The sequence below is a fragment of the Babylonia areolata genome, chromosome 5 (genome assembly GCF_041734735.1).
Source record: "Babylonia areolata isolate BAREFJ2019XMU chromosome 5, ASM4173473v1, whole genome shotgun sequence".
NCBI lineage: Eukaryota > Metazoa > Mollusca > Gastropoda > Neogastropoda > Buccinidae > Babylonia > Babylonia areolata.
In genome coordinates this window covers 9688611-9754736 of record NC_134880.1, presented here as the reverse complement: position 1 = coordinate 9754736, position 66126 = coordinate 9688611, and the positions used below count along the sequence as shown (strand labels likewise).

General features: G+C 43.1%; 2 protein-coding genes across 5 annotated transcripts; one reads left to right on the top strand and one right to left on the bottom strand.

Annotated features, from left to right (window-relative positions):
• Positions 1–6383: 6383 nt before the first annotated feature.
• LOC143282361 (elongation factor-like GTPase 1) lies at positions 6384–45162 on the bottom strand. 4 transcript variants are annotated; one of them, XM_076587970.1, is made up of 23 exons: positions 45026–45162; positions 42759–42878; positions 40493–40560; positions 39927–40011; positions 38213–38346; positions 37329–37466; positions 35824–35880; positions 33408–33443; positions 32156–32268; positions 30407–30530; positions 28625–28704; positions 27256–27392; positions 25849–25971; positions 21678–21777; positions 19827–19948; positions 18050–18228; positions 16666–16810; positions 15473–15604; positions 14025–14172; positions 12578–12971; positions 11075–12110; positions 9831–10015; positions 6384–6808 (listed from the first exon to the last, which is right to left on the bottom strand). In XM_076587970.1, exons 2-23 carry the CDS (start codon positions 42847–42849, stop codon positions 6620–6622), a joined length of 3816 nt encoding a protein of 1271 aa, XP_076444085.1. In that variant the 5' UTR covers positions 42850–42878; positions 45026–45162; the 3' UTR covers positions 6384–6619. The 4 variants fall into 4 exon arrangements, with proteins under 4 accessions (XP_076444085.1, XP_076444086.1, XP_076444087.1 ...); XM_076587971.1 differs by having other exon boundaries at positions 32156–32265; XM_076587972.1 differs by lacking the exons at positions 37329–37466; positions 38213–38346; positions 39927–40011; ... (1 more) ...; positions 42759–42878; positions 45026–45162 and adding an exon at positions 36814–36864.
• A 355-nt stretch (positions 45163–45517) lies between these two features.
• On the top strand, positions 45518–64347 carry LOC143281917 (stabilizer of axonemal microtubules 2-like). Its single transcript, XM_076587213.1, has 7 exons — positions 45518–45677; positions 48439–48615; positions 52265–52377; positions 56877–56963; positions 59889–60133; positions 61287–61915; positions 62362–64347. The coding sequence occupies exons 1-7, from the start codon at positions 45640–45642 to the stop codon at positions 62480–62482; spliced, it is 1410 nt and encodes a 469-aa protein (XP_076443328.1). The 5' UTR covers positions 45518–45639; the 3' UTR covers positions 62483–64347.
• Positions 64348–66126: the final 1779 nt, after the last annotated feature.

The following is a 66126-nucleotide window of genomic DNA, read 5'->3' as shown; positions in this document are numbered from 1 at the left end:
ACTGTGACTGGTGGTTGCTGGTGGTGATGGTGATAATGATGATAATGAGGAGGAGGAAGAGGCGGAGGAGGAGGAGGTGGAAGAGGAGGATGACGACGACAACGACGACGCGAGCTGTGGCACCAATGACACTATTCGTCAATAGGTGGTGTTTTTGGTTTTTGTGTGTGTGTGTGTGTTTGTGTGTGTGTGTGTGTGTGTGTGTGTTCGATTTCATTTATTGTCTATCTGAGGGTGTGGGTTCGAATCCCGCTCTCGCCCTTTCTCCTAAGTTTGACTGGAAAATCAAACTGAGCGTCTAGTCTTTCGGATGAGACGATAAACCGAGGTCCCGTGTGCAGCACGCACTTGGCGCACTGAAAAAGAACCCATGGCAACGAGAGTGTTGTCCTCTGGCGAAATTACGTAAAATGAAATCCACTTTCATAGGTACACAAATATGTAAGCATGCATTCAAGGCCTGACTAAGCGCGTTGGGTTATGCTGCTGGTCAGGCATCTGCTCAACAGATGTGGTGTAGCGTGTATGGATTTGTCCGAACGCAGTGACGCCTCCTTGAGAAAGTGAAACTGAAACTGAAACTTATTGTCTATCTACCATAAGTGATATTAGATATGAAAAAAAGAAATTAAGTTTGATAAAAGGGAGGGTGTAAAGGAAAGGGATATAAACAATACTATTCACAACATTAACTTAATAACAATCTGACAAAAAGAATAACTTTCCAGCTCTAAAGCATATAGGCGAAAAATCAAATGAAAGAAAAGAAAATTTAAGAAAGAAAAAGAAAATGATAAAAGGTTATAACAACCCAATCAGCACTATTTTACAAAGATTTGCGGGGGGGGAAATGTGTGTGTGTGTGTGTGTGTGTGTGTGTGCTTGCGTGCCTGCATGCGTGCGTCCGTGCGTGCGTGCGTGCGTGCGTGTGGGTTTTGTGTGTGTGTGTGTGTGTGTGAAATAATGAATTAGACGTGAAAGTTTTCTGTTGCTGCTGCTGTTTCATTTTGTTTTGAATTTTGTTTTACTTCTTCTTCTGTTTTTTTCCTACTGGTTGTGTGGGGAAAAAAAAACTTACTGGAAAAAAAAAGAACGTACCTTGTGTTAGTTTTGTTTGGTTTTTGTTGTTGCTGCTGTTGTTTTCTGCAGACTAGTCTGGGTTTTTATTTCGGAAATTATGTTCTTGTCTGTGATTGAAAATGTTCACTCGAAGGACAATGATGACACTTGTTTTATGAGCTCTGTTTGTAGGTTATTTATCTATTTATTTTGTGCATTGATTTATTTATTACTTCGTTCGTTCATATTATATAATCTATCTACCTGTTTGTTCACTTGTGTATTTATTTGTTTAGTTATTCACTATATATGCGTCTTATTATGTATGTGAATATGTAATTGTATAGATTTTTTTTAGTACATGTTGAAGTGTTTACTTCAGACGTATTCTCAGTCCAGTGTTTTTGTTTGTTGACTCACTTGTGTAAACAAAGTGAGTCTATGTTTTAACCCGGTGTTCGGTTGTCTGTGTGTGTGTGTGTTTGTGTGTGTGTGTGTGTGTGTGTGTGTGTGTGTGTGTGTCTGTGTGTCCGTGGTAAACTTTAACATTGACATTTTCTCTGCAAATACTTTGTCAGTTGACACCAAATTAGGCATAAAAATAGGAAAAATTCAGTTCTTTCCAGTCATCTTGTTTAAAACAATATTGCACCTCTGGGATGGGCACAAAAATTTTTTAAAAAAGTGAAGCCTAATTATATGCAAACTGCATTTACTGTTATATTTATATTTTTTGTATTCTCTAAACTTGGCACTTTGATCTGATATTCTGACCCAACAACAAGAGCAGTCGTTATTATCATTTTTTATTCAAACAGGAACTTCTTTTGCTAAGCATGGAATTTTTATTTATTTTGCAAACGTTTTGGTGCAGATAGTAAAAAAGGGAAATTACTCTGTAATTAATGCTAGGGAGTTAATTTGCTTTAAACTGATCTTTCTCATCTTAAACATTACATTTTGAAATTATACTCAATACATAAAAAGCTTGGATTTTTTTTTTAAAGTGTATCACAAGTGAGTCTTGAAGGCCTTGCCTCTCTTGTTTTTGTTGTTGTTGTTGTTTTTTGTTTGATTGTTTGTTTGTTTGTGTGTGTGTGTGTGTGTGTGTGTGTGTGTTTGTGTGTGTGTGTTTTTGTTGTTGTTGTTGTTTTTCTGAACACCTTTCTCGTGCTTTTTTATCATTTTTTTCATATGCGTCTGACACATTCAATAATAGTTGGTTCTCCTGACAGCTATTGCATCGTTTGTGGTGTTTCCTGGTGCCCGTTTTGTAAATATTTATGTCCTATGATCAAATGCTGATCGGATCTCCCTGTTTTTCTCTGCGTGTGTGTTTGCGCGATTGAGTGTGTGTGTGTGTGTGTGTGTGTGTGTGTGTGTGTCATACGTGTGAGTGTCACTGCTTGCATGCGTGATTGTGTGTGTGTGTGTTTGTGTGTGTGTGTGTGTGGTTATCTGTGTGTGCGCGCGCGTGTGTGTGCCTGCACCCTGCACGTGTGTTTGTGAGCGTGTCTGCTGTAAGGAGAGAGTGAGAGAGAGAGAGAGAGATTGAGAGAGAGAGTGTGTGAGAGAGAGAGAGAGAGAGTGAGAGAGACAGACAGACAGACTGAGACACAGAGACAGACAAAGAGACACAGAAACAGAGACAGACAGACAGACGGATGGAGTGGGGTGGGGGGTGGGGGTGGGGGGCGGGGGGTAACCCTGACTTGAGGCCCTCGGCAGACTCACTGAAGCCAGACGATCAGCATATCTAAATCTGTCACTGATGCACCTGCCCTCCCACTCCCTCCCCCCCCCCCCCCCCACAACATCCCAACCACCCCCACCCCCTCTCCCCCACCCCAGTCCGCCTGTTCTGGGGAGACAACTGGCTTTCTTTACTGCCTTCCTTCCTTCCTTCTCTCCTCCCTACCCCTCCGCCCCCTACACCCCACCTTTTTTTAATTTTTAACTTGCTCTCTCTCTCTCTCTCTTTCATATTTATTTTTCTCACCCGGCTTCTCTCTCTCTCTACTCCTCTGTCTGTCCAAGTGTATCCGATGTTTTCTGTCTCTCCCCCCCTCGCACACCCCCCCCCCCCTCCCCCCATTCTGTATGTTTTTTCTCTATTTTTTTTTCTCACTCGGTCTCTCTCTCTTTCTCTCTCTCTTCCTGTCTGTTTCTGATGTTTTTTTCTCTGTTTATGTTTCTCTCTTTCCCTCACTCACTCTGACTCACTCACTTCTTCCCATTCTGCCCCTCCCCCTCCCCCTCTCTCTTCTCTTCTCTCTCTTCCCTGCTGTCTCTCTGTGTCTTTGATCTTTTTTTTTATGTCTGAAAACATTTATTCCTACTTTCTTGGGTTTTTTTTTCCCCCCCTTCTGTCTCTTTTTTTTTCTGTCATCTTGCTTCTTATTTACTCCTCCCAGCTGTTTGGCAGCTCTGAAAAGCAAACACACACACACACACACACACACAGAGTCTCACGCACACACACACACACACTCACACCACACTCATAACACTACACCACACAGACACACACAGACACGCTCGCCTAACTCCCCACACACGCATACACACACACACACACATACACACAGTCACAGGCACAACACTACACCACACAGACATACAACAGACAGACATAGACACACACAATGTGTACACACAGAAAGCACACACACAAACCCACCCCCCACTCCCCAACCCAGGTCATGTAGTCAGATACCCATTCACACCTGGGTGGAGTGAGTAAGGAAAATCAGGAGAAAACTGTCTTTCACTCAAGGGACACAAGGGATTTGAACCCAACCAACTGTCTTTCCCCAAAGGGACAGACACAGGGGCCTTGAACCCAACCAACTGTCTTTCCCCAAAGGGACAGACACAGGGGCCTTGAACCCAACCAACTGTCTTTCCCCAAAGGGGCAGACACAGCGGCCTTGAACCCAACCAACTGTCTTTCCCCAAAGGGACAGACACAGCGGCCTTGAACCCAACCAACCGTCTTTCCCCAAAGGGACAGACACAGGGGCCTTGAACCCAACCAACTGTCTTTCCCCAAAGGGACAGACACAGCGGCCTTGAACCCAACCAACCGTCTTTCCCCAAAGGGACAGACACAGGGGCCTTGAACCCAACCAACTGTCTTTCCCCAAAGGGACAAAGGGGCCTTGAACCCAACCAACTGTCTTTCCCCAAAGGGACAGACACAGGGGCCTTGAACCCAACCAACTGTCTTTCCCCAAAGGGGCAGACACAGGGGCCTTGAACCCAACCAACTGTCTTTCCCCAAAGGGACAGACACAGGGGCCTTGAACCCAACCGTCTTTCCCCAAAGGAACAGACACAGGGGCCTTGAACCCAACCAACTGTCTTTCCCCAAAGGGGCAGACACAGGGGCCTTGAACCCAACCAACTGTCTTTCCCCAAAGGGGCAGACACAGGGGCCTTGAACCCAACCAACTGTCTTTCCCCAAAGGGACAGACACAGCGGCCTTGAACCCAACCAACTGTCTTTCCCCAAAGGGGCAGACACAGCGGCCTTGAACCCAACCAACTGTCTTTCCCCAAAGGGGCAGACACAGGGGCCTTGAACCCAACCAACTGTCTTTCCCCAAAGGGGCAGACACAGCGGCCTTGAACCCAACCAACTGTCTTTCCCCAAAGGGACAGACACAGCGGCCTTGAACCCAACCAACTGTCTTTCCCCAAAGGGGCAGACACAGCGGCCTTGAACCCAACCAACTGTCTTTCCCCAAAGGGGCAGACACAGGGGCCTTGAACCCAACCAACTGTCTTTCCCCAAAGGGGCAGACACAGCAGCCTTGAACCCAACCAACTGTCTTTCCCTCAAGGGACACAGGGGCCTTGAACCCAACCAACTGTCTTTCCCTCAAGGGACACAAGGGCCTTGAACCCAACCAACTGTCTTTCCCTCAAGGGACACAAGGGCCTTGAACCCAACCAACTGTCTTTCCCTCAAGGGACACAAGGGCCTTGAACCCAACCAACTGTCTTTCCCTCAAGTGACACAGGGGCCTTGAACCCAACCAACTGTCTTCCTTGAACCCAACCATCCGTCTTCCTTGAACCCAACCAACTGTCTTCCTTGAACCCAACCGTCTTCCTTGAACCCAACCAACTGTCTTCCTTGAACCTAACCAACTGTCATCCTTGAACCTAACCAACTGTCTTCCTTGAACCCAACCATCTGTCTTCATTGAACCTAACCAACTGTCATCCTTGAACCTAACCAACTGTCTTCCTTGAACCTAACCAACTGTCATCCTTGAACCTAACCAACTGTCTTCCTTGAACCTAACCAACTGTCTTCCTTGAACCTAACCATCTGTCTTCCTTGAACCTAACCAACTGTCATCCTTGAACCTAACCATCTGTCTTCCTTGAACCCAACCAACTGTCTTCCTTGAACCTAACCATCTGTCTTCCTTGAACCCAACCAACTGTCTTCATTGAACCTAACCAACTGTCATCCTTGAACCTAACCAACTGTCTTCCTTGAACCTAACCAACTGTCATCCTTGAACCTAACCAACTGTCTTCCTTGAAGCCAACCAACTGTCTTCCTTGAACCTAACCAACTGTCTTCCTTGAACCTAACCATCTGTCTTCCTTGAACCTAACCAACTGTCTTCCTTGAACCTAACCATCTGTCTTCCTTGAACCCAACCAACTGTCTTCCTTGAACCTAACCAACTGTCATCCTTGAACCTAACCATCTGTCTTCCTTGAACCCAACCAACTGTCTTCCTTGAACCTAACCATCTGTCTTCCTTGAACCCAACCAACTGTCTTCCTTGAACCCAACCAACTGTCCTTCCCCCAAGGGACACACAACACCATGCTGAAACGTGGGCCTTGAAGTTGAACCCTGATCACTGGTGAACATTTTAAAGATTCAAAGAAATTATCTCAACCTTTTGCCCCTTTTGGGGTGTGGAGGATACAATTACAATATATATATACTCGTTGAATCACAACTTCAGTCCAACAATGTCACCAAAACACACACACACACACACAAGCACATGCGCAAATGATAATGATTTGCAACAACTCAATCTTTAACATTTTGTCATGCACATTTTGGAAGTAACTTAAAAGTTACACACCCTTTCTAATTTTTATGATTTCACTTGAACCAAGTTGTATTTCCTTCCCAGCAGTGAGCACGAAATAAATTGCATGAACCGTACATTGACATATGCAACTGAGATCACTCAGTTCAAACACACACACACTGCTGAGCACTCAAAAAAAACCAAAAAACGAAGAATAAAAACGGACAAGATTTTTTTTTCAGTTTCTCTCATACCACAGTATTTATTTTCTTCCTGATACCAATCATCATTAACAAACATCATTCATGTGCATAAATACGATCGATTCTCCGTCACAGTCGTGGTCGTCACAGTTTCAGTTTCAGTTTCAGTAGCTCAAGGAGGCGTCACTGCGTTCGGACAAATCCATATACGCTACACCACATCTGCCAAGCAGATGCCTGACCAGCAGCATAACCCAACTGTCCACTGTCGCGTTGTCCTGTCCATCACTTGTTGCGGGTGAGGGTTCGCTGCTTGTCGCCGAACTCCACGATCTTCTCGTCCACCTTCAGCCCCTTCCGCCTGCGCACCTCGTTCATGTAGGCCCGGGCCTGGTTCTCGCTGTCGGCCTTCTCCCCAAAGTGCAGGTACTCCTCCTCCGTGGACGGCACCCAGAAGGGGTCGATGTCCAGGACCTGTAAATGAAATGAAATGAAATTATGGTGCTTAGAGCCTCGCCGACCACTAAGGCCTTCTCAAGGCTATCGCCGCGTTAATAACTACGACAAGGATTAAAAAACAAACAATTAAAACGAGTCTCCACTTCAAACTTTCCACTCCAAAGTTTAAAAAAAAAACTTCCATAGTTTAAAACCTTCAAATCTGGTTAAAAATGTTCACTTCTTTTAAGAAGTCCAACAGCGCCCACGGAGGGACATCACGAAACAAAGTCTTCAAAGAAACCGCCGTGTAATGTCTGTGCCTAACGTCATGCTCCAGGACCTGTATCACGGCAACGGTACAGTGGCTGTGTTGTTAGTTAGCTCAAACAGTTCTCACTACCCCACACACCGTTTCTCAGCAATCCTTTCTCACTACCCCGCCATTTTTCGGCAACCCCTGCCATTTCTCACAATCCCACCATTTCTCAAGCAAACCTTTCTCACTATCACACCATTTCTCAGCAATCCTTTCTCATTATCCCACCATTTCTTGCAATCCCACCATTTCTCAGCAATCCCACCATTTCTCAGCAATCCCACCATTTCACAGCAATCCCACCATTCCTCAGCAATCCCACCATTCCTTGCAATCCCACCATATCTCAGCAATCCCACCATTCCTTGCAATCCCACCATATCTCAGCAATCCCACCATATCTCAGCAATCCCACCATTTCACAGCAATCCCACCATTTCTCAACAGCCCCACCATTTCTCAGCAATCCCACCATTTCTCAACAGCCCCACCATTTCTCAGCAATCCCACCGTTTCTCGCAATCCCACCGTATCTCAGCAATCCCACCATTTCACAGCAATTCCACCATTTCTCACAATCCCACCGTTTCTCAGCAATCCCACCGTATCTCAGCAATCCCACCATTTCACAGCAACCCCACCGTATCTCAGCAATCCCACCATTTCACAGCAACCCCACTGTTTCTCAGCAGCCCCACCATTTCTCTGTTTGAGTAGCCCACCATTTCCTGGAGTCCCACCATTTCTCCCTCTGAGAGAGAGAGAAGTTGTGGGAGTGCAAGAAATCGTGGGCTTACAGGGTGCAAGCATAGCTGTCAGCGTGTGAGTGTGCGTTATAAATGTTTAAAGTTTTTTTGGGTGTGGATCTTTTTTTTTTTTTTTTTTTTTTTTTTTTTTGGCTGACCCATCATCTGCACCGTTTCAGTGGCATTACTCCCACGCCGCTCATTTAGATTCCCCCATACACGGCCACACCCGCATTCATCCCAGAAGAGACCCTGCACTGCTGCTGAGTCACTTCGGTGGTGTTCAGTGGTGCCTGTTCTGTTTTAATGTACTTAGGACACCACCTACTAAGCCCCCTACTAACGACAATAATGGCTTAGTCGCGGAGCCAGACTGAGTGAGCGTTATAAATGTTCAAAGTTTTTTTGGGTGGGGATCTTTTTTTTTTCTTCTTCTTTTCTTTTTCTTCCTTTATTTTTTTATTTCAATTATGGAGGGAAGATCAAAGTGGCCGAATGGTTAAGACGCTCATCTGTCAATACGGTGTCCATGAGGGTCTTGGGTTCGTCCAATCCAACTCTCGCCCCATTTTCTCCAAAGTTTTGCCTTGGAAAATCAAACGGAGCTGTCTAGTCAATCGAATGAGACGAAAAACTTGAGGTCCAGCACGCACACTTTGGCACACTGAGAAACCGACAACAAGAACTAAAGAACATGGCAACGAGAGTGTTGTCCTATTGCAAAATTCTGTACAAGAAATCCACTCTGATAGGAACACAAATACAATTTGCATAATATATGCTCAAGGCCTGACTAGGCGTGTTGTGTAAAGCTGCTGGTCAGGCGTCTGCCTGGCACATGTGGTGTGGCATATATGGATCTGCCCCGAACGCACCGACGCCTGCTTGAGAAACTGAAACTGAAACTGAAGTTAAAGGTCTCATAGCCTTATACAGCCATCAGGGGGCCGGTAAATTCATACCCACTGCCTGCAAGTGCAATTTGTTTTTCCTATCGGAATGGATTTTTATCTATCAAGTGGAGTGATGGCCTAGAGGTAACGCGTCCGCCTAGGAAGCGAGAGAATCTGAGTGCTCTGGTACCAATCACGGCTCAGCCGCTGATATTTTCTTCCCCTCCACTAGACCTTGAGTGGAGGTCTGGACGCTAGTCATTCGGATGAGACGATAAACCGAGGTCCCATGTGCAGCATGCATTTAGCGCACATAAAAGAACCCACGGCAACAAAAGGGTTGTTTCTGGCAAAATTCTGTAGAAAAATCCACTTCGATGGGAAAAACAAATAAATCTGCACGCAGGAAAAAATACAAAAAAATGGGTGGCGCTCTCAGTGTAGCGACACGCTCTCCCCGGGGAGAGCAGCCCGAATTTCACACAGAGAAATATGTTGTGACAAAAAAGAAAAAAATACAAATACAAAATACAAATACAAGTTTAGCCAGAGACAGACACTTGTTGCCATCGGAAAAAACAACGCACGCTGAAGTGCATGCTAGTACACGGGACTTCAGCTTTATCATCTCATCGGAATGACTAGCGTCCAGACCACCGCGACGTAAAAGTCCAGTGGAGGGGTTGGGGTGGGGGTGGGTGGGTAGAAAATACTGATGATTGTGGGATTCGAACCAGCGCGTTCAGGTTCTTTCGCTTCCGTCCTTGACAGCGGCGTTAGAAGCAGAGCAGCACTCCCCGCTGTCTGACTCTGGCACAAACCCAACGCGCTGATCAGGCTTGGAGAGCCTGCCCTGAGTTTGTGCAAAGCAATAACGCAGAAATGAAACACGATGAACGGCATGATGAATGTATGATGTGGATAACCATACAGTGCCTACCCTCAGTCGGAGACCCAAGCTCTAAGCATTTTACAAAAACACAGAGCCATTTGCAAGACAGATGGGAGGAAGGGCGAAAGCAGGATTCGAAACCACACCCACACGGACTCTGTATTGGCGGATGAGCGTCTTAACCCCCCCCCCCCGAAAAACTGCCCACCTCAAAGTGACTGAAGCGGAGCTGAGGACTGGCCAGCCCTGAGGTCCGCTTCCTCATCTCCTCGGCCAGCCCGAAGCTCTCCACGACCGGGAACTCTGTCACGATGCTGAACATCTGGGTGCCCTCCCTTAGCTCCTCCGAGATCACCCGCCCGTTCCGCTTGCCGATCACGGCGTACAGCTTGCCTGCAACATCAGCCACCACCACACTTAGCCAAGTAATATGAGTGAAGAAAACATCGGCTTGTAAGCAAGGAAATTCCTTTCTCATTTTTTTGTTTGTTTGATGATATGGATACTTATATAGCACTTAGATCCTCAGTCAGAGACCAGTCTACGCACATTACAAACACGGAGTCATTTGCACAACAGGCTGCCTACCTGGGTGGAGCTGACTGACAGCAGCTGCCACTGGGCGCTCATCATTCGTTTCTTTCTTGTGTCATTCAGTCTGGTTTCAGTCACGCACACATACACACACAGACATGTGACATTTTTTGAGTGTATGAATGTTTTTGTTTATCTAACCCCACTATGTAGGCAGCTGCACTTCGCTTTCTTTCAGGAGTGTGCATGCTGGGTATGTTCTTGTTTCTATAACCCACCAAAAGCAGACACAGATTACAGGATCTTTAATGTGCGTATTTGATATTCTGTGTGTGTATATGAAGCGGGTTCAGGCACTAGCAAGTCAGCACATATGTCGACCTGGGAGATTTGAAAAATCTCCACCCTTTACACACCAGGTACCATTACACTCATATATTTCTACACATACACACACACACACACCCATACACACATCCTAAGATCCTTGCACACACACACACACAAACACGCACACACACACACACTCGTACACATATTCTTGCACGCACGCACATACTAACACACACACACACACACACACACGTATGGTATACACACAAAACACACACACATCATCCATGGTATACTGAACACACGCGTAGGTATCTGCAACCAAAATTCGCATTACAGAAAAAATACTGGAAACATGTAAACATATAATTCTCAAAGAGCAATGAACAAAAAATACACACACACATACACACACATACACATCTACCACCACACACATACACACCCCACTCACACACCCATGCCTATACAACACACACACACACACATACACATACACAACACCACACACACATACACATGTACCCCCCCCACACACACACACCCGGCCACACACAACACACACACACACACACACACACTGACCCAGGATGTCGGTGTCGGCCTGGATGACGCAGCGGTACATGGCCACCATCAGACGCTGGGGCATGGTCTGGAACGCCTTGCGGCAGCCCTCCTTCACCACCGACATCAGCTGGCCCGACATGGGCCCAAACACGTCCCTTCCCCCCTTCCTCCTCCCTTCCACACCACCACCACCACCACCACCGCTACCGTTACTGCTGCAGCTCTCTGTCCTCTCAAGCTCACCACCACCACCACGGCTTTCTGTCGTCGAGTCAACGTCGTTTGTTGCTGCCTCCACCTCCTGCCCCTGCTCTGTCTTGTTGTGGGAGCCGCCACTGTCCTTCTCTGTGTGTCTTCTGTCACTGTCGCTGCTTTTCTCGGCTACAGCATCATCGTCATCATCATCCTCGCTGCCTCGTCCTTGAGATCCCTCTTGTGCAGTGCTACTACCACGACCGCACCGTTGGGCAGAACCTGAACGAGATGAGGAGGGGGAAGGGGAAGGGGATAGGGAGGAGGAGCGGCGAGTCCTGTTCTCAGATCCCTCCCCCTTGTTGTCACCAGCAGCAGCAGCAGGAGCAGCACTGTCGCTGCCACCACCAGCCGTGGTGGAGTCCTGGCATGGCACCGCGGCGCCTCTGCCCGAGGTCTGCTGGAGGCTCTCCCAGCGCTCCACAATGAAGCACACGCCCTGCATGGGCTCCTCGCACAGCGGGCCCGCCTGCGTCGCCATCTGGAACCCCGCCACGATGCTGCTGTCGTAGGGCCTCACCGTCCCCACCCCCAACCCCTTTCCCACCGCCCCCTCCCCCTCTACCCCCTCCTCCTCTCTCCCTCTCCCCTCCAGCGCGGACCACAGCGACAGGCGGCGGTAGTCGTCCACTCCATTGATCAGCATGTTGGGGCCGTTGCGCTTGGGTCCGAACGACCAGATGCGGTCCACGGTGTCTGCAGGCCACTGGGCCCCGGGGCCCCCTGCCACTGCTGCACTGCTGAAAGCGGCGCGCAGGTCCTGGCGCAGCGAGGACAGCTCGTCCAGGGCCGCTGGTTTGATCTGCAGCACACAGGGAGAGGACACAGCACTCAGCGCAGGTAAATGTGTGAACGGGTTTTTAACTGACGTGAGTATTCTCCAGTGGGTTGTGAAAACAAAAACATACCAAGCATTCGTGCATTCTCTCTGAAAATGTAGTCTGGCTAGCTACATGGTGGGGTAAAGATGGTCAAAGACACGCTTATATCAGTAAACGTGGGAGTTGCAGACTAGAGATGTGGAAGACGAAGAAGAAGAAGAAGAGGAAGAAGAAAATCAACAAGAAAGAAGCAGAACAAAAAGAAGAGGAAGAAAACTGAGGAAGACAAAGACAACAAAGACGACAGAGACAAAGAAGAAGAAGAATCAACAACAACAACAACAAACAACAAGAAAAAGACAGTAAAACAACTAACGACGACGACGACAACGACGATGATGGCAGTGCCACAACCAGCAGCACAGACCGAGAGCCAGTGAAAACTCACCTTCAGCGCCGACTGAGGCTCAGCATTTTGCTCCTGCTGCTGTTGCTGCTGCTGCTCTTGTCGCTGCTGCTGCTGCCTGGCGGTGAGGTCCGCCACCATCCTCTCCAGCGTCCTGAGCACGTCCTGGTGCCGCAGCAGGCACTGCACCACCTCCCCGGGCAGTGGCACCGCTCGCAGCCGCACCAGGCACCGCTGGTTGGGCGTGGTCGTCTCCACCACCCCCTCCTCCACCACCTCGCGGTCCCCCTCCCAGCGGGCGGCAGCGGAGGCGGAGGCCAGCAGGGGGTTCTGGGACTGGATGGCCTCGTTGACCCGGTCCACCCGCGGCCTGGGGATGATGGTCTCACGGAAGGGGACTATGGGCTTGGACACGTTGACCTCCACCTTGGCGTACCTGTGTGGGTGTGACATAGCAGTGATGGTCATGGTGACTATGATGATGATGATGATGATGATGATGTTGATGGGAGACACAGAAATACAGAGAGACAGATACAAAGAAGAGATACACAGAAAATCACACACAGAGACAGACAGAAAGGTGAACAAATACATACAGAAAAAAAAACCTGACCTCCCCTGCGGGTCACTGAAGCAGAGCTGCAGACAGAAAGAGACAGAAAAAAAGAAGAAGAAAAAAAACGAGAGAAAGAGAAAGAGAGACACACACACACACACAGACACACTGACAGAGAGAGGTCAAGTTTTGTAGAAAGTGGACTTCAAAAGCAAACTTTCCCAAAGGGCACTGGGGCACAGCTGTTGACAGAAAGAGACAGGCAGACAGACAGACAGACAGACAGACAAACACACAGACCCATAACAACAAGCCCTGACCTTTCCTGGAGGTCACTGACAGCAAGAGACAGACAGACAGACAGGCAAACACACAGATCTACAACAAGAGCCCTGACTTTTCCCAGAGGTCACTGAAGCAATGTTGCTGACGATAACAGACAGACAGGCAGACAGACAGACAGACGGACAAACACACAGACCCACAACAAGAAGCCCTGACCTTTCCCGGAGGTCATCGACACAGCACTGTTGACAATAACGGAGAGACAGACAGGTAAATAAGCAGACAAGACAGACAGATAAGCACACAGACCCACAACAAAAGCCCAGACCTCTCTTGAAGGTCACTGACGCAACATTGTTTGGCGACAACTGACAGACGGAGAGACAGACAGACAGACAGACAAGAAAAGCACCGATCTTTCCTGGACGTTACTGACGATAACAGACAGACAGACAGAGACAGACAGACAGACAGACAGACACAGACAGCCAGACAGCCAGACAAACACGCAGACCCCACAACAACAAACCCTGACCTTTCCAAGAGGCCACTGACGATGAGACAGACAGACAGACACACAGACAGACAGACAGACACCCAGACAGACAGACAAACACGCAGACCCCGCAACCAAAAGCCACCGACCTTTCCCGGAGGTCGTCGACACAGCGCTGAAGGTGGACCTCCCCGGCGGTGAGGATGACGTGCTCCCCCGTCTCCTCCACCACCACCCGCACACAGGGGTCCGCCTGGTTCAGCAGCCGCAGCCCCTCCATCACCTGCCCCATCTCCCCTGATGAGAAAACAGCACACACAGTCCGTGTTGAGGGTCTCGGTTCTTACTTCTACTTCTTCTTCTTCTTCGTTCGTGGGCTGCAACTCCCACGTTCACTCGTATGTACACGAGTGGGCTTTTATGCGTGTATTCATGACCGTTTTTTACCCCGCTATGTAGGCAGTCATACTCCGTTTTCCGGGGGTGTGCATGCTGGGTATGTTCTTGTTTCCACAACCCACAAGATGCTGGCACGGGTTACAGGGTCTTTTTTTTTTTTTTTTTTTTTAAAGTGCATGTTTGATCTTCTGCTTGTGGAATACACACAAAGGGGGTTCAGGCACAAGCAGCTCTGCGCGTTATCATGCTGACCTGGGAGATCGGGAAAAAAAACTCCACCTTTTACCAACCAAGCACCGTTACCGAGATTCGAATCTGGGACCCTCAGATTGAAAGTCCAACGCTTTAACCACTCGGCTATTGTGCCCGTCAGTCTGGGTTCAAGGACGAGTGACAGTGTTGTTCCGCAACAACAATGCTATTGCACACTTGCCAGTCACCCTCCCATTTATCTCGAGCTGTTTGCTTCCTTCTTCAGTTTCTGTTCCTCCACGGAAGAAAAATGGAAGTGGAAGGTGGCAGAATGGTTAAGACGCTCGTCTGCCAATAAAGAGAGTCCGTTAGGGTCCAGGTTCCAGTCCCGCTCTCGCCTCTTTCTCCCAAGTTTGACTGGGAAAATCAAACTGGGTTGTCTAGTCGTTTGGATGAGGCAATGAACAGATATATATATATATATATATGTGGGGTGGGTGGGAGGTGGGTGTGTGCGGGTGTGTGCTGATTATCTGGTTGTGGTTTTCCGCAATTTATCTTTATTCTTATCTTATCTGTCTTTTATAATCAATGTGCAATACAGTAGGCTATGCTTATAATTATATTCAAAATAATGTTTCTTAATTCTTTCTGTTTTTACATTAAGAATACCAGTTATTACCTGCAGTGTGTGGATGTATGTATGAAACGGTGTATGCGATATTTTTTTACATTTGTGTCTTCGTAATATTCGTAAAAGCTGTTGTTGACTTTTACAGTTATGGTCCCCATGTTGTTTACTTGTCTATGTTGTGATAATGCACCTGACCAAATTTCTTCAGTTGGAGATAATAAAGTTATTCTTATTCTTACATTAAAGTGGCATAAAACACATAAAAGCAAAATAACGAAGCAGTCAAACAACCAAAACGTAGGCAAATAAACAACACAGCAAGCCGACTAAGTCGACAAGCCATTGACACTGTCACATGCGATGTCCACCTACCAGAGGCCACAGGTTCGACGGCCACTCGCAGGATGGGGGCAGCGTCAAAGGCCATGTCGGTGAAGGCGGGGCAGGCCACGGTGGACGACAGCGTCGCCGACTTCAGCACGTGCTCCTCCAGCCCTCCCAGTCCTGCAACAACACCACGCCACATCCAGAGAGATGCCAACCCCTGCCAAGGGTTTGTAGGAACAATCAGGAAATTTGGCAGGGACATTTCGAATTTGGTAGTAACACTCTTGACTCTGAACCACATCAGCTTGCTCCTTCCTTGCACTACATAGCTTAATCCACGAAGCACAGACCGCTGTTAGACCGAGATGCAACTTGATTTGGCCACGCTCTCTATTGTTCAGGCAAGTTACTTGCCTGTGCTAGCTGAATCGGTAGCAAAAGCAGCACTGACTTGAGGTTGTGTACCTTGTGAATGGAGGGAGTTACCACTCTTTACTATTTGTTAATCATAGATGTATATAATGAAAAAGATAATAATAATAAAAAGCGGATGCCTGACCTGCTGATAAACAGTGAACCCAATGCACTGACCAGGCCTAGAGTCTACCCTAGCCTGAGTAACATCAAAATAAAAAGGAATGAACTGATTCGTTAAAACCCCCAAATAAATGCATACGAATTACATAGATATACAGTAAAGTCAAACATACATTGAAAGCAAATGAATGGGAAACACACAGACACAGACACAGGCATATACACACACACACACATTCACAAACACACACACACGCAACAGACACCAAGGCCCAACCATCATCTGACAAACATATATATATATATATATATATATATATATATATATATACACACAGACACAGACACAGATACAGACACACACACACACACACACACAGAGATAACCGGGCCACACCCTAAACAAACACACACACACACACTCTCACACATACAAACACACTCTCTCATACACACACACACACACACACACACACAAAGTATCACTGGGCGGGGTTACACACAAATACCCCACCCTGAAGAAACATGCACACACAGATTCACACACAGACACACACACACACACACACACACACACACACACACACACAAATTCACCCCCACTCACACTCACACTCACACAAACACACACACACAATAATATACATGCTTTCTGTGCAGCTCACAAACACACAGAGCACCACTCTGACCCCCACACTGACCCAGGATGTTGCCGGCGGGCACTCCGTCCAACAACTCCAGTTCTCTGCCCATGAACATGTAGGTGTCGCTGACGGTGAAGGTCGTGACGTGATGACCGCTGGCCAGTGTCTGCAGGCTGCTGGCCACACTGTCGTGGCTCAGGTTCTGTCGACACAGGTTTTACATCTTTCACTTCCTCAAGGAGGCAACACGCTGGGTTCGGACAAATCCGTGTACATGACACGACACAACACGACACGACATCTGCCAGGCAGATGCCTGACCAGCAGCATAAACCCTATGTGCTAAGTCAGGCCTTGAGCGTGTGTGTATATTTGTGTACCTTTCAGAGTGGATTTCTTCTACAGAATTTTTGCAACATTTGTGTTACCACGGGCTCTTTTCCTGCATGCCAAGTATGTGTTCTTCTGCACATGGGCACCTTGGTTTTTATCGTCTCATACAGATAACTGGACTGCTTCAGTTTGATTTTCCAGTCAAACTTTGAGAGAAAGGGCGTTAGTGGGAATCAGACCCAGACTCACAGACACTGTACTGGCAGAGCAACGTCTCAACCATTCTGCCACCTTCCTCCTGTAAGCTTTTTTTCATGTTTTTTTTTTGGTTGTTGTTGTTGTTACTTAGTAGCTTATAATTATTTGAACAAGATACAAACAAATTGCACAGAAAAAATAAATAAATACAACTAAAAAAAAAAAAAAAAGAAAGAAAGAAAGTTGGCTGAAATGTTTAACTTTAAGGTTCTGTGGGAAAAGTGGGTTTTTTTGTTTTTTTTTGGGGGGGGGTTGTTATTTGTTTGTTGTTTTTTTACTTAATGCTTTACTTAGTTTATATTTGTTTGAACAGAATATAAACAAACGAATCTACACAGAGAACATCCAACTAATAAAAAACAACAAAAAATCACCACCATTTGTTATTGCTGTATATTTCATGTATTTTAGTTTGTAGGTTCAGTGGATAGAGGGTTGGTTGGTTGTTTGTTTTACTGAACACTTTATTTCTTTTGAAAAATACAAAATGTACAAAGAAGAAATCTTTTCAAATTTTTAGTGCCAGCATGCTTAAACACATGCACAGACACAAACACACACATATCCAAACTCACAATTCCCCCCCCCCCTTCATCCCCCCCTCCCCACACACACACTCCCCCTCCACACACACCCAACATGAATACATTCCACCCACCACCACACACACCCTCTGCATTAGAGTCTGGCCACTTTCCACATTCATGCCACCGAGGTGAACGGTTCCGGAGTAGAAAGTTACATCAACATCACCAGACCGCCCCTTGCCCCCCCACACCCCCCACCACACCAAACCTCCAACCTCTAGCCCCTCCCTCTCCTCCCTGCCCCCACCCCCACACCCCCTCACCTGGCTGAGAGCAGTGGCGGGGTTGTGCTTCGGGCCAAGCACAAACAATCGCTGGCCCCTCCGCAGCCGCCCACTGAAGATGCGCGCAAAGGCGATGAAGGCGTGGTCTCCCTGGTCCTTCTCCTCACCCGATGCCTGGAGATCCTCTGATGTCCGAGTGGCGTTCATCATCAGGAAGTCTGCAACCGCACACTGAAGGAATACAGCTCATTGCAAACCACATGCTGAAGGAATTCAGCTCACTGCATCCACACGCTGAAGGAATACAGCTCATTGCAAACCACACACTAAGGGAATACAGGTCATTGCAAACCACACGCTGAAGGAATACAGCTCATTGCAAACCACACGCTGAAGGAATACAGCTCATTACAAACCACGCACTGAAGGAATACAGCTCATTGCAAATCACACACTGAAGGAATACAGCACATTGCAAACCACGCATTGAAGGAATACGGCTCATTACAAACCACACGCTGAAGGAATACAGCTCACCGTATCCACACGCTGAAGGAATACAGCTCATTACAAACCACACACTAAACGAATACAGCTCACCGTATCCACACGCTGAAGGAATATGGCTCATTACAAACCACGCACTGAAGGAATACAGCTCATTGCAAACCACACACTAAACGAATACAGCTCATTGCAAACCATGCACAGAAGGAATACAGCTCACTGCATCCACACGCTGAAGGAATACAGCTCATTGCAAACCACACACTGAAGGAATACAGCTCACCACAAACCACACACTGAAGGAATACAGCTCACCACAAACCACACAATGAAGGAATACAGCTCAATGCAAACCATGCACTGAAGGAATACAGCTCACCGCATCCACACACTGAAGGAATACAGCTCACCGCATCCACACACTGAAGGAATACAGCTCACTGCATCCACACACTGAAGGAATACAGCTCACAGCATCCACACACTGAAGGAATACAGCTCACCATATCCACACACTGAAGGAATACAGCTCACAGCATCCACACAATGACGTCTTGTAACCACCCTTCAGAAGACCATTTAACCTTGTGTGACCTGACCTCAGAAGATTGATTAACCTTTTGAGACCCCACCTCAGAAGACCGTTTAACCTTTTGTAACCCCACCTCAGAAGACCATTTAACCTCACATAACCCCACTTCAGAAGACTATTTAACCTCATGTAACCCCACTTAAGAAGACTGTTTAACCACATGTAACTGGGCAGGCACAATAGCCGAATGGTTAAAGCATTGGACTTTCAATCTGAAGGTCCTGGATTCAAATCTCAATGACGGCGCCTGGTGGGTAAAGGGTGGAGATTTTTCTGATCTCCCATGTCAACATATGTGCAGACCTGCCAGTGCCTGAACCCCCTTCATGTGTACTCGCATGCAGAAGATCAAATACGCACGTTAAAGATCCTGTAATCCACATCAGCGCTCGGTGGTTTGTGGAAACAAGAACATACCCAGCATGCACGCCCCTGAAAACGAGTATGGCTGCCTACATGGCGGGAAAAATAAACAAAACAGTCATACACGTGAAATGTTACATGTCTCTCTGAGTGTGTATGTGTGAGTGCCTGAAATCTGAATGAATGACACAGGTAACAAATGATGAGCGCCCAGTGGCAGCCGTCAGTCGGCTCTACCCAGGTAGGCAGTCTGTTGTGTGTGACCCCGTTTAACCTCATGTAACGCCACTTCAGAAGACTGTTTAACCTCATGTAACCCTTAACCTCATGTAACCCCACCTTAGAAGATCATACCTGCCTCCTCCTTGGTTCCACCACCAAGTCCGTTCTTCTGTGTCCCCATCTGAGCCAAGCTCTGAGCATAGCGCTCGCGAGCTCGTTTAGCTCTCTCCTGCAGCTCTGCCTCTGTCAGGGGTCTGTCGGAGAACAAAGGAACAGGCAGAGCAGACATGAACAGACAATGATCAGATTCCCAGTGAACGCACCACCTATTTTCACTGCCTGACAACAGTGGCTGTTGTGCTGTGTGGGGCGGAGAAGTGTCCGGTTTTTTTTTCACATATCCAACCTTCTTTTATTATTTTCTATTCTTTTAATATATTATATATTATATATATCATATATATTATATTATATTATCATAATTTTCCTTTCCTTTTTTTTCTCTCAAGGTCAACACTTTTATCAGGTATCAATAACAGTGTGATGATATAACAAGTCATGAGCATTATACTTAGCATCAGCACAAAATTGATGATACCTTCCTGAGTTCATGTGTGTCATTAGCAACACGATGGGAAACAAACACAAACCATATGATCACTTCCATAAAAGGTATGGAACATCAGATGTATTGACACATTCCCTCTAATTAGTAATACAGTATGGCACCATACATACGCCAAATACAAAGCCATGATATTCATTACATATACACACATATATATGCATGCATAAATACACACACACACACAATAAAATTTCATCATCTCAGATGAACGGACTATAAACAAACGAACGAACACACACACACGTACATATGCACATCCAGCCTTCATACACCCACCCACACCAAACCAAAGTGTGTGACGAAGATGAACGCAAATACGAATATTTCCATCTTTTCCCTCTGTGTTCCAGATGTAGTAGAGAGATCATGAGAGGTAAGTTGAATATTTCAATCTGATCAAGTCTTAGCTTCTGTCTGAAGGACAGTAGGAGGAAGGTGGCAGAATGGTTAAGACGCTCAGCTGCCAATACAGAGAGTCCGTGAGGGTGTGGGTTCGAATCCCGCTCTCGCCCTTTCTCCTAAGTTTGACTGGAAAATCAAACTGAGTGTCTAGTCTTTCGGATGAGACGATAAACCGAGGTCCCGTGTGCAGCACGCACTTGGCGCACTGAAAAAGAACCCATGGCAACGAGAGTGTTGTCCTCTGGTGAAATTACGTATAATGAAATCCACTTTCATAGGTACACAAATATGTAAGCATGCACTCAAGGCCTGACTAAGCGCGTTGGGTTATGCTGCTGGTCAGGCATCTGCTCAACAGATGTGGTGTAGCGTGTATGGATTTGTCCGAACGCAGTGACGCCTCCTTGAGAAAGTGAAACTGAAACTGAAACTGAAGGACAGGAACACTGCCACAGTGCCAGCCGAGACCCAGGATTTAGACACACATCTGACAGACATGGAGGAGGGTGAACAGATCTTCTGTGCGACACCCCAATCACTCTGCACTGAGTTAAGAGGGAAGGAAAAGAAGACGACGGCGTAGGGGGGGTAATAACACCATAGTCACTGTGATCATGAATAAAAATCATCAAAACACGTACACACACAGCCACATGTACCCCCCCACACACATGGCAGCACACACACCCATGGCCACATGTACACACACATGGCCACACGCACACACACATGGCCACATGCACACACACATGGCCACACGCACACACACATGGCCACATGCACACACACATGGCAACATGCATGAATGCACACACACACACACACACACACACACACACACACACATACCCAAATCCACCCACACCCTCCCACCCCTCACCACACACACACACCCATACCCTCCCACCCCTCACCACACACACACACACAAACACACAGCATCAGGAACTGACTTTGCGCGGTGTTGCGGCAGGTGCTTGCGTTCCACAGGGAACATCTTGGAGATGTACACAACCACCGGCGCTTCCTCCGAGGATGAGCAGGCCACGAAATCTGTCACATGAGGGTTTCACATCGCCTTGTAAATGCTTAGAACACAGCTGACAAAGAGTGCACTGTACAAAGAGACTTGCTGGCACCAATGTTACAAAGCACAAAGCACAAAGAGACATGCTGGCAACAATGTTACAAAGAACAAAGAGACCTGTTGGCACCAATGTTTCACAGCACAAAGAGACATGTTAGCACCAATGTTACACAGCACAAAGAGACATGTTGGCACCAATGTTACACAGCACAAAGAGACTTGTTGGCACCAATGTTACACAGCACAAAGAGACTAGTTGGCACCATTGTTACACAGCACAAAGAGACTTGTTGGCACCAATGTTACACAGCACAAAGAGACTTGTTGGCACCAATGTTACACAGCACAAAGAGACATGTTGGCACCATTGTTACACAGCACAAACAGACTTGTTGGCACCAATGTTACACAGCACAAAGAGACATGTTGGCACCAATGTTACAAAGCACAAAGAGACTTGTTGGCACCAATGTTACACAGCACAAAGAGACATGTTGGCACCATTGTTACACAGCACAAAGAGACTTGTTGGCACCAATGTTACACAGCACAAAGAGACATGTTGGCACCAATGTTACACAGCACAAAGAGACTTGTTGGCACCAATGTTACAAAGCACAAAGAGACTTGTTGGCACCAATGTTACACAGCACAAAGAGACATGCTGGCAACAGTGTTACACAGCACAAAATACAAAGAGACTTGCTGGCACCAATGTTACAAAGCACAAAGAGACTTGCTGGCACCAATGTTACAAAGCACAAAGAGACTTGCTGGCACCAATGTTACAAAACACAAAGCGACATGCTGGCACCAATGTTACAAAGCACAAAGCGACATGCTGGCACCAATGTTACAAAGCACAAAGAGACTTGCTGGCACCAATGTTACAAAGCACAAAGAGACTTGCTGGCACCAATGTTACAAAGCACAAAGAGACTTGTTGGCACCAATGTTACAAAGCACAAAGAGACTTGCTGGCACCAATGTTACAAAACACAAAGCGACATGCTGGCACCAATGTTACAAAGCACAAAGCGACATGCTGGCACCAATGTTACAAAGCACAAAGAGACTTGCTGGCACCAATGTTACAAAGCACAAAGAGACTTGTTGGCACCAATGTTACAAAGCACAAAGCGACATGCTGGCACCAATGTTACAAAGCACAAAGAAACTTTTTGGCACCAATGTTACAAAGCACAAAGAGACTTGTTGGCACCAATGTTACACTGCACAAAAAGACATGCTGGCACCAATGTTACAAAGCACAAAGAAACTTTTTGGCACCAATGTTACAAAGCACAAAGAGACTTGTTGGCACCAATGTTACAAAGCACAAAGAGACTTGTTGGCACCAATGTTACACGGCACAAAGAGACTTGTTGGCACCAATGTTACACAGCACAAAGAGACTTGTTGGCACCAATGTTACAAAGCACAAAGAGACTTGTTGGCACCAATGTTACAAAGCACAAAGTGACATGCTGGCACCAATGTTACAAAGCACAAAGAGACTTGTTGGCACCAATGTTACAAAGCACAAAGAGACTTGTTGGCACCAATGTTACAAAACACAAAGCGACATGCTGGCACCAATGTTACAAAGCACAAAGCGACATGCTGGCACCAATGTTACAAAGCACAAAGCGACATGCTGGCACCAATGTTACAAAGCACAAAGAGACTTTTTGGCACCAATGTTACAAAGCACAAAGAGACATGTTGGCACCAATGTTACAAAGCACAAAGAGACTTTTTGGCACCAATGTTACAAAGCACAAAGTGACATGCTGGCACCAATGTTACAAAGCACAAAGCGACATGCTGGCACCAATGTTACAAAGCACAAAGAGACTTTTTGGCACCAATGTTACAAAGCACAAAGAGACATGTTGGCACCAATGTTACAAAGCACAAAGAGACTTTTTGGCACCAATGTTACAAAGCACAAAGTGACATGCTGGCACCAATGTTACAAAGCACAAAGAGACTTGTTGGCACCAATGTTACAAAGCACAAAGAGACTTTTTGGCACCAATGTTACACAGCACAAAGAGACTTGTTGGCACTAATGTTACAAAGCACAAAGAGACTTGTTGGCACAAGTGTTACACAGCACAAAGAGACTTGTTGGCACCAATGTTACAAAGCACAAAGAGACATGTTGGCACCAATGTTACACAGCACAAAAAGACTTGTTGGCACCAAATTTCACACCGCACAAAGCACAAAGAGACATGTTGGCACCAATGTTACACTGCACAAAGCACAAAGAGACTTGCTGGCACCAATGTTACACAGCACAAAGAGACTTGTTGGCACCAATGTTACACAGCACAAAGCACAAAGAGACATGTTGGCACAAATGTTACACAGCACAAAGTGACTTATTGGCAACAATGTTACACAGCACAAAGAGACTTGTTGGCACCAGTGTTACACAGCACAAAGAGACATGTTGGCACCAAAGTTACACAGCACAAAGCACAAAGAGACTTGTTGGCACCAGTGTTACACAGCACAAAGAGACTAGTTGGCACCATTGTTACACAGCACAAAGAGACATGTTAGCACCAATGTTACACAGCACAAAGAGACATGTTAGCACCAATGTTACACAGCACAAAGAGACATGTTGGCACCAATGTTACACAGCACAAAGAGACTTGCTGGCACCAATGTTACACAGCACAAAGAGACATGTTGGCACCAATGTTACACAGCACAAAGAGACATGTTGGCACCAATGTTACAAAGCACAAAGAGACATGTTGGCACCAATGTTACAAAGCACAAAGAGACATGTTGGCACCAATGTTACACAGCACAAAGAGACATGTTGGCACCAATGTTACACAGCACAAAGAGACTTGTTGGCACCAATGTTACACAGCACAAAGAGACTTGTTGGCAACAATGTTACACAGCACAAAGCACAAAGAGACATTTTGGCAACAATGTTACAAAAAACAAAGAGACTTGTTGGCACCAATGTTACAAAGCACAAAGCGACATGCTGGCACCAGTGTTACAAAGCACAAAGTGACTTGCTGGCACCAATGTTACAAAGCACAAAAAGACTTGCTGGCATGCTGGAATTAATAAGTACAATATTTCTCTCTTCTTTTTGTTTGTGTGTTGTTTATGGTTTGTTTTGTTTTTTTCTATACAAATTGTTATGATTTGAATATGCATTTGTCTGTTTATGTTATTTGAAAAAAAAGAAAAAAGGAAAAAAAGATGCAACTATCAAACATCCAAGCAGGTAGTCAAAGTCGGACAAGATTAACTATCAAACATCCAAGCAGGTAAACGAAGTCGGACAAGATGTGACTATCAAACATCCAAGTAGGTAGTCAAAGTCAGACAAGACGTAAATATCAAACATCCAAGTAGGTAGTCAAAGTCAGACAAGATGTAACTATCAAACATCCAAGCAGGCGATCAAAGTCAGACAAGATGTAACTATCAAACATCCAAGCAGGCGATCAAAGTCAGACAAGATGTAACTATCAAACATCCAAGCAGGCGATCAAAGTCGGACAAGACGTAACTATCAAACATCCAAGCAGGTGGTCAAAGTCAGACAAGACGTAACTATCAAACATCCAAGCAGGTGGTCAAAGTCAGACAAGATTAACTATCAAACATCCAAGTCGGTAGTCAAAGTCAGACAAGATGTAACTATCAAACATCCAAGCTGGCGGTCAAAGTCGGACAAGATGTAAGAATCAAACATCCAAGTAGGTAGTCAAAGTCAGACAAGATGTAACTATCAAACATCCAAGCAGGCGGTCGAAGTCGGACAAGATGTAACGTAACTATCAAACATCCAAGCAGGCGGTCAAAGTCGGACAAGATGTAACTATCAAACATCCAAGCAGGCGGTCAAAGTCGGACAAGACGTAACTATCAAACATCCAAGCAGGCGGTCAAAGTCGAACAAGACGTATCGTAACTATCAAACATCCAAGTAGGTGGTCAAAGTCGAACAAGACGTAACTATCAAACATCCAAGGGGTGAGGAGAGTTACCTGTTTTCAGCGCCTGCGAGGTGGGGGGCAGGGCGCGGAAGTGCTGGTTGTGGCTGCACAGCAGTTTCTCCACTCTCTCCTCCGTCATCTGCAGGGGGGACGGCAGCTGGCTCACCACCACCGCTGCACACACACCACACCGCCTTCAATCAAAGCGTCTGTCTTTGACACACGAGTGCACAGGAGTGTTGGCGTGTAACATGCGTGCACGCAAGAACACGCTCACACCTACATGCACACACGTAAACACACACACACACAAGCAAACACACAAAAACACACTCACCTAAACGTATACATGTAAACACAACCACACAAAAGTCTTCACACACGCACACACAAACAGAAGAATACACACACACACACACACACACACACACACACAAACACACTCACAAACACGTATTTGTCCTCAGAAGATGTTTTGAATAATTATCTATTACTCTGACAAACTATAAAATGTTTGAATCAAACTCCAGTTGGTATCTACCTTTGATTGATTTTTTTTTTGTTATAATGCGCATGCTTGATCCCATTCCAGGAATGTTTTGAGAGTTATACTTTACTCTTAGTTCAAATTTTTCATAGTTCTCCCTTTTTACCTCTGCTGCGTTTCATGTCTCTTTTCCTGTCTCAGTGATCCACTTCCCACCACCCCTCCAGCCCCCATGTACACACACACACACAAACACACACACACACACACACACACACACTACTCTCACCCCCCCACTCCCCACCGTAGCCCTGTCTAATATCACTTAACAGTGAAAAGACATTAAACTAAAGAAAGAAAACACACACACAAACACACACAAATACTGCGACGCAAACACACATACACACACACACACAAACACACACACACACACACACACACTCACACACAAATACACGCACATTTGAATATGTCTAGTAGTTCTATGCACAAAAGCAAACTCTCCCCTCTGTTATAAATGTATATTTATATGGATAAATTCACAGTTCAAAGCTTCAAATGTGAACACATGACAACATGGCTAATTAATCAAGTGTGATCAGAATTAGTACAGCTAATCTGCTTGTAAGCTGGCAGCCCCTAACATCAAAATACTCTGTGTGACAAACTTTAGCCAAGAGTGTTGACTGATATAGCCTACAGGTAGGGTGACACCCAATATACAGAACAGCACTGGGAGGCCGACGATGGGTGGTACATGGAAAAGTGGTTACACGTGGAATCACACACTGAGGCCCACAATGGGTTCCAGACAGAATTCCATTGCGAGGTCAACGACTGGTCACAGACAGAAACTGCACTGTGAAACCCACAATGGCAGGCAGGTCTGAGAACAGCACAGTGAAGGGTGACGCCCCGCATGGGGGCTGCAGACAGGAACAACGCCCCCTGTGGGGAGGGAAACTCACAGAGGACGGCGTCGGAGAGGGGCAGCCACTGTGACATGATGGCGCACAGCTGGACCCGGCTGTCGTTGTGACGTATGTCTCGCGGACCCACCTTCAGGCCAAGGGACTTGATGATCTTCTCCGTCATCTCTTTGTCCCTGTCCACACACAACACGCAGGTGTCACAGAGCAGCTCTTGTCGGTCACCACCACCATGACTTGTCACCAACAATCGTCATCATCGTCGATGTCGTCATCATCATCATCATCATTGTCATTACAATCGACATCATCGTCATCGTCATTGTCGTCTTCACCATTGTTGTTATCATCATTGTCATCATCGTCTTCATCATCAACATCTTTCATCATAGTTATCATCGTCGTCATCATCATCATTCAACATGACGTAAAAGCCCACTCGTGTATATACGAGTGAAAACGTGGGAGTTGCAGCCCACGAACACAGAAGAAGAAGAATTCAGCTTGACAAAGCAGACAAAGATGCATTTTTATCTTCTTTTTTTTTCTTCTTTTTTTAATAATCTTTTTTTTTTTTTTTCTTTTTTTGTTCCGAGTACCCCTAACATAGTCACACCCCAGTTCATCTGCCACAGTCTCAGAACTAGCAGCCCACAGGAAACTATCAATGTTAGGTCGCCAGCAGGCCACCCATCAGAAGAGACCCTGCCCTGCTGCTGAGTCACTTCGGTCGTTTTCAACAGTGCCTGTTATGGTTCAACACACACAGGACACCACATACTATGCCCCTTACTGACAACAGAAGTTGCTTCACTTTAAATGAATAGTATAAAACAGGAACAAACCCTCTGCAAAACAGGTTTTCTCAAGCAGGCGAGCAAAGAAAGCCATAACAAAATGAATATCCAGTATCACTGGTTCAAGATCTATGAAATACATCAACTCTTATAGTTTAATAACAATAACACTTTTTCAATAACTGATTAAGGTATTTCGTAATGTCATCGTATGTGTGTGTGTGTTGTGTGTGTGTGCATGCATGTGGGAGCGTGCATTGTGCATGTGTGCATGCATATAAAAGAAAGTGAAAGAACAAAAAGAAAAAAAGAAACAAAAACAGAAAGAAGGGAGACCAAAAAAAAAGAAACAAAAAAAGAAAGAAATACACAAAAAGAAAAAATACATTCCTTTTTAAAATGAAACAAAACGAAAACACCCACACACCCACACAAAGAAAAAAGTAAACAAAAAGAAAACAGATGTGAAAAAATATTTTCAAAAGCGAGACAGACAGACAGACAGACAGACAGACGGACAGACAGACAGACAAAGAGAAGACAAAAAGGAAAGGGAAAGTACAAGAAGCTTCCAAGAAAACAAAAGCAGTTTGCCCAGGGCAGCCACTGACCTCTTGTGCACCACGGCTTCATACACAGCCCAGATGTTGTCCAGAACAAACTGCACGAACAGTGGTTTCTTCCCCTTGGACTGCAACACCAAACAACACGCAGTGCGTCCATAACCCACGGCACAACGGTTAAGAAGCTCATTATCCGCTGACACAGTGTCTGTGAGGGTCTGGGTTTGAATCCCACTATTTGTATTAGTATTTCTTTTTATCACACCAGATTTCTCTGTGTGAAATTCGGGCTGCTCTCCCCAGGGACAGCGCGTCGCTACATGACAGTGACACCCATTTTGGGGGGGGGGGGGGTTGTATTTTTTCCTGCGTGCAGTTTTATTTGTTTTTCCTATCGAAGTGGATTTTTCTACAGAATTTTGCCAGGAACAACACTATTGTTGCATGGGTTCTTTTATGTGTGCTAAATGCATGCTGCACACGGGACCTTGGTTTATCATCTCATCCGAATGACTAGCGTCCAGACCACCACTCAAGGTCTAGTGGAGGGGGAGAAAATATCAGCGGCTGAGCCATGATTCGAACCAGTGCGCTCAGATTCTCTCGCTTCCTAGGCGGACGCGTTACCTCTAAGCCATTGCCCTTTTCTCCCAAGTTTGACTAGAACATCAAATGGAGCGTTTTCTTTCCCTCTTATGTTTAACATCTGCTCGCTGTTAAGTCGTCCGAATGAAACGATAAACCAAGGTCCCTCGAGTTGTGCAGCACGCACTTGGCGCAATGAAAAAGAACCTACGACGACAGGGATGTTGTCCTCTGGCAAAATTTAGAAGAAGAAATCCACTCTGATAGGTACACAAATATATGTGCACAATGAGGTGTGAAAGTGGGAGAGGTGTGCGACTTGTGAGTGATGTTACACTGTGTTTGTTAAAATGGTATTTTCAACATGTTTGTGTCTTAACATTTTTTCATTTTATCCCCGTGTTCTATTCATACTACATGTATTGTTGAGTGTGCTCACAGTCAGCACTATATAAATGCACAGTAGTAGCAGCAGCAGCAACAGCAGCAGCAGTAGTAGTAGTGTCATTATTCATCATTCTTCTTCTTCTAATTAGTAGTAGTAGTAGTAGTAGTAGTAGCAGCAGCAGTAGTAGTAGTAGCAGCAGCAGTAGTAATAGCAGTAGTAGTACTCACAAGTAGTGATATCATTATTCATCTTCTTCTTCTCCTTATGATTAATAGTAGTAGTAGTAGTAGTAGTAGTAGTAGTAGTAGTAGTAGTAGTAGAAGCAGCAGCAGCAGCAACAGTAGCAGCAGCAGCAGTAGTTGTTGTAACAGTAGTAGCAGTAGTAGCAGCAGCAGCAGTAGTAGTATTCACAAGTAGTAGTATCATTATTCATCATTGTTCTTCTTATGATTAATAGTAGTAGTAGTAGTAGGAGTAATAGTAGTAGTAGTAGTAGCAGCAGCAGCAACAGCAGTAGTAGCAGCAGCAGTAGTTGTTGTTACAGTAGTAGTAGTAGCAGCAGCAGCAGTAGTAGTATTCACAAGTAGTAGTATCATTATTCATCATTGTTCTTCTTATGATTAATAGTAGTAGTAGTAGTAGGAGTAATAGTAGTAGTAGTAGTAGTAGCAGCAGCAGCAACAGCAGCAGCAGTAGTAGCAGTGTCATTATTCATCATTCTTCTTATAATCAGTAGTAGTAACAGTAGTAGTAGCAGCAGCAGTTAATAGTAGCAGTTGTTAATAAAAAGAAAAAGAAAAAGAACAGAAAAGAAGGAAATGTTCTTTCAAAGGAGAACAACAAGGGCAGAAAATCACCTGAGCGCCTTTCAGAATGCGCTTGGCCTTCATGTTGATGTAGTAGTCTCCCCACAGAGTCTTCTGCAGCACGTCCTGTTTGATTGACAGCTTCTCCGAGTACATGCGTGCAAAGTCAGAGATGCTGAAACACACAAGGCAAAACGATGAAGAATGGTTTTTCTGATTTTATTACACATCTTGGACGGGCACAATAGCCAAGTGGGTGTTGGACTTTCAATCTGAGGGTCCCAGGTTCGAATCTCCGTAACGGCACCTGGTGGGTAAAGGGTGGAGATTTTCCCAATCTCACAGGTCATCGTATGTGCAGACCTTCGTGAGTATTCGCAAGCAGAAGAACAAATATGCACGTTAAAGATCCTGTAAACCATATCAATATTTGGTGGGTTATGGAAACAAGAACATACCCAGCATGCACACCCCAAAAAACAGAGTATGGCTGCCTACATGACGGGGTAAATAAACAAAAACAGTCAAACATGTAAAACGTAACTTTTATGTTACATGTCTGTCTGAGTGTGTATGTGTGCGTGCCTGAAATCTGATTGAATGACACAGGGAATGATGAGCGCCCAGTGGCAGCCATCAGTCAGCTCTACCAAGGTAGGCAGCCTGTTGAGCAAATGACCCTGAGTTTGTAAAGTGCTTAGAGCTTGGTCTCCGACCGAGGATAGGCGCCATATAAGTATCCTTATCAATCAATCAATCTGGTAGGGCTGTGTATCGACGTTGGAGCATTGGACATGGAACACAGACCAATAAAAGGTGGAGAATGTCTGATGATGATGATGATATGGATACTCATATAGCGTCTGTCCTGTCCTCGGCCGGAGACCAAACTCTAAGCACTTAGCAAACATGGAGTCATTTGGCACAACAGGCTGCCTGCCTGGGTGGAGCCGACTGACAGCTGCCACTGGGCGCTCATCAGTCATTTCCTGTATCACTCAATCAACCGGAAAAAAAAGGCCTGCATTATTGCGCATGTAACCTCAAGTCTGCTTCAGGATATGTCTTAGTGCTTGATGAACCAAGACTTCCTTTTCATATTTTTCATTTTCAAAACTTGACTTTCTTTTACATCCAGCAAAGTGTCTTTAACGTACCAGAGTGCTTTTACATGTAACAAACTGAAACTGATTGATCATACTTTATCATTTTTCATAGCTGATTAACAACTTTAGACTCGACCTGGAAAATATGTTGACCAATTGTTTTCAATGTCCAATTGTCCTCTATGGTTTAGATGAGTGCAAAATTGACAAGAAATGAAATTTTTCATGGTAGTAAAAAAAAAAAAAAAAAAAAAAAAAAAATATATATATATATATATATATATATATATATATATATATATATATATATATATATATATATATATATATAAGGAAATGTTCTTCTTAAAATTACATTTAAGTAACATACTTACCGTGACCCACTAGTGCAGACTTCGGCAGGGGTCTTATTCCTGTCCTGTGCAAACTACCACCCGCCTATGCGGAGAAAACGAAAGTAGCTATGGCCGATAACCTCCCAAAGTAGGTTACCTCCCCTGTGCATCCCTGACGAGTGCCCTCTTTTTACGGCAGCCATCATGACTCCTGATCCTGTGCTCTTCATACGTCTAAGTTTTTTTTTTTTTCATATTTCTGTCTGTCTATCGATTCTTTGACACTCATGTTTTGTATCTGACGAAGACTGAATACAGGCACACAAAGCAATGATGGGAGGACAGTCAGTCAATCTCACCTGAACCCCCAACCATCCAGAGCGCAGGCGAAAATGACGTTGCCGCGATCCGGGGAGAAGAAAATGTTCTTCTCTTCTTCCTCGTCCTCAATGTAGGTCCAGTCGTAGGACTGCTGTAAACACAACAGCTCATGATACTACTACTACTACTACTACTAATAATAATAATAATAATGGATACATGTTGAGCACTTTCCAACCTTAAAGGGAGCTCAAAGCTCTTTGCAATAAACATTAAACAATCATACAGTTCGATTGTGGAGTGACCCAGAATAGCGCACTCTGCTTGGCTAATCACAAAATCATGTGTACAGCGTGTGATGGAATTTTACTTTCGGAGAATGCTATTCCATTCCTTCGTCCAAATCCGAATACGTTTTGTGTAGGAATGTGTGAGCATTCCTTCGTCCGGAGAGAGTTAAGATGAGAGTTGCTGTCACTGTTAGCACTGGTCTGAGAGCTGCAAATCAGGATCGCCTGTGTGTGATCCAACAGTCTCCATGTACTCATGCAGTCTGCTGCATGTACTCTTACAGTCTGCTTGTACTCACACTGTCTGTGTGTGTGAGTACTCATGTACTCTGCTTGCTGTTGTGATGTGACGATGTTGGAAATGTTATGCTATGTTCGTGCTGTTATCAAATACAGCTGCAAGAGTTTTGAGCTGTGATGAACATCCCATGTCATCATCGTTCTGTTGTGATTGTCACTATCAGTCCATCATCATCATCACCATCGGTGTAACTGTTCTTGTTATTGTTATCATTAGAATTATCAATAAAAGCAATGTTCTTATTATGATCACCATCATTGGAAGAAGTATCATCACAACTAATACTGCTACTACAAATATGACTACTACTACTACTATGACTAACCCATCTACTTCTACAAAGATAACAACTACTATTACTACCAAATAATAATAAAAATCATATCAATACAAAAACAAACAAACCACAACAACAAAAATCATCACCATCATCACAAGCATAATCATGATAATCACAATCATAATAACCCCATCCCCCCCTCCACACCCCCGGTAATCATAATAATATTAAATGCACAGGTCATATTTTGCCACCTTCCAGCCCCCCACCCCTTCCTCCCCCAAGACCACTCCCCTCCCCTCCCCTCTCCTCACCTCCCCTCCCCTTCCCACCTTCTGCAACCCCACCCCTTACAACGGAATACCATGAAAGAAACAAACAAAAGGAAATGTCAATGCTGAGACACCATGCCTGCATACCTGTTCCGATGTTTCCCCACCGCTCTCCGCTGGGGCCTGAAACAGACAGAGCAGTGCAGTGGTACAGTCATTCTCATCACCACTGTTGCTGACGGGTTGGTTTACAGCCCAACTGACCATACAGGGCTACGTCAGGGCTGAAAACATTGTCAACAGCGATTCTGTAGAACCTAAATTTGAAAATTAAAAAAAAACAAAAAAAACCATAATTCTCTCTCTCTCTCTCTCACTATATATATATTTATATGTACATATATCTATATCTATATTTTATCTATATATATACACATATCTGAGTGTGTGTGTGTGTGTGTGTCTGTGTCTGTGTGTGTGTGTGTGTCTTGTTGGGTTTCTTCTTGTTTGTTTTTTTTAATTGAAATGAAAATTGTGCGTAAGTGCAATAATGTTCATGCACTTATAACAAAAGATTAGTATACCTCTGATCTTGACCTGTCGAATTTTCACCAGAGGAAAAAATGAATACATAACTAATAATGATAATGACAATAATGATGAGAAGAATAAGAACTAGAAGAAGAAGGAGAAGAAGGAGAAGAAGAAATTATTCTTTCCCAGAAAATTAAGAAAAAAACTAAACTGAACATAAACATATTACATGATACACACAATTAATATATTATAACAGGATTTTTTTTTTTTTAATGCCAGCATGCAACTTCTATTTATATATAGATGCAAGACATAAAAAATAAATTAGAGCAAGAATGTCCAATTATCAAGTGCAGAAAAGAACAAAGAAATACTGAAGGCTTTCTATGAAAAAAAACAAACAGGTGAACAGACCAGCAGGACAGAAAACAAGAAAGGAAGAGACGACAGAAGGAACAGGACAAAAGACAGAAAGAAAGAAAGAAAAAGTGATTTTAACAAAAAAAGAAAAAAAAAGGAGGAAATTCCTGGCATAGAATTTCCTGAAGGTAGAAGGCATGGACTCATCTAACACGAAATCAATGCTGCAGATACTTAGGGTGACTGTTTTCTCTGAGATAATAATGCAATAATGAAGCTGTCTAGCTTGTTCTACCTTCAGATAATATTTAATAAAGTAACTCTCTCTCTCTCTCAAAGCCAAAAAGGCTGTTGTCAATGCAGAATTTTCATCTCTCTCTCTCTCTCTCTCTCTCTGTGTGTGTGTGTGTGTGTGTGTGTGTGTGTGTGTGTGTGTGTGTGTGTGTGTGTGTGTGTGTGTGTGTGTGTGTGTGTGTATGAGTGTGTGTGTGTGTGTGTGTGTGTGTGTGTGTGTGTGTGTGTGTGTGTGTGTGTGTCTAAAATGAGAACATTTACTTCATTCTGAATAAGGGAAAAAGAAGAAAAGAAAATTACTGTCTCCACCCAAAATCTACCAACCCACAGTTCCAACTCTACTGACCTGACAATGCCCCAAAGCTTTTCACAAGAAATAGTAATTGTCTCCCTTAGCTTAACATCACAGCCAGGGGTTTCACTTTCCCAAAGCGACAGCTGTGACCAATCAAAAGTCCATGCTTTTTTGCCCCAGCCCTTCTCCTGACCAGCTAGCAGACTTGCCATACCAAACACAAAACCACACCCAATCCAGAATTAATCTGCTGCACTGCTCTCGAAAGAGATTGACAGAAAAACCAATATTTTTTTTTAATTTTCATCACTTTTTTGCCTCTCTTTTTTTTCTGATTCTTTGTCTCTGATATTGGTCAATGGTTCATGAAAATTTCAAGACATTCAGACACATTTTTCCAAGATTTTCCCAGCGCTGGAAAGGATTTTCTCATTTTTTCCAAGATTTTTTTTCTAACACTTCAATGACCCTTTATGAACCCTGCCTTACAGTCCCCCCCCCCCCCCCTCCCCCCCCAGCCCCCTTCTCCCCTCACACTCCTGTACTTCTGCCATGAAAAAAAAAAGGTTTCCCCTTCAGTTGGAGTGACGAGACATGTCACACCCACAGTGACAGACGTGACAAAAATAAAAAAAATATCCACACTATGAGGAGCGTTGGCCAAAAGGTAATGCGTCTGCCTTGGAAGCAAGAGAATCTGAGCGCACTGGTTCAAATCACTCCGGCAGTCGCCAATATTTTCTCCCCCTCCACCAGACCTTGAGTGGTGGTCTGGACGCTAGTCATTCGGATGAGAAGATAAACCGAGGTCCTGTGTGCAGCATGCACTTAGCACACGTAAAAGAACACACTGCAACAAAAGGGATGTCCCTGGCAAATCAGAAAAATCCACTTCGATAGGAAAACAAATAAAATTGCAGGAAAAAAAAACAAAAGGGTGGCATTCAGTGTAGCGACACGCTCTCCCTGGGGAAACGAGCCCGAATTTCACACAGAGAAATCATATCTGTTGTGAAAAAAAAAAGAGTGATACGAATACAAATACAAAATACAAATACAAACAAAACAAATACTCACAGTTGACGTCCTCTCCATGGCTTCAGATGTGAACAAGGAGTTGGTCAGCAAGTTCACCTGGCACATGGGAGATGAAAAAGAATAGCAGGTTTAGATAGACTGGGGAAAGACACACTGGATCAGTTCATCAGTCAGTCCATCAGCCCGTCGGTCAGTCCATCAGTCAGTTGAAAATACACACCAAACATAGACACTGAACTTGACGTCTGTAGAATATGAAACAACTGCTGTAGATAAGAGCTCACACACACACACACACACACACACACACACACACACACACACACATACCACTGAACCCCTGAACTTGAAGTGGCATGTTGGCTAAGAGCGGACCAGGCAAGACGGGTCGTCTTTTCACTGTTAGCCACGCGAAATTTGGCCAAGCAGAGCAAACCGATAGGCCTAGTTTGCATCAGTTTGACACGGTACAGTATATGACACCAAATTTAGTTTTATTTAACAAAATCTTTATTGAGCAGTGAACACTGAACAAAGAGTATTCTGCTGTGAAGGCAGAGCATTGTATAGAATACAACACAACAGAGTATAGCACAAAAGAACACAACACGACATGACACGACACAATACAACACAGCATGACACAACACAATAGTACAGTACAACACACCACCACACCACACAACATGACATGACACAATACAACACCACACCACACCACACAACAACATACAACACAACAACACAACAACACACCACCCCACAACACACCACACACAACACGACACCCTGAATCCATCTGCACCAGGATGTTCTGGAGGTGGAGGAAAGCCTCTAGGGGGGACATCCTCAGCTCAACACAACACAACACAACACCACACCACACGGCACAACACCAAAACACCACACCGCATCACACAAAACCACACAATACACCACACCACACCACACCACACCACACCAACACAACACCACAACACCACACCACACAACACCAACACCACACCACACGACACACCCTGAACCCACCTGCACCAGGATGTTCTGGAGGTGGAGGAAGGCCTCTAGGGGGGACATCCTCAGCTCAACACGACACAACACAACACCACACCACACGGCACAACACCAAAACACCACACATCACACAAAACCACACACCACATCACACCACACCACACCACACAACACCACACAACACCACACAACATAACACCACACAACACAACACCACACCAACACCACACCACATCACACAAAACCACACAATACACCACACCACACCACACCACACCACACCACACCACACCACAACACAACACCACACCACACCACACAACACACCCTGAACCCACCTGCACCAGGATGTTCTGGAGGTGGAGGAAGGCCTCTACGGGGGACATCCTCAGCTCAACACGACACAACACAACACCACACCACACGGCACAACACCAAAACACCACACATCACACAAAACCACACACCACATCACACCACACCACACCACACAACACCACACCACACCACACCACACACCCTGAACCCACCTGCACCAGGATGTTCTGGAGGTGGAGGAAAGCTTCAAGGGGGGACATCTTCAGCTCAGACACCAGGCGGTCCACCTTGTTCAGCACCAGCACGGGGCGGATGTTCTCCAGCCACGCCTGCCTCAGCACCGCGTGGGTCTGGAACCATCACCGTCGCCACAGAGACCAATGATTGTTAGTTGTTAGCGAGGAATTTTGAATTTATGTATGTACCTCGTTTCATTCTATTCTATTTCATTTCACGATCATTGTTAGTTGTTGGTGATGAACTTTTTTATCTATGTACATATCTCATTTCATTTCATTTTATTCAATGGGGCACAATAGCCGAGTGGTCAAAGCGTTGGACTTTCGATCTTGAGGGTCCGGGTTTGAATGTCGGTAACGGCGCCTGGTGGGTGAAAGGTGGAGATTTTTCCCCCAATTTCCCAGGTCAACATATGTGCAGACCTGCTTATGCCTGAACCCTCTTCGTGTGTGTGCAAGCAGAGGATAAAACACACTCATTAAAGATCCTGTAATCCATGTCAGTGTTCGGTGGGTTATGGGAACAAGAACATACCCAGCATGCACACCCCCAAAAACGGGAGTATGGCTGCCTATGTGGCCGGGGTAAATAAACAAAACGGTCATACACGTATAACGTTACATGTCTGTCTGTATGTCTGCATGCCTGAAATCCGACTGAATGACTCAGGAAACGAATGATGAGCGCCCAGTGGCAGGCAGCTGTCAGTCGGCTCCACCCAGGTAGACAGCCTCCTGTGCAAATGACATCCAAGTTTGTAAAGCGCTTGGAGAGCTTGGTCTCTGACCGAGGATAGGCACTATATAGGCATCCATATCCTATCAAATCAAATCAAATCAAAAAGGGACACACTGACCTGCGGACACACCCCCTCCACCACGTCCACCAGCACCACAGCTCCATCACAGAGACGCACCGCCGTCGACACCTCGCTGGAGAAGTCCACATGGCCAGGGGAGTCGATCAGGTTCACCAGGTACGGGCAGTTCTCTGCAACCACCCCAGAGCTTCAGTTTCACTTTGGTTTAAACATTTTTTTAATATCAAGAAACAAGGTGCAATACAGCGTTCAATTAAGAAGACTTGAGCGACAACAAGCATGAGAATATATCGTGCTCGTTCATATGTAACAAGCAATACACAAACGCAATGGCGAAAATACACACATTATTTGACAATGAAAAGAAGTTTGAAGTGCAAGACAAAACTAAACTAAACAAGAAAAACAACAACAAAAACACCAAAAAAAAACAAAACAAACTACTATTACCGCAACTACCACTGACAACAACAATGATAATATTAATGATACTACTAATGCTAACATAGTAGCAACAATAATAACACACTGGAAAGTGAACATCACCTAAGAAGTAATGTAATGGGGAAGGGAGAGGGAGAGAGAGAAAGAGAGAGAGAGATTACAGAGTAAAACCAGGGCCATTCGGCAAAATAAATGTTCAATATAACTGCAGAGAATATTTCATTGTGAATCTTTTAAGACTTGAATCTTTTTGATTGTCCAATAAAGTCTTGTACAGTCAAGAATATGTGTTCATTCTCAAGGGAACTAATAACTCGGTCACCTCGTAATAAAGTATTTAAGTTTGTACTATTTGCAGGGAAAGTAGCACTTTCACTTTCAGTTTCTCAAGGAGCCTTCCACTGCGGTTTGAACAAATCCATGGACGCTCTACACATCACTTGTGCTAGGCAGATGCCGGACTAACAGCATAACCCAATGCTTTTAGGCCTTGACTGCATGTATATATATATGGATATATAGATACAGATAGAGACAGATATAGATACATAGATAGATATATATATATAGATATAGCTACATATAATTTATATATATCCACTCTGAAAGCTACATAAATGTGTCCATCTATAGATCTACCTGTCTATATACAGATATATATATATATATATATATATATATATATATATAGGGAGCGAGAGAGACATATTTGAGTACCTGTCAGAGTGTATTTCTTGTACAGAACTTTGCCAGAGGACAACAATTTTGTTGCCATGGGTTCTTTTTCACTCAGTCTTCCAAGAGTGTGCTGCACACAGGACCTTAGTTTACTGTCTCATCCGAATAACTGGACGCTCCATTTTGATTAATTCCAGTCAAACCTGGGCGAAGGGGCGAGTGCAGGATTTGAACTCAGACCCTCTCGGAACCTGTGCTGGCGCTGGCAAAGTAAGCGTCTTAACCATTCTGGCATCTTTCTCCTCCACGGGAACTTGGTGACCCGCAGACATGTAGCTCCCCCACCCCTGCGCCTCTCCCCCTTTTACTAGTCACATGTGTAAAACAATGCCAGTCAGTGTAATGAACAACCCTGTGTTTTCGTTGTCTTTGTGCCCATGTGCCTTGTACCTGTGTGTGTGTGTGTGTGTGTGTGTGTGTGTGTGTGTGTGTGTGTACTTAGATAGATAGACAGATAGACTAGAGAGAGAGAGAGAGAGATTGATTCATCTATCCCTCCATCCATCAGACAGACAGGCAGATAGATAGATAGATAGATAAACAGGAGACAGATAAATCCAAAGCCCACCTTTCACAAATAAGAGTGAGATGGCTGAAGACTTCATGGTGATGCCACGTTCCTGTTCATCCTCCCGGCTGTCCATGTAACGCATCTGCAGGGTTCCAGACAGACGCACGATATAAACCAACACTCAGCACTAACAGTAAACAGTACAATGTGTACTGGGCACTGGAACAAAGGCTGAACAAGTTCAGGACTTTATGTGTGCAGAAGGTATGGTGACACCTTTTCTAATTTTTCATTTATTTATTGTTCTATATTCATGAGAGCTGCTTTTACTGACATTCATAACTTTAACTAAAAAATCTATCCAAAATCTATTTATAAAAAATCTCATTTTCATGCTTCGCTCAATGCTATTACAGCTAAGCAGTGTGCTAAATAACTTTCAAACTATCAGAAACTGATAGCTTCTCTTGCAGCAGTTTGCGTGCTTCTGAAAACCCGCTTGGCTGGCAAACAGATAACAAAAGCCAGAATTAGCTAGAATAATGTGTGGCACATAGGGGTTAAACAAAATATAATTAAAAATGAAAAATAAAAAAAACAATAAGCAAACCCTTGTCACCCACCTTGCCAGCCATTCTTTGAGAGATGATGCCATTACTGGCCACCAAGGCATCCGCCAGGGTCGTCTTTCCTGAAAACGAATGGTCAAGGTTAACACTTCAGCGAATTAACGTCTACACCAGAATTGCATCATGTAAAATATAAACAAAATAAATAGATAAATAAATAATTCAATGAATAAAGAAAGAAAGAAAGAAAAAAGAAAGAAAGAGAGAACAAATAAATAAATCAATGAATGAATAAATGATTTAAAAAATAAATACATAGCTAACAAACAAACAAATAACAAATAAATAAGTAAACAATTTACGCTAAAGAGAACAATCTATTCGTCAGATCAATCTAAACTGACTGAAGACACAATGCAGCAACTGTCTGAAATTCACATTTAAGTACTTGCATTGTTTTTCCATTCAATCATTTTCTTCTGATAATAATAATAATAATAATAATAATAACAATATTATTATTATTATATTTGTAAACTATTTAACTTTCTCCGGACGCCGGAATGCATAAGCATTCCTACATAAAATGTATTCGGTTTCTGGCGAAGGAATGGAATAGCATTTTCAAAACAAAAAAACAAAAAAATCCATCACGCTCTGTTCACGTGATTTTGTGATTAGCCAAGCAGAGTGCGCTTTTCTGGGTCACTCCACAACTGAATGATATGACTGGCCAGCCTATTATGTGTGGCCAGTCTCGCACACACACACACACACAAAGTCACTGACTGGTCGTCTGCTTGCATGCCAGCCTGTTAATGTTAGCAAAGCGGGTTCTTCTCAAAATGTTTTGGAGCAAACAAGGCACTGACGGCAACGTTTTAGTGTTGCCGAAGTACTTGAAATGCTACAAACTGAAGGGTCAGACTTTGAAGAGGTGGATGATGATGAAGAAGAAAGTGAATTTAGTGTAGAAAGCAAGCATGGGTATGGTGATTTGGGGTGAAAATTTGGCATTATTTTCTACATAATGGCAAACCTGTAAAAATAAGACGAGAAATTTGATTTTTCTTCTATTTCTTTTTTTTTTTTTTAATGTAATACTAATAGCCCAACATTTAATAAACCAGTTCTGAAAGCTTCATTTTCTTACTCTGTATTTTGTAGTTTTTGCAGTTTTTTTCCCATCATTGCAAATGGGCTATCTGTGGGGAAAAGCAAGGGGAAAACTTGTCGTCCCGAGTGAGTTCAAATGAAACATTTAGTCACTCAATACTTTCCTAAGTTTATTAAACAAGCAAACAGTTGAAATACGCTTGTAAACCCATGACTACTGACAAAGCCTACTCCTTAACTCACTTGGGACAAATAATTTTCAGAATTTCTCCCTTGCTTTTCCCTCCAGAGGACCCAATTGTTAGGGTTAGGAAAAAAAGCACAAAAAATACAAAACATAAAGTAACAGAAGCTAAGTCACTGACAGTACCTTCTTGCTGGTAGCTTTCTTGACTGTAGATACTTTATTCAATGTCTTCAACATCCTCTCTGATGTCAAAACCTTCAGTTTGAAGCATTTCAATCACTTCAGCAGCAGTAAAAAGCCCATGTCATGATATAGTTTGATCCAAAAATTTCCACTTGTACTGCCTACTATGCCATTTTCAATACGTATGCAGATTAGCTTGTCATGTGTGGTGCCAAGGTCAATGGCTCTCCGGAGAGTGTGTTGTCACAGAATCTCACGATAAAACTTTCCATTCGACCCCTGACACATTCACAATGCCCGGTGTAGCTGTGATTGTTATGCTACCCCATGAGGAAAACGTGGAAAATTTTTTTAATTGTAGAAACTGCTATAGCGTTCCGTCGTCCAGAACGCTACCTTACGTCAGAAGCACTATAGCGTTCCATTGTCCGGAGTTAGTTAAACTTCCAAAATATATTAATAACTATAGTATTATTCTCAACATCATCCCTAATAAAAAAAAATTTAAAAAAATCAAATAAATAAAATCAAATAAAATTAAATAAAATAAACAAATCTAGACTATAACAAATACCTGCTGTTGTTTATTCTTATTTTTCTTCTAAAAGTTTTATTCTAAACCATTTAACAACAAAATAAACATGTCCCACAAAGAGTGCAAACCAACCACTATCCCAGCTGACCATAGAATGATAGACGAACAAATTGTAACAGCTTACATGTAAAAATATGACCCCAAAAAAGTCAGAATTAAAAAAAGAAAAAAATCTACAGTTTAAGTTCAAATTTTTTTAAGGTTTAATTTTTTTTTTTTTTTTAATCCCAAGAACTTACCATGGTCTACATGGGCAAGGATGCAAATGTTTCGGATATTGGCCGGCGTGTGCTGAAGCTTCGCCAGCTGCTGACACGTCTTCACCGGCATGGTCACACCTCGGCACTGTAGTCAGCGATCTAAAGCAAAGAGACAGGGATTTTAATTGCACCAATGTTCAAAAGACGCTGTGGTGTTGTTCATTCACTCCTACTTGGAGTTGGACACCACTGCATATTACCAGAATGCGAAACAAGCTCAATTAATCATATTGAAAGACACTGGCAAAGCAACAAGTAAACAGTTCATTAATGAAAGCGAGTGAGATAAAGGGAAGCATGACTTCAGAAAATAATATATAGTTTACATAATTATTTAATACAAAATCACATACACATTTGAAACATATTTAGCACACACAAAAAGTGAAAAAGTGAAATATATATATATATATATATATATAGAGAGAGAGAGAGAGAGAGAGAGAGAGAGAGAGAGAGAGAGAGAGAGAGAGGCAGAAGGGGGGGAGAGAAAGGGGGGACTGGAAGGGGGAAGGGAAAGATAAAGAGAGAGCGAAGGTGAGTGGTTCATGTAAATTATACGGTTTTCTTTTGTGTAAAGCACCTGAGCTCTTTGTGAGAATAGTATATTCTCATATCATTCTTTTTTTTCACTGTCAGCATTATCATCATTATTGCAATTATTATAATACATTTACTTATAAATATCTGTTTATTCTAGTTAATCTTATTTCATTTTAGGTTGTTTTATATATTGTTGATTGTATATGTATGGCAGGATTTCAAGGCCCTGACCAGAACAGTAGGTTGTGTGTGTGTATGTATGTGTGTGTGTGTGTGTGTGTGTGTGTGTGTGTGTGTCTCTGTGTGTGTGTGTGTGTGTGTGTGTGTGTGTGTGTGTGTGTGCATAGGTAGATGTGCTGTAGTGTATGTGGATCACCTCACAAGCTTTGATGCCTCCTTGAAACTAAAACTTTACTCTTATTTTCTGAATCCAAATTAGGTATACTGTATACAGTATAGACATAGTGCTTCAAACGTCCTCCAAGATTACCTACACAACCTACAGCAGTGGTCTAGAGAGTGGCTCCTCCACTTACATCCAGAAAAAATGCAGTGCAATGAAGCTAGGAAACTGCAAATCGGAAGCAATTTACTACATGAAAGGGAAAACTAACAGTGGGGAGGAATACAACCTGGCACTTGCTGAGAGTGATGTGGTGAAAGACCTGCGAGTGTACATTGAGAACAAACTGGATTTCAAGACGCATGTGGCAACAGTTGCTGCAAAGGCTAACAAGATGGTTGGTATAATCAGGCGTTCCTTTGACTACCTATCTAAAGACCTGTTTGTTCAACTGTTCAAATCCCTGGTTAGACCCATTTTGGAATATGGACATTCGGTCTGGAATCCGCAGTCAAAAACATTGTGCAGAGAGGTGGAAGACGTCCAGCAACGGGCAACAAAACTGATTGGTCATTTGTAGAACAAGCCTTATCATGAAAGACTCGCTTTCCTTAAGCTACCTAGTCTAGAACACAGGGGGCAGCGGGGAGATATGATTGATTGCTATAAATACATACACGGAATCTACAAGACCACAAATCCTGAACTATCACCTGCAGTAAGTATGGACAGAAGAGGTAATAGTTTAATGCTAAATAAATCACGTTATAGACTGGAACAGTGGAAGTGTGCAGTTCCTTCTTTACTGAGTGAGTCGTTAATAAATGGAACGGTTTGCCAGACAGTGTTGTGACAGCCCTAACCATGTCATCTTTCAAGACTAGGTTAGACGCTCATTGGGCCAACTCGCCAAGTATTTATGATCCAGTATGCTATCATTAGGCCACGCATGCTGGTATACTGTGTCTAACGCTAATTGAAGGACAAACAGGCTTTCACAGGCCTCAAACGTCTGATTCCAGTTCAAGTTCAAATAATCAATGAAGAATGATTCCAATGTTTGCAATTTAATTTTAAATATGTATCGTAGCCAAATCAACGATCTTTCTATGATTGTCATTGTGGATAGTGGAAAGTCTACACTTTCAGGACTTAATAGGTTGAGCTAGATTAAATCAGGAAAAAATATGTAGTGGTAACAGAAAACAAAGTGACAGACGCAATTGTGCTAGCTTTGTACAGTACACAACATGCACGTGTGATCATTGGTATCAATGACATGTGTCACCCATCCTCATGCGAACAAAAGAATTAGAGTAAAAAAAGAAAAAGAAAAATAGTTTTAAAAAAATCAACTTACCGTCAAACCAATGGGTTTAGACTGGGTTTCAGTTCACCAGCAGTTACTGATCAACACAAAAATGACAACCACAAAACTTCTCGGTGTGTATCACTGTATGTCAACTCATGCTGCAATCCACCATGCTGCCATTGTATTTGAAGGGAAGAGAACTGTCAGTGTGAAGTGTTTCGAAAAATTACTTCCCTTTAATATCATTTTTATCTCGAGAGTTCATGGACTGGAGTTTGTTCTTGCCGAGTCCATGTGTGATAGGAAATGGGGGTGACTGCCATCGTGATCAAAGTTGGGGTGTTTGAAGAGAAACCTGTCTACGATTCTGAGTAAATTCTAGCAATTCAACTATGAAAGCACTAGATGAAGTTATATTTCAGTGTTTTTGATACAGTAAAATTATAAAGATATATACAATATCGAAGCTCGTCATAGACTGTCCTACCTCAGAAATAACCACGTCCAGCTGTTGCTATCCACCATTTTGAAAACGCTGGGGGAAGTATTGCCTGACAACAAGATCGGCGACGTCGGCAACTGATTTCGACGACCTCCCCCTGATAAATTTAAACCTCCAAACTGAGGAGGTGCTTTAGTGCGTGATTAGAAAAAACGCTAAAATGGTGAAGAAATGCATCTGCGAAATCTGCACATGCGGGTAAGTTGATTTTGTGTGTAATGTTCTTGTTTTATGTCGCTATTCCAACTTGTCATTTGACAGTTTGGCTATGTTGCTGCCGCCTAGATTTTGCCTTTGGATAAAGTTTCATTCATTCATTGATTCTTTCTTTGTCATAGACTTTTTTATGCTTTCAGTGTCATCTTTTCTTTTTTTCCCCACAAGATTTCAGTGTCGGCAACACGAATACATCATGATCATTACATGTGATGGGTTATCAAAACGCAAATCCATCCATGCTTTGTGTAAGGTGCACTAAAACATGTTTGGTCTATATAATAATATATATCAGTTGCAGTTTTAAAAGAGTGCCCTTTTGAAAACGATAATGATTGGTGTAATTAAGAGAGCCTTCAATTACTTAGACAAAGATATATAATGATATTTCTCAATTTATATAAAGCATTAGTTAGATCCCATGTGGAATATGGTAATATTGTGTGGCACCCATACCTTAAGAGACAATCTATAGCATTAGAAAGGGTCCAAAGAAGAGCAACAAAATTATTAAAAGAATGCAAAAATATGAGTTACCAACAAAGACTTACATACTTAAATCTACATTCACTGAAAGGTAGAGGAGTAAGAGGAGATTTGATTGAAACTTATAAGATATTAAATAACATAAATGATGTAAATGCAAGACATATCTTTAGAATGTCTGACTATGATAGTATAAGGAACTCAGTAAAGAAAATTTGTTTAGAACACTGCAACACCAACATTAGAAAAAATTCATTGGCTAACCGAATTGCACAAACATGGAATGCACTGCCAATCGAAGTTAAACTTGCACAAAATACTAACACGTTAAAAAATCTCCTTGACAACAACATCATCTTAAAAGAAAAATTTTTGACTATGATGAATAAAACAAAGTTTCTTGCAGAAGTGTACTTGCGTACACCGCCCAACAACAACAAAAAAAAGATGAAAATAAATAAATAAAAGAAAATGGAAGAAGTGAAGATGAAGATTCGATGGGGACATAAAAAGGCCAAGAGGTCTAGGCAGATGACTGCCAGTCCCTATACTACTACTACTACTTGCATTTTAGAGGCACTAAAAATGACATGAGCTATAATCCTATATATACATTCTTATCCCAGAAAAAGTTTGATATGTTGGATTTCTGAAAAAAAAAAAAAAAAAAAAAAAAAAAAAATATATATATATATATATATATATATATTAAATCAGAAAACATAACCACTAAACCAGTATTAGATTAATGGAAATCAAACTCAGCATTTTCCTTTTTATTTCTTTTATTTCTTTTTTTTTTTTTTTCCTTTCTTTCTTTCTTTCCTTTTTTTTCTTTTTTTTTTTTTTTTTACCATGTCATGAAGTTATAACCAGGTTGGCACCTCCAACAGTTCATTTTGCCACAAAGGTTAAACAGTTCTGGCAGATCCAGTACTTCCAACTATCAATAATTTCAAGAATCAACTGGATCATGATTCCTTAGAATCCACCATTAACTTTTTTTTCCCCTTTTTTTCAGAAGTTAGTAAAATCTTTGGAAAATTTTGCATAGTATAACCTCAAGCAAATTATTCCAAGTTACCACACACATGAAAGAATGAAAGGACTATTAAAAGGCTCTTATAACTGCAGCTTGTTTTGTCCCTATTGTGCAACTCCTTCTTCCCATACCCTATTCCCAATCCCCTGTAATTATTGATTCAAAATTATGCAAACTTTTTTTTTTTTTTTTTTTTTTTTTGACACTTTATTTGATATTCTGGTAATTGCCTCTGTGTGTGTGTGTGTGTGTGTGTGTGTGTTTGGGGATGTGAACCAGTTTCCTTCATGTGAATAGGCTTTCAAGTTTTAGATATATTTAACAAAAATGTTAATTTCTTAACTGATCCTTTCTCTCTAGATCTCCCTCTATTCTTTCTTCTTCTTCTACATCTTCTTCTTCTTCTTCTTCTTTTTTTATGTTTTTATAATTTTAATTGTTAAGTTATTTCAAAAGGAAAGGCACAACAAAAATTCAAAGACTGTGAAGCATCTATATATATCACTGTGTGCTTGCCTCTCTTTCGAATTTGATTTATTCTTTTTTACTTTAACTCCCATGTTTGGATGTTTCTTTGTTTTGCTTTATTTTGTTGGGTTTTTTTTTTTGTTGTTGTTGTGTTTTGTTTTTCTTTTACCTAAGAAGATGAAACAGTACATAAGGAATGCACAAGTTCTTATGTGGCTTTTTTTCCTCAATATTTTTTTTCTTACTTAGATATATTTTATATTCTTATAAATCATAGATGTATTATATATATATAATGCACACTTACACCTGCCACACATAGAGTTAGTGGCATTTACAAAATTTAAAAATCTATAGATATTTAAACATGCATTCAAGTACAGCATACCATAAACTGACAATCAAATATATGCACACAACAAACACACAAACACAACACACACACACACACACACAACACAGCACACACACACACACACACACACACACACACACACACACACACCCAGAGCATTAACATTAACTTTGCACCATTATTGATGAGGATGCATGTCCTTGAACTTGACCTAAGGCCTGACAGGCACATTGAGCTGTGTGAAGGTCAGGCATCTGCTCTGTTTGTTTGTTTGTTTTGTTGCTGTTTTGGGGGGGATCCCAAAATATGTGTTGCAGTATATATATATGGATTAGTCCACATGCTCTGGCGCCTCCTTGAAACTGAAACTGAACTGACTCTTTTCATTTCAGCCGACATCGCTGCCCACACAGGCCCAATGCTCCTCTAGGAGGGAGCGATAAACCGTGCATGCTGACGGAGTATGCCACCACCTACCACCCTAAGCCAATCAACGTGAGACATAGCTGTAAGCCTCCTCCACGGGGCGTTGACAGCGATGCGCCCCTCGAGGACAAAACTACAAACAGGTAAATGATTTATTTGTTTTGATCAAGACGTCCAAAGTGGTCCCGTAACTGACACAGTTTAAAAGTCAAGTTTGATGTGAACACCAAAGAGTTGGGGAAGGGTTCTTTAGCTTTCATTCCAAACAAAGCTTTTTGTAAGGCTAGATTGGGGTTTTAGTTTTGTTTTGCATTCTTTTCTTTTCTGTTCTTTTATTTTCCTTTTTGGCTGATCTTCATATGGTCCAATGAACAAGTGTGCCAAACCATCAATGAACCATCTATGACGATCCCATTTTATGTACACTTAATAAGCCAGGGGGGTGGGTTTTTTTGTTTTTGTTTTTGTTTTTTGTTAACACACCCCATGTATGTGAATTAAAGAAGTTTTCAACTCTGTATATTGATACCTTGCTGCGTAAGATGGTATTTTTTTAAGGAGTGTTGAGTGTAAGAGGGTGACAGTGGTGGTGGTGTTGTTTTGGGGGGTTTTTGTTTGTTTGTTTGATTTGTTTGTTTATAGGACATGGATCGCTTTAGCTTTAGACCTGCAGTGTAATAAATGAATTATCAGCCCTTAGACAGCCTTCCTTATCCCCTGAGGAGTTCACAACACCATATAAGGCATATTATATTGACAGTAAATCAGTCACATGGCATGCAGTCTTGTGCTCTGACTTTTGACTGCAGACATTAACGAAAGCATAATTCAAGCATCACACTGTTCTCAAGCATTTGCCTGACTGAATTGTGAATAATGTTATGACTCAGGGAATAAACCAGTCACTCTGGGTTTTTGTTTTTGTTGTTGATTTTATAATCATAAATTTGGCAGGAATAATGCCCATCACATTTCAGTCACGTTTATGGTCATTAAGGAAAAAAAAAGAAAAAGAAGAAGAAAAAGCAATGTGACTTGTTTATTCTGTCAATCATAATTTACAATCCAAATGTAATGGACTATGATCCACCCCCTATGGGAAGCCATGCAGGGGTCTTTCAGTATAGATAGCATCCTCACCTTTTGGAAATTCTGTGCTGAAAATTTCCTCTTTCCTATTTGCTTTCTTTGTTTCTGCCGTTTTTTTTCCTTCTGCTTATTCTGCTTCTTCCTTCACTATTGCCTGCTTATTCTGCTTCTTCCTTCACTATTGCCTGCTTATTCTGCTTCTTCCTTCACTGTTGCCTGCTTATTCTGCTTCTTCCTTCACTGTTGTCTGGTTATTCTGCTTCTTCCTTCACTGTTGTCTGCTTATTCTGCTTCTTCCTTCACTATTGCCTGCTTATTCTGCTTCTTCCTTCACTATTGTCTGCTTATTCTGCTTCTTCCTTCACTATTGTCTGCTTATTCTGCTTCTTCCTTCACTATTGCCTGCTTATTCTGCTTCTTCCTTCACTGTTGTCTGGTTATTCTGCTTCTTCCTTCACTGTTGTCTGGTTATTCTGCTTCTTCCTTCACTATTGCCTGGTTATTCTGCTTCTTCCTTCACTATTGCCTGGTTATTCTGCTTCTTTCTTCACTATTGCTGCTTATTCTGCTTCTTCCTTCACTGTTGTCTGGTTATTCTGCTTCTTCCTTCACTGTTGTCTGGTTATTCTGCTTCTCCCTTCACTGTTGCCTGCTTATTCTGCTTCTTCCTTCACTATTGCCTGCTTATTCTGCTTCTTCCTTCACTGTTGCCTGCTTATTCTGCTTCTTCCTTCACTATTGCCTGCTTATTCTGCTTCTTCCTTCACTGTTGTCTGCTTATTCTGCTTCTTCCTTCACTGTTGTCTGCTTATTCTGCTTCTTCCTTCACTGTTGCCTGCTTATTCTGCTTCTTCCTTCACTGTTGCCTGCTTATTCTGCTTCTTCCTTCACTGTTGTCTGGTTATTCTGCTTCTTCCTTCACTATTGTCTGCTTATTCTGCTTCTTCCTTCACTATTGTCTGGTTATTCTGCTTCTTCCTTCACTGTTGCCTGCTTATTCTGCTTCTTCCTTCACTGTTGCCTGCTTATTCTGCTTCTTCCTTCACTATTGCCTGCTTATTCTGCTTCTTCCTTCACTGTTGTCTGGTTATTCTGCTTCTTCCTTCACTGTTGCCTGCTTATTCTGCTTCTTCCTTCACTATTGCCTGCTTATTCTGCTTCTTCCTTCACTGTTGTCTGGTTATTCTGCTTTCCCAGTCCATTCCCCTTTCTTTTTTTTTCCAATGAGCCTTGAAACATGCTTTTTTTGTTGTTGTTTTTTCTTTGTTTTGGGGGGCAGGAGAGGGGGGGGGGGGGTGAGGGGGGGTTAACGATAGTATATCACTTTACGACGGACTGTCTGTGCTGTTTTGCTCTGGTGATTAGGTAGTGATGCTGTGAACAGTGGGATGGGCACTATAGCTATCCTTTCTGCAGTGTTATTTGACTTTATCAGTTCATGACCCTTTAATGTTTTCTGTGTGGCTTTGAAGGATTATGTGTGTGTGTGGGGGTGGGGGGGGGGGGGGGTTAACCACAATATATCACTTTATGATGGACTGTCTGTGCTGGTTTGCTGTGGTGATTAGGTAGTGATGTTGTGAACAGTGGGATGGGCACTATAGCTGTCCTTTCTGCAGTGTTATTTGACTTTATCATTTCATGGCCGTTTTATGTGTGCTGTGTGGCTTTGAAGGATTATTTTATTATTGATAGTTTCTTGTGACTGATTTGTAAGCTAGGGAAGTGGCTGACATCTGACATCCCCAGCCCAGTTAAGTCTTAATTTCCTTAAGGAGCTTAACAGTTAAGATAACATGTCATGAGCTGTGTCATTTTGCAGCTGTTTTTATTTGTTGGTTTTTGTTGAGTTTTTGAACTTTTTCAGATGTGAAAGAAATCTGTATTTAATATGGTTGAATTCTTTTCTTCTTCTTTTTTTTTTTAAGTTAGTTGGGCTGTCCTTAAATGGCCCTGTGCATGCAGTTGGCTGAACTATAAGCAACACTGTCAGATGGGCATTCCTGACTAAATGAACCAGTCACATCATCCACAAGTTTATGTTTAGCAGGGCTGTAATCAGCGTAACTGCCGATATAATGTCAGTCACTTTGTTCACACCCTGATGATTAGCTAGGATATACAGCAGACAGAGAATTAACCATTGAGTGTTACAATGAGCAGTTCCAATATGCTGCATTGTTCAGACTTGAGGTAGAACGGTTATGAAGTTAATTAGTAACTAATGGAAGTTTCGGGGATTTTTTTAGATATATGTTTGGTTGCTCTTTATTGTTGTTGTATTGTTGTATGCTCAAACATGATGCAAAAAATGTGTAATACTGTTTATAGTCCATCACATTGTATAATCACCATGTGAAGGCTGTGAAGGTAAAACCAAGCAGAAACTTGACATATGTGAGTGTGAAAGCTACATGTTATGAAGCCTATTCAAGGTCAGGTTCTGTTAATATCAACTTTTGTAATTTTTGTTTAATTTTTGTTTAATGTGCATGTGTAAAAGATAACCACTGGAAACTAGAGCCAGTGCAACACACACACACACACACACACACACACACACACACGCACGCACGCACGCACGCACGCACGCACGCACGCACGCACACACACACACACACACACACACACACACACACCAAGTGTGGACACCTGTGCGCCTACGTCGAGAACACACTGACAGAGTGGTGGTCACCTCCTCAGAGTGGACTATGTGAAGCACCCTATGGAGCGCCCCTACCACCACATGCCTGATCCCTACAAGAAACCCCAAGGGGACCAGGACCTGCTGACCTCCTACACCAAAGATTACCCAGGTAGAGAACTCTTCCTAACAGACGTATTAAGTGTGTGTTTGTTTATATGTTTGTTTGTCGCAACTTACACCAGTCAACAAAGATTCTGCAGCATACCTATCAAGATCAAGATCAAGACTTCTTTTTTTTTTTAATAGGTCTTCTTCTTCTTCTTCTTCTTCTTCTTCTTCTTCTTCTCCTCCTCCTCCTCCCTCAACTCTGTGAAGGGTCATTGGGGTACTGCACAGAAGAACTGTTCACCAGAATCCTCCAGGTCTGTTGGCTGTGTGTCAAAGCCTGGATCATGGTTCTCAGTCATCATTTTCTTTCATGTTGTGGCTTTGGGAAAGTCAGATCTGGCGGAGGGGTGACAGGCAGGTTGGGAACTGAGATGCTTGGATGGCAGATCTAGCTTGAACAAAACAATGTCAGAGTTCGAGGCCCAGTTTGGGCACAGCCATTGAGTCCTTTAGAAAGGCACTCTGCTCTGATTGTCCTTAAGCTGAGCCCAAGACAAAGTGATTTTCAATTTTCAGTTTCAGCTTCTCAAGGAGGTATCACTGAGTTCAGACAAGTCCATATATGCTACACCACATCTGCTAGGCAGCTGCACTCTTGTTGCCGTTGGTTCTTTTTCAGTGTGCCAAGTGCATGCTGCACACAAGACCTTGGTTTATCATTTCATCTCAATGACTAGGAGCTCAGTTCAATTTTCCAGTCAAACTTGGGAGAAAGGACGAGAGTGGGATTCGAACCCAGACCCTCCGACACTCTGTATTGGCAGATGAGCATGTTAACCATTCTGCCACCTTGTTTGAGTCCACTAACCCTATGGCTGTAAAGTCATATGGGATCCTTGAATTTAAATCTTTCTTTCTTTCTTTTGTTTTTTCAATGTGGAAAACTGACTGATTGACTGACTGATATGTATACTTATATATAGCGTCTATCCTCGGTCAGAGACCAGGCTCGAAGCACTTTACAAACATGGGGTCATTTGCACAACAGGCTGCCTACCTGGGTAGAGCTGACTGACGGCTGCCACTGCATGGGTGCTTATCATTCATTTCCTGTGTCATTCAATCAGATTTCAGGCATGCATGCATACATACACACTCAGACAGACATCCAAGCAAAGGTGGAAACTAAGATTTGCAGGTGTAACATAAACTGGCCAATCCAGGAACCGATATTGAATATCCTAGTTGTAGCATTCACCAAAGCTGCTACACATACATGTATCACCCTCCACAGATTGTTTTGGTCTCTTTTTCTTTTCTGTGTGTCTCTCCTCATTTCACTTAAGCTTTCCAGAAGGGAAATGGTTGAAACAATGAAACAAAAAGAAAACAAAATAAAAGTCAGATGTAAGGAAATTATACAAAACAGCACTGAATCAGATTCTCATAATAATGGCATGCGCGCGCGCACGCACACACACACACACACACACACACTTGCATGCATGCACACATGTACGCACACAGGCAGGCAGGCAGGCACGCGCGTGCACACACACACGCAGACACACACTCACACTCACACCAACACACACACACACACACACACACACTTGCACACACAGACATTTATACACACTCGGAACAGTTAGAAAAGACTTGGTACATCTGCACAATTCTCATACAGCTTAGATATATTTGGCAGCGTCATAAAACAGCAATAATGATTCAACTGCAGCTGCACAAGCCTAGTTCATGGGACCTGAAAATGTATTCAGTCCGTTGTCTGCTCTATTCAAATGTCATAAAGTTCTGTCAGGTCACAGAGTCAGCTGTCGGACAGTTCAGAAGTCTTTGCAAAATGGCTCTATGCTCAGGATTATGTTGTTGTTGTTGTTATGTGCCTGGTAAATCTTTCTTTTTTTTTTTTCTTTTTTGTTTTTTTGTTATTGAATTGCATGGTTGAGCTCATTGTGTGTGTGTGTGTGTGTGTGTGTGTGTGTGTGTGTGTGTTTAAATATATCTATCTATATATATATATATATATATATATATATATATATATAGAGAGAGAGAGAGAGAGAGAGAGAGAGAGAGAGAAACACTGAAATGTTTAATGTCACTAGCTGAAAAGCTCTGGTGACATATTAGGTATTAATTTTATTATTATTAATTATATATATATATATATATATATATAGAGAGAGAGAGAGAGAGAGAGAGAGAGATTCTGTATCACGTACAAGAACACACACACACACACACACACACACACACACACACACACACACACACACACACACACACACATTTCACATTGCACACAAACGTGTGTATGCATATGATTATGTGCTCCTAACTTCAAAACATTGCTTTTACAAGCAAACATATGTACACGTCAACACATGAACAAGCTCTAATATACACATGTATGCACACAGTCACACACATACAGACATATACAGATGCTCTCGTGCCTACATTTCTGTACACATGTGCATGCACATGTGTGTGTTTGTACATCCACCATCACAGACACACATATACAGGCATTCTAAGAATGTTCAACAAGATTTGTACACAGATTCAGCTTGTCTCCTTCTTACCATTGTTAATGTACTATTGTCTCTTGTACGGTTCACCTTTCTGATGATGAATCTGTCTAGACTTTGAAATGGTGCTCCCTGTAAGTGTAGCTGCTTTTTTTTTTTGCTTTTTTTCTTCCTTTCTTTTTTCTTTGACGAAAGGCAAAAAATGCCAGAACTTTTTTGAATAATGGAGTCACTGCAGGATTAAAAAAAATTGGGAGTCTCCTTTAGCTGGTGATGGATTCCATTGCGCCGTCTTCTGGTAGAGACGCGGTGTCAGATTGTATTCATGATTGAAGGATTGAAGGAAGAATTAACAGTTCATCTACAGTCTTTGAATTGTTGCCAGGGTCCTAGATATCGTTGTCTGGCCAAAGCGGCTGTTACACTTAAAGGATCAACGCCTGTTGCTATGGGTGGAATTGTTGATGGGAATTGATTTGCTTCAGTTTCCTTTTTTTTTTTTTTTCCTTTTTTTTTCTTCTTTGTTTTTTCCTCTCATTTCCTCCTTCTCCAAATCAACTTCACCGATGGCTAGTATTGTCTCTTTGTGTCACTCCATTGTTTTGTATTCGATGAATATGTGTTTCTTTTGAGTTTACTTGCTATGATTGAGTGTGTGTGTGTGTGTGTTGTATGTCAGGGAATGTGCCCCAAAAAATGTGCACACACACACACACACACACACGCATAGACACTTTTATTTTTGATGATGTGATGTGTTATGGAACACTAGTCATATGTTTGTTCTCTTTCTCTCTCTCTTGTTCTGTTCTCATTTTTTCCCCTTTTATTTCTTTCTTTACCATCCCCAAATGCTGTCCTAAAATATACCTACCTACTCAATGTTCAAAGTGGTACATATACATGTGCTGTATGACTGAATGAATGTCCGCCTTTCTGTTCATCACCAACAGTCAAACCAACAGTGGACAATAAGGAGCAACTAGTGCAGGCTTTGTGCAATAGTTAATAACCCTGCTTGCAGCAAATACGCATACAGCAGCCTGAACCTACCTGCATACTCTGTTCATACCTTAGTTCCAGTATGATTTAGAGCGGCCTCCACAACCCAAACATTTGCTCAGCAAACAAAGCAGCATTGTCTGCTTGGCGGGTTGCTAGCTAACCCCGGGAGCGGTTCAGCCCCGGGAGCTGTTGAAAAGGACGGCCTGAAATGAAAGTACGGGTGTGCGCGGTGCGTTGTATTATGGATCAAGAGTTTGTGTGTGGGCTCGGGGGTCGCATTGACGTCAAACACATGTTGCGACTGATGACTAGTATTAAGTCAAACATGAAGACAGGGTGGGGTGGGGGGGAGGTGGGAGGGTGGGGGGGAAGGGTGGGGGAGTGGACACACCCAGCTGTGGTTTTGCCAAGCAACAGAGCAACATGTTGTGAGAGGGTCGGGGGCGGAAATGACATAGGAGCTCTGTGTATGTATGTGTGATTTAGGGAGGTGAAAAGAAAAGGGGTGGGAAATAAGGGGAAAAAATTGGAGAAAGCTGAGAGTGAGTGAGAGATTAAAAGAGGGAGGAAGAGAGAGCGAGACACACAAACACACACACACACACACACAGATGATTTAGAGTGTGGTTAGTCATGGGTGATTGTTTGCATACTGAATCTAAATTTACCTGGAGTGATCTGCTGTATGAATCCCATTCATTATCATTGAAGAGAGATTGATAGGAAAACACATTCTCTCTCTCTTTCTCACACACACACACACTACACACACACATACACACACTCACGCACTGCCCCCCCCCCCCACTCCCACCCTCACACACACTACACACACACACATACGCTCACACACTACCCCCCGCCCCCACCCCCTCCACACACACACACACGCACACACACAAACACACACAAAAAGTACACACTTAGAACAAATATGGAGCATTGCAGTGGTTGTTCTGCATCAGCCAAAATCATGAAGTGTTGAATGTGCTCTGTGACACAGAGAAACGCATCGATCCCGTCAAGGCCATCAAGCATGATGGTGTCAGACAGGTGCAGTCCAAGTTTGAAGGAGAGCCCACCTACACCAGTGAGTATAGTTCTGGCATGTTAACACGTGCATGTAGCTTATTGATCTGGTTTGATAACAAATGTAATGATCACGGGCATTTACACATAATGCTTGCTCTACCTCCTCAGTGTATCAGGGCGCCCAGAGGGCAAACAGTTGACATCAATAAAGGTGGGGGGAGGGGGGGGTGTGTGTGTGTGCAAAATAGTGACAAATTAAAAACTGAAGGTTCTATTATCAAAACCCTTATATTTAGCAAGACAAAGTACACACACACGTACACACACACGCAAGAATGCACACAGAATGCATGCATGCACACACAGACACAGACACACATGCACACCTACACACACACATCCATTTAGATGATAAAAAAAGCAGACAAAATTGATTAATTGATTGATCGATATGGATACTTATATAGCGCCTATCCTTGGTCAGAATCCAAGCTCTAAGCACTATACAAACGTGGGGTTATTTGCACAACAAGCTGCCTACCTGGGTAGTGCCGACTTATTGCTGAAACAAGGTGCTCATCATTCGTTTCATGCGTCATTCAATCAGATTTTAGGCATGCACACATACACGCTCTGACAGACATGTAACATTTTACATGTATGACTGTTTTGTTTATTTACCCCGCCATATAGGCAGCCATACTCCATTTTCGGGGGGGTGCATGCTGGGTATTTTCTTGTTTCCACAAACCACCAAACGCTGACATGGGTTACAGGACCTTTAACGTGTGTATCTGATCTTCTGTGTGTGAATACGCACGAAGGGGGTTCAGGCGCGAGCAGATCTGCACATATGTTGACCTGGGAAATGCAAGAAGAAATCCCAGGGAATCAGCTGAATTGACAATGGTTCAATTAAAGGTCTTTTTAATGCAAAAAAACAAAAAAAAAAACAAAAAACCCATGGAATTAGACAGATTATAGTTGACTGCGAGTAATGTTACTTCTTTTCTTCTATAATCCCAGCGCTTGATAGTTTTTTTGGGGTTTTTTTTTGTTTGTTTGTTTATGCTTTGCTGGAAAGCTCAATTCAGAAAAGTAACTGAGGGATTTTATTCTGTGAGTATCTGAAGTTACAGTATAACCCACCATCTGCTGAAATGATTAGTTCAATACAGAATGGGAGAAGAAGGCACATGACCATGCAAAAAAAAAAAAAAAAAAAAAAAAAAAGAAAGAAAAAGAAAAAGAAAAAAAAGGAAAAAAAAAGTATTGTATCATTTAAAGAAAAAAAAAGCATTTTTTCTGTGCAAAATTCAGGCTGCTCTCCCCAAGGAGAGCTTTTTGCCAAAGTTTAGTGCCACCATTTATCTGTCTGCAAAGTAGATATTTGTCAAGGACAACCCTTTCATTGCCTTTGGGGTCTTTTTCTTGTGACAAATGCATTGCTGCACGTTGAACCTCAGTTTATCGAAATACTAGCGCCCAGATCACCCCTTAAGGTTCAGTGCATGGAGTGCATGGGTCTGTATATATGGGACCTGAAGCCATTGACACTCATTTCCAAATAGCACCCAGATCACCTGTCAAGGTTCAGGTGGGGGGATGGAGGAAGAGAGTTAAAATCCTGGTCTGTATATATGGGGCCTGAACCCATTGACACTCATTTCCATGGATCCAAGTAACACCCAGATCACCTGTCGAGGTTCAGGTGGGGGGAGGGAGGGAGAGAGTTAAAATCCTGGTCTGTATATATGGGGCCTGAACCCATTGACACTCATTTTCATGGATCCAAGTAGCATCCAGATCACCTGTCCAGGTTCAGGTGGGGGGAGGGAGGGAGAGTTAAAATCCTGGTCTATATATGGGGCCTGAACCCATTTACACTCATTTTCATGGATCCAAGTAGCATCCAGATCACCTGTCCAGGTTCAGGTGGGGGGATGGAGGAAGAAAGTTAAAATCCTGGTCTGTATATATGGGGCCTGAACCCATTGACACTCATTTTCATGGATCCAAGTAGCATCCAGATCACCTGTCCAGGTTCAGGTGGGGGGAGGGAGGGAGAGTTAAAATCCTGGTCTATATATGGGGCCTGAACCCATTTACACTCATTTTCATGGATCCAAGTAGCATCCAGATCACCTGTCCAGGTTCAGGTGGGGGGATGGAGGAAGAAAGTTAAAATCCTGGTCTGTATATATGGGGCCTGAACCCATTGACACTCATTTTCATGGATCCAAGTAGCATCCAGATCACCTGTCCAGGTTCAGGTGGGGGGAGGGAGGGAGAGTTAAAATCCTGGTCTATATATGGGGCCTGAACCCATTTACACTCATTTTCATGGATCCAAGTAGCATCCAGATCACCTGTCCAGGTTCAGGTGGGGGGATGGAGGAAGAAAGTTAAAATCCTGGTCTGTATATATGGGGCCTGAACCCATTGACACTCATTTTCATGGATCCAAGTAGCATCCAGATCACCTGTCCAGGTTCAGGTGGGGGGATGGAGGAAGAAAGTTAAAATCCTGGTCTGTATATATGGGGCCTGAACCCATTGACACTCATTTTCATAGATCCAAGTAGCATCCAGATCACCTGTCCAGGTTCAGGTGGGGGGATGGAGGAAGAGAGTTAAAATCCTGGTCTGTATATATGGGGCCTGAACCCATTGACACTCATTTCCATGGATCCAAGTAACACCCAGATCACCTGTCGAGGTTCAGGTGGGGGGAGGGAGGGAGAGTTAAAATCCTGGTCTGTATATATGGGGCCTGAACCCATTGACACTCATTTCCATGGATCCACGTAGCACCCAGATCACCTGTCAAGGTTCAGTGTATATATATATATATATATATATATAGATATTGTAGAGACAAACGTTCACATTCAACATAACCATTTCTCTTCATTTATTCCTTTTTTTTTTCTTTTTAAAAAATTCTTGTGTGTGTGTGTGTGTGTGTGCTTCATTTGCCCAGCTGACTATCGCAATTGGGACATGGGCAAGCCCAAGAGGTACGGGCCCGAGGCGGTGTGGCAGCCCCCGAAGGACGCCTTCGGAGGGGAGAGCACCTTCCAGCATGACTACAAGCGCTACAACGAGCGCCCACGTCCCCCAATGAAGCCGCACAACGCCACCGCCGTGTCCGACTCTCCCTTTGACGGCACCACAGGCTACAGGGTGGATTATGTGCCCCATCCTCTGGGCGCCCGCTTCGTCAAGGTAAAGGCCGAGTGAGTGAGTGAGTGAGTGTGGACCATCATTATGATGAATGTGTCGTTAGAGACATCAGCAAGATATGAGATGGGCGGGGGAGAAAGAAGGTAAAGGCCGAGTGAGTGAGTGTGGACCGTCATTATGATGAATGTGTCGTTAGAGACATCAGCAAGATATGAGATGGGGGAGAAAGAAGGTAAAGGCCGAGTAAGTGAGGACCATGATTTTGAAGAATGTGTCGTCAGATACATAATAAGCAAAATATAAGATGGCAAAAAAAAAGAAGGTAAAGGCGGAGTGGGTGAGTGTGGACCATGATTTTGATGTCAGATACATAATAAGCAAGATATGAGATGGAAAAGAAAGGAAGGCAAAGGCCGAGTGAGTAAGTTAGTGTGGACCATGATTTTGATGAACGTGTTGTCAGATACATAATAAGCAAGATATGACATGGAAAAAAAAAAGAAGGTAAAGGCGGAGTGGGTGAGTGTGGACCATATTAATTATGATGAACTTGTCATTATCATAGATACATAAGCAAGATATAACACACACAAAAATGAAAACCTCCGGTTCGGTGTGCGGCATGCACTTAATGCACGTAAAAGAGCCCATGCACACACACACACACACACACACACACACATATATAACACACTTTGAAAGGGAAACAAAACACACTTGCAGACAGAAAAAAAAGAAAAAAAGAAGAAAAAAGAAGGAGAAATAAAATTATAAAGGGGTGGTGATGCACTATTACCGTAACATGCTCTCCCCAAGGAGAACAGCCTGAATTTCACACAGAGAAGTCTCTTGTGATTTAAAAAAACACACAAAAAAACCCAGTACAAAACAATACAATATAATAGAATACAATACAGTGCAATACAATACAATGCAACACAACTGAATAAAGAGGGGATGAATTACTGTATAACAGATGATGAATGCATATGTGAAGGTAAAAGTAGGAGTTAGTGAGTGCACATGTGTGCGCACACGCATGCACAGGCACACGCATGTGTGTGGGCACATCCATGTTTGCACCATGACAAGAGATGCTGAACTGGTATCATTTCCCGTACCATGATCACCCTGCAAACTCTCTCTATATCGATATGACCTGTCATTCAACAACAACAATTACAACAACAAACAGGAGAAGGAGAAGTACAAGCCCAGCGGGGTGCCCATGGACGGCCTGACCACCTTCAAGAGGGACTACCGCGGGGATCCCGGAGAGAAGACCCTCTCCTGCAAGCCGGACGGGCAGGCAGTGGCCTCCGACGCCCCCTTCGAGGACACCACCACCTTCAACCACGACTACCGCAAGTGGCCCATGGAGCGGCCCTACCACCACCTGCCCGACCCCTACAAGAAGCCCGATGGGGACATGGACATGAACACCACCAACCGCATCACCTACAAGCAGCACCCGCTCCAGCGCCACGCCGCCGCCAAGCCTGCCCAGGGCCGTGTCATGGACCCCGGCAACTTCGACGGGGTCACCAACTACTCGTGCGACTACCGGCCCTGGGAGATCAACCGGGTGCACCCCATGATGAAGCCCGAGTACCACCCCAACGACGCGCCCTTCGAGGGCATCTCCACGCAGAAGGCGGCCTTCATCAAGCACCCGGTCCACCCGGTGCACAGCTGCAAGCCGGCCTACCACGCGGTGGCCAGCGGGCCTTTCGATGACGGCACCATGTACCGCATGGAGTACACGCCCAAGCAGGTGGGGCCCTGCCCTGCCTCCATCCTGGACACCAGCAAGTCCTCCTACAGGTACCTGGGCTTTGTGTGTGTGTGTGTGTGTGTGTGTGTGTGTGTGTGTGTGCCAAAATGAAATGTTCACAAGCAAAGAAACAGTGTGAACACACAAAGAAAACACACCTGGCAGTCAACAGGGGAGGGGAGGGGGTTAGGAGGGGTGAGGGGGCGGGAGGGAGGGCGGGTTGTGGGGGGTGGGGGGGGGGAGGGGGGAGGGGGGGGGCAAGGGGGCAGGGACTGGAAGAAAAAAAAGTTCACAAGCTCATTATTCAATCAATCAATCAATCAATCTAATGTTGACAACAACAATGACTATAATAATAATAGGTACTACTATTACTTCTACAGATAATATGTGTGTGTGTATGTATCTGTCTATGTATATATATCTATATATATATTCTCTTTGATTGTTTATCTTTTAACCAAGCTGGCTTTTTTTTTTTTTTTTCAAAATGCAGATATGTGGACTGGGATTCTCGTGGACACAAGATATACCAGCCTATCTCCACCACCATCACCCCACTCAACGGCAAGGCCAAGGATGCTACCGTCCAGCTACAACCTCTGGCTGTGGCGTAAAGCGCCCCTGCGACTAGAGCTGTCCGAATCCATCTTCATCTGTCTGTGGCTGGCCTTCCTTTCACTTAGCTTCAACACAACATGCTTTTGTTGTTGGGTTGTTTTTTTTCTTCCCCCAAGGAATCTGACAGTTTGGAAATATTATTCCTGGTACCTTATGATATGACAAAGACACCAACCATTCTTTGGTATGCCAGCAAATGATGGGTCACATAGCTCTTCTGAAAGTGGGTTTGCCGTGTTTTGCATTTGTCCACAAGTTAGGACTGTTAGGTACACATTCACCGCTGATTTTCAATGCTGCTGCTGATGGTGATGAGTCTGAAGGTGTTTTTGTGCCATTCGCATAAAGCAGTGAGTTCAGAGTAACATCTCTTGTGCAAAAACATGAGAAAATTGTTAATTGAAATGAAAAAAAATCCAAAATTGGTGATGATATTGAATAAGAGAAAAAATATATTATGTTACACAAAATGCGAAGAAATATCGGCTGTTTTGTTTGGAAGGGAAGCTAAAAAGTGCCAATGCCATTATCATAGCTTTGCCTTAGTCCTCTAAGGGAAATACACGGAAATGCTTTAATCTTTTTTTTTTTTTTTTTTTTTTTTGTATAAAACTGAAGGTATGGGCCTGTGAAAATTATGTGATATCTGTACAGATTCAACATATCCTCTAATGAGTTGTTAATTTGGAAGGTGTCTTTGATGGCAACATTTGCTGTCTGATTAAAATTGTTAACTGATTGACTCCTGTTCCTTCGATTATGCTCCCAGCTGTCTATAGTAATTAGTATATATTTTTTTTTCCAATCAAATTTTTTTCACACTGCATTTTGGGTGGGGGGGAGAAGAGGGTGTGTGGGGGTGGGGGAGTGAAAATGGGAAAAAATTGTCCAGTGTTTTTTTTTTTTTTTTTTCATGAGGCTCGAGTTTTGTTTTGGCCTCTTAACTTTTAATGTGGTTTGTTCTTTTTTTTTATGGGTGCAAATTTGAGAGATGGCAAGAGAGAAATACCAGAATTGGAAAACTATTTGTAACACATTGTTTGTTAATCAAAGGAATCTTTTTAAAAAAAAGTCTTTCATAGGATTTTTAAACATTGTCTATTATGAATGATTTTATCTATTTTATATAAAATGAAGTTTTTTCATGTTTTTTTTGTTTTTTGTTGTTGTTTTTTTTCTTTTCTGGTGAAGCACTGTCAAAGTGGTCTCAGAGAAAGTCTTTATTAACAACCTATTTATCCATTATTCCTATAAGTTATATTCTTTGGCCACCTTCTTAGTTGTGGTGTACTATATTGTTCACTGTGGCCATTTCCTTGGTGCGGGACCTCTTTTACTTTTGGTGTGAATGCTGCTGATATATTATTGACATGCGTTAGTGGTGTAGTCATTGTAGAATGTTTCTGTTTTAATTGAATTGTGCCTTCAATTCAGCCCAGCTTGTATCTCCCTATGTATATGCGCACACCACACCTCTGTAGTTTTCTCATTTCCTTTCTGATATGATCATCTTGCTGCTCAGTACTGGAAGGCAGGGATTTCTGTTTGTGTATATTATTGTTCTCTTGGTTGTTGTTTTTTTTTTGTTTTTTTAATGAAGACACAAGATGAATCACTTATCCATCCACGTTCAGTCCAAATATCTCTGATGCTTAAATTTTGTTGAACTCTGGCAAAAGGAGCTAACTTAAGTGACAGTGACAATGATATTAACTTAATTCCTTGAGACATGAATGATGAAGGCTTCTGTGTCTTCTTCCTCGTTTGAAGAAAAATATCACAGTTTTTGTTTTTTGTTTTAAGCGTTTTGAACCATCTCTGTGATTAGAAAATGCATGCAGCTGTTAAAAAAAAAAAGAAATGAAGTTTTGCATGACCCAGCGCTGAACTGGTTAATGTTTCCACTAAAACCCCAAAGTCTCTGAGGTTAGAGTTCATCAGGTAACCCATTTGTACAATGACTTTCAATCTGTACACACACACACACACGAAAAAAAAAAAAAAGAAAAAAAAAGGAGAAAAAATAGAAAAAAAAAAAAATCCCTCGACACAAACACTGTGTATAAAACAGGAAGCCAAACTTGCAAATTTTTTCTCAAAATCAACTGTTGCTTTTTTAAAATTTTTTTTTTAATGTTTTCAATGTTTGTCAGTTTGGATGTTTTGAAAGGTGTATAGCAATTTTGCTTGAGGGGACTGATCTGTGTGGGGAAACTTCTGTCAGAGTCTGTGTCGCTTGTTCTTCTCCAGTCATTTTTCAGGGAATGTGGGCTCCAGCTACGTTCAGATTCTTAGCCAGGTCTTTGTCTCGTTCCGAGCTCAAATACAGAACGGGTGCGCAGGTTTGAAGAACAGGCTTTATTTATAAACAGTGTTTATTTATATCTAATTATTTATTTACTTACTTACTGTCATTTTTATCATTCATACTTCTTTCGTTTTATTATTTTTTTAAATTTGATTTTATTTTGTTTATTGTTTTTATATATTTGTTTGTTTATTCATTTACTTGTTTTGTTTTGCTTTTTTTATCTATGTATTTATCTTACTTTATTTTCCCTCGAGGCTTGACTAACCAGATTGGGTTACGGTGCTGGTCAGGCATCTGCTTAGCAGATGTGGTGTAGCGTATACGGATTTGTCCAAACACAGTGACACCTCCTTGAGCGACTGAACTGTACTGAAGTGAAGAAACGGCTCAAGCAAGCGATGATAGTTCTGAGAACTCACCGACTCCACTCGGCGCTGTCTTTGGGGACAGAGACCTGACAGGGACCATAACAAAGAAGTCTGGCATGGTGCCATCCAGTGCGCCCACCCTCACCCCCACCCCCTGTCATTTCAGTGCATTTTCTTTCGAGGACTTGCGCATTCTTGGTGCTCAGCTTGTGAGTGGTCAGAGTGCTGCTGGTGTGTTTCTTTGCTCTGACTGAAATGGACATCTTTGGGGGTGGGTGGGGAGGGGGGGTGGGGGGGGGGGGGGGGGGTGAATACACACAATTATTCTACCTCTCTCTCTCTCTGTCATCTCTATTTCTCTGTCTTGTCTCTATGTCTCATCTCTATCTTTCTGTCTCTCCTTTCCCGCCCCCCTCCTCCACCCCACACCCCCTCCTCTCCCCCCTGGCCCCAATGCACACTTCACTCAGAGAAAATAAATGTTCCCCAAAGAGACTAAAAGTTAAGGAGTGATTACAAGACGCTTTACCTGCGAGGCATATCTTTGGGCAGGCTTGAATGTGAAGTGAAGCCCTCAGTTGAGGTTGATCAGATCACCATTTTTTTTTTTTTCACAACAAAGAAATAACACTGTACAATGTTTGTCTCAGGGTTCATATTAATACAGTCTGCTACCTGCCCCGTCTGGTTTGAAACTGGCGTGAAAATCAGTTTGTCATGAAACATCATCATGACTGTCCTGTCATTTGTCGCAATGCTGTGCTGGTGTTTTTCAGTTAGGCTTTTTGATTTTTGCTTCTGTTGTTTTTAAATCGGGTGCGGTCATCTGTCTTGCTGCGATGCTGCCCCATGTTTTGTGTTGTTGTTTGTTTGTTTTTTTCTAGCTGTGGCTGCTGTCTCATCTGTACACTGGCTGTAGTATGTTCTGCTGTCTATCTCCACATTGTGGTGTCCCTGTGTG

Bases quoted from the DNA above. Each gene is read 5' to 3' on its own strand.
- LOC143282361 (XM_076587970.1), bottom strand. From the start codon at position 42,849: ATGCCGGTGAAGACGTGTCAGCAGCTGGCGAAGCTTCAGCACACGCCG. The intron at 32,269-33,407 runs GTATGCAGGCAT...TTGTGTTTACAG, and splicing joins GTGGGGAAACATCGGAACAG to CAGTCCTACGACTGGACCTA. The intron at 15,605-16,665 runs GTCAGTGTGGGG...GTGTTGTTGCAG, and splicing joins GCCCGCCGGCAACATCCTGG to GACTGGGAGGGCTGGAGGAG.
- LOC143281917 (XM_076587213.1), top strand. From the start codon at position 45,640: ATGGTGAAGAAATGCATCTGCGAAATCTGCACATGCGG. The intron at 48,616-52,264 runs GTAAATGATTTA...TCACCTCCTCAG, and splicing joins GAGGACAAAACTACAAACAG to AGTGGACTATGTGAAGCACC. The intron at 56,964-59,888 runs GTGAGTATAGTT...TCATTTGCCCAG, and splicing joins AGGAGAGCCCACCTACACCA to CTGACTATCGCAATTGGGAC.